We start from the raw sequence: 72,089 nt of genomic DNA, 5'->3' as shown, positions 1-72,089 counted from the left end.
TTGCCCTTCTATTTTAGAAGTTCTATTGAAATCAGGTATCGAAAATTTGTGGTTACACCCTAAGCATATGCAACCAATGTCCCATATTGCTGATTGTTGACAGTAAGCATAACCATGGACTGTCTGGCACCCAGAAAATTTACTCCTTTTGTTTTACCAACAAATGTCAGGCACCTTTATGAGCATAATCCTGTTCCCGTCAAATCCCACAAGATTTCTACAACATGTTATCATTGAGCATCCAGCAAACTGTTCAGAGTAAATATTTCAAAGTTGAGCTGATAACAGAGAAAATATGGGCAGTGATTGAAGCAAGCTGGATCTTTTGATGTGGCAGTAAATCAAAACCACTGTAAAACAGTGTTGGTAAAGGTGAAAACGTTACACAGCAAAGGACATAGTAAAGCTTTCAATGCTAAATGTGTTGGGAAAAACAGGAGGTTTGAAGAATCAGTTCACAGTGAACCCTCGGCATAGGCTTTTGTCCCTGCAGGGAATGCAGATTACCTGGCCAGGACTGTAGCATGGGAGCAGCACATGCGAAGCAGGAAATCAACTTTGAGACACCCAGCAGAGAGAATAACCCTGCACTGCTCTGCCACATACAGTGTAAACATGCCTTTTTTTGGTTTTGTTTCCTGAGCTAGGCCCTTGGGCTAAGATTTTCAGGGGAGTCTGAATAGCCCTGCCAAATCCCACAGGAATTCTGTACTTTACCACCCCTTTATGCCTTTTTGAAAATCTCAGCCACAGCTATTCAGGCAGTCTCTGTACTGGAACAAGAAAAGGGAGTCTATGAGGAGAGCACATTTAGCATGATGGAAAGGTGGATGTGTTTGGGATGGTCCAAATGCTTTTATCAGAATACTTGTTATAAGCTGAATGCAGCTTAAAAAGCAGAAAGATTCAAAGTGCCAATTCAAATAAATGTGTGAGATGTTTTATCTATCCTTCAGCTGAAATTTGAAAAACTTGTAAAAAAAGAACTGCACAGTAGTGGTTCAAAAGTCTGACCATCTTCCTGTATTTAAACAAGGAAATAACTGTGGGTGACTGTTGACTTTGCTAATGGCATTCACTCAGGGTATTCTGAGGTTTGCCTTGCAGATGAGGAATCCAGAGGGATTAAGTAAAGGGCCCAAAGCCACAGGCAAACTTCACTGCCAGGACCAAGTTTATTAAAAGTCCCCTGCAGACACCTGACTTCCAGTCATATCATGAGGCCTCTGTTGTGTGTTAGAACCACAATGATTTCGTCTGCTGCTGTATAACAAGGAGGATTAGATCTGTCAGCACATACAGCTGGGATATTCCTGAGAATTCCTGAGAAGAAATACTGATGATGTAAACCATTTTTTCAATGTATATTTTTGTTTTGAAGCATTCACACGCTTGCAGTGGGAAAGGCTACAAAACTATCACAGGGAAATGTTTTTCAGGCAGTTTAACTTAATTTCTCACTTTGAAATCAGCTTAAATTATGTGTGTGTGTCATCTTTCGGCACTCGGACCCCTGCAGAATGGGATAGAGTCAGAGTTTTGGCAGAAGAATCGTGTTTCAGCTTCCAGCTTAACAATAGCTTAGAAGTGCTGGTACCCTGCAAAGGAACTCAGAACCTAGTACAAGCATAGGATCACAGACAACAGGGTAAAGAGAGGTCACCTTATCTATCTTTTGTTTTCCCTCCAGGACCTAGGCCTGAAATGCCCGTTCTTCACCGCTCCCTCACCAAAATCCTTCTCCATGCTCCTGCCACAAGAAGCAAATTAAATACCAGCTTCTCTTCCAAAATAGCTGCAATTCAGTCCTTGAAGAACTGTACTGCAAAGAGCATGGCTCAACTGTAACAGAGAGTTTACAGAGATCGAAATGCTTTAGGCAAAATGGAGTCCAAATCCACAGTTTTCTGTTTACATCGACTCTAAAATCTATTCACTTTCTGTGGTTAGCTGAATAGTCTCCCTTTATGAAAAGAAAAGGGGATAAAACCTCTTATCAAAATACTGAAGACAAATGTATTTCAATGGTAGATTTCTGTTCTATGAAGCACGAGTCTGATTGTCTGGGTTTATAATTTGTAATTTTAGCACTTCCTGCTAATGGCATCTGATGTTCTTGAGTTCTCAGGATGCGATGAAAGCCTTCAAAATGCAATATGCCATCTTTTTCCAAATGGACAGCAAAGGTTTTAATACATCAGTCACGGAATATTAGTAATCATGGGTTTTGATGATACAATAAAACGACACAAATTCTGACAGAGGATTCCTGTTGACATCCTACGAAAAGACTGTTGAAGTTTTCAAGAGACCATGTGCCATCATCTTCATGGTGGAGACTTCCACCCAGACCTGTTCTACTGCTGCCTGTGGTCCCTCCCCAGGTCCAGTCCCTTGTACATATTACCTCTACTTGCTAGGCACCAACATTAAGGCCAGGACAGAGCTGCTTAGAAATTGGTGGCTGACCTAACAGACCTTCCCTTCCCATCAGCAAGCTTTCAGGAGTAAACACATTTGCCAGGGGGCTGCAACAAGGCACAGTAATGACCTGCAGGTTTAGAAGGAAGCTCTCTTCGGCACGTGTATTTTCTTCATAAAAGTACAGAAATGTAATGCTTAAATTAATCTGTGCTTGTATCCTGGAATAAAACATAAATACATCTAAACCATCCTTGACAGATTTTTGTCTTAGCAACTCAGGTATTTATCCAATCTAATCCAACACTGTTCCAGTAAAACCAGAGGAGTAATGCAATATGATTAAGACACATCTGTCTAAACCTCTAGAAAATATTCAAGGGAAGACTAAGTCTCTGTCAAAGACTACTTACTCTAGAACCCCAGATGGATACACAAGGGGGCCTATACTTGCTATAACTGCAAGTAATGCAGTCAAGTATCCAATTATCTTTACTGGATCATGAAAAATAACCAGTCAAATGAATGATTACCCAGATAGGCATGTTCATTTCCACCATACAGAGCACAATCCCGCACATCTCCTATTTATACAAGTGCAAGCATTGCATTTCCTCAACTCTACCATATTCGTTTTTCTAACCTAGACCAAACAGACTATGCAGCTCTTCCCCTACATTTTGTATTTTCTGTTTATGATTTTCAAACAAGGCAAAACCAATTGGACCCCTTCAAAAACCAGTTCTGGTTCCTAGTTGGATTCCTCAGAACAGCCCAAACTGATTTCATGAAAAATCTCTGCATTTATTTTCTCCATTTGCTTTTGCAGTGAGATTTGACTCAACAGAAGAGCCGCTCAGAAAAGTATCAGGTAATAGCAGTCCATGAACTCATGTGCCCATAAGAAGCCTCTGACATGTTTAAAATCCTAAAGTTGGTGCTTCCTCTTCTTTCATGCATAGTGTTGCTCCGCATTAGTGAATGTGTATACTGTGCAGACAAAGGGGTACTCATCATCTGCCTAGCGACCCAGAACAGCATGATCTCTGCAAAGCAAAGGGGAAGAGGGCTAGGGCAGGGAAAAAGTCAGAAAGCAATCTTTGTCCCTCACTGCTGCCCAGCTTACAATTATCTATACTCAAATCCAGGTAGACCCACTTAACCATAAATCCTCCTACACTTTCATAAGTCCAAAGTCTCCAACGGCTGCCTAGTTCTCCTCAGCTCCTTATTTTGTGCTCATAATGCTCATTTTTCTCACCAGAGGGGTAGTTTATTTGGTCTTTCGTTAGCACAAGAACAATCACACCAAGTCAGAGCAAATAACCACTTCCCGCCATCTCCGGTAGTGGCCAACAGAGAAAGTCTAATGAAGAATATAAAAATATGGCCAGCACATAAATATTTCCCCTACTGCATTCTCCCAGCCTCCACACAGGAGGAGACTTACAGAGGTCCCATATCTTTCCTGCTTCCCACAGTGTGCCAGAGTGGTAGTGATTAACAAAGCCAGCTGGGTAAGCTTCTCCCCTGCGTTGCAACTGAGTATGACAGATGAACCTGAGGAGACTGCCTGATGCCACAAGAGCATGGCTGACAGCAGCACAGCAACATCACTTGTGCACCATGCCCAGCTCCCTCCTAGCTCCTCTCAGCCTTACTACTGTTCAGCCACATGAAGAAATGACACTTGAATAGACTGAGACTAGGGAAACTTGCATTCAAACCCCTGTTCCATAGCTGTTTCCTGCGCAAATGTCAGCAAGGCAATTTGGGATCCTTTTTTTGACAATGTAAAGAGAGAGGCTCCTACACAGGTTGAATCAGAGCGGTTTGGCTCCAGCTTGAATCTCTCTAGAACAGCACATTTCTCTCCACTGAGTTATATCCTAAATCCCCTTTGAGTCCTCAGCCTATAAAAGGGGATAACGCACCATGCTAACTCTGCAGAGCTGCTGGGGAGGAAAGACATTAAAGACTTCTAGTGTTCAAGTACAGTGGTGAAGGGGTCTGTATATAGGTAGCATCTATTGCCCTTACAGAAGACAGCATCATGTGTAGCAGGCGAAGTGAGGTAGTAGGTGGCATCCTTGCTCTGTGAAAACAGCTGGCTCTTTGCCATGCTCCCTCTTTGCCACGTCATGAGCAAATGGGTTCTTCTCCTAGACACTTGGGACAAGAAATTTGTAATTGAACTAGCACCCGTACCTGATCACACCAGAAGTGGGCTGACTCATGCTCAGACTCTTCACGCAACACAAAGCCCCAATTTTGTCACACTTCCACCTCTTTCCTAGCTAGGTACAAAGTTGCAACAGATATGCCATTTGCCATAATGGAGCGAGAGCAGGGAGGAAGGGGGCTGAGGGAACAGGGGAGAAGGTACTTGCTTTAAAGCTCATTTCTCCTCGTCCCTAGCCCTGATGGAATTGTATTCTGCACACATGCTGAAACATTAGCATCGGCTGATTTGGAAGGAATATTGGAAATGAAGTGATAGCAGAGTAAATGTCAATGCATTCAGTGTGACACAGTGAGCACCAGATCTTAAACAGCTTCATCATTGTGGCATTTACTGTATCCTGAAATAATATTAATCCCACTGTTGTCCTTCTTGATGGAATCATCCATGAATATGGTTTATGGGACTGGCCAAAGTGCTAATAGGTTAAAAGAACAACCTATCCAGTGTTCCACTAAATTAAGGTCGCTTCATGGGATTTAATGAAACAAGTACTGTGTGGGGTTTCAAAGGACGTTCCTGTAATTCATGTCTATTTAGGGCTCCTGCTAACCAGAAACCTAATTTCTTTGAGTAAAATAGGTTTTTGTGAAGCCTGGCCATGTGAAAAAAAGCTTTAAAGGGCAATAATCAGAAGACCTCATCTGTAACACTTTGTTATTTCAGATCAGTGTTTTGAAAGTTTGGGGGATGGAGTTATTTTAAAAAAAAAAAAAAAAAAAAAAAAGCCATCCTGCAAATTAATCAGAACAAATGTGTTGCTGCTATTTCTGCTATTTGTCTCTCAAAAAAGCCTAGATGGTTAAAGTGAAACCAGAACACCATTAAGTTGCAAATGGTATAGAGGCTTAATAAGGCAGAGACCCTGCCTCTCAGACTAAATAAGTAAATTGGCTCCTGCTTGACCAATGAGGAGCTGATGCTCAAAAATTGCAGGCAAATAGCATCATCTAAGGCCACTACCTCAGACACAGAACTGTATTTCCTTCCCCAGCTGTGTATGTATCATATAAAATACTGAAATTATTAGTACAGATATCCACAATGGAACAAAACAATATTAATTTCCTACCAATTTCCTTAATTTAAGGTCCAGCTTCCACCATTTTTTTTTCTGGTGTCCTTGATTCAGAGGAGCACCTACAGCATCTTCTACAAAATACTTCTGGAAGCCACTTTAGATATGGATGGGGGCCTGTACCCAGCTGTTAACATCACAGAGCATCAAAAGACAGAATTCTATCTTAGCAATTTCTAGGCCTTTAGAGAGAAATACTATACACTGCAAATATTTCAGCTTGCATCAATGCTTGCAGCGTACCACACTGAGGCTTGTAGAAATTAAACAAGAGCAGCTGCAGCCCCTAAGGATCTTACAGTCTGAACAGTGTTGACATTTTACTCTGAAGAAAATACATCACCAGGATTAAACATATCTGATTACCTGTGCCCAAATGATAATCCATGAGAAGGCTTCACTGGGAAGGGAAATGAAGAACAACTGTGCCACTGGACACAGCAAAGGGAGTAAGAGCCTGGTGAGCTGTGTTTACCAGAACTAGAATTAGGTCCTGACACCAGAGGTGTTACCTGCTACTGTTAAAAGTGGACCTGTAATGACCACCACAGATCAGAAGTTTGATCAAAGACATAAATTCACAGTTGCCTCAGGAAAAAATTAAGCTTTTCTATACTTTGGAATACTACAGTCAGCTTAATATTCCCCAGAAGTTCAAAACAAGCTAAATATCAACACCCGCACTAAATCTATGACTCTTAGATTCAGATCTTGTATCTTTTTTCTAGATTTTGGAAATAGACTGCTGACATCTGTACTTAAGCCAAGGACTAATTCTCACAGGTACTTGATATTATGACACCATGAGGTTCAAAAAGGCCAAGTGCAAGGTCCTGTACCTGGGTCAGGGCAATCCCTGGTATCAATAGAGGTTGGTGGATGAAGGGATTGAGAGCAGCCTTGCTGAAAAGGACTTGGGGGTACTGGTGGACAAAAAGCTGGACATGAGCTGGCAACGTGTGCTCGCAGCCCAGAAGGCCAACCAATATCCTGGGCTGCACCAAAAGCAACATGGCCAGCAGGTTGAGGGAGCTGATTCTGCCTCTCTGCTCTGCTCTGGTGAGACCCCAGGAGTACTGGGCCCAGCTCTGGAGTCCTCAGCACAAGGAAGACATGAACCTGCTCAAGCGGGTCCAGAGGAGGGCCACAAAGATGCTTAGGGGGCTGGAGCACCTGCCTTGTGAGGACAGGCTGAGAGAGTTGGGGTTGTTCAGCCTGGAGAAGAGAAGACTCTGGGGAGACCTTATAGCGGCCTTCCAGTACTTAAAGGGGGCCTACAGGAAAGATGGGGACAATATTTTTGGCAGGGGCTGTTGCAATAGGACAAGGAGGAATGGTTTCAAACTAAAAGAGGGCAGATTTAAACCAGATGGAAGAAGAAATTTTTTACAATGAGGGTGGTAAAACACTAGCACAGGCTGCTCAGAGAGGTGGTAGAAGCCCCATCCCTGGAAACATTCAAGGTGAGGCTGGACAGGGTTCTGAGCAACCTGATCCAGCTAAAGATGTCCCTGCTCACTGCAGGGGGGTTGGACTAGATGAGCTTTAAAGGTCCCTTCCAGCCCAAACTATTCTATGGTTCTATGATCAATATGTGTTGTCAGAAAAAGATGAGCAGGCACGGTGCTTACACTTTCTACCTTGGTGACTCCTCTCAAAGGCTTGAAAAATCTACCGCGAGTCCAGCATCTTTGCAAAGGCAACATCAGCAACTTGGACTAAGACATCAGACTTCCGCAAGCTGCAGAATAGCCATAGCTCTGCAGCCAAGCGTGCTCATGCTGGACTCTACTGATATTATTAGAGATGCTGCGGGGATGGCAGCTATTTCTAAGAAGGAATGCTGCTCCTCTGCTTCCCAACCTCCTACCTGAAGCAGGGAGGAGGCAACTTCTCTTTGACTTTCCAAGATTTTATTCCCAGATTCATCCCTTGCCAGCACTGGTCCTTCAGTCTTGATAAAGCAAAATCTTCACACTGACAAGAAATCCTGTACTTGCCTTGCCCACAGCATGTAAGTAGAACACCTACAACAAATTCCTGAAATCTGATACACACAATAACTTCTAAATCCAGCATTTCAGTGCTTACGAAAAGCAAAAGGCACCTTTAATACCTCAGTAACAGAAATCAGTGACCATATCTGAAAAAGCCTCTAGACTAGCTACAAATACAGCATGCTCTGCCTGCCTCCCACCACCCTCTGTCCACACACCTGCCTTGGAGGCAGGCTCCGTACTGACTTGTCAGGTGTACCTAGCATGGTACATGGCGATTTGAGGCAGCTGTCTGCCTCTTGCAGGAAGGAAACTTTTCTGTGCATACCAAAGGGACAGCCTGCATGCACACGCTTTATTTGGTTTTCTCACCTTTGGAAGGAATATGGTTCCCCCCCGTCTGTCACCTTCACATGGACTCGACTGTAACAGCAGACAGACTAAAGGGGTTAAGAAAAATAAATTCAGAGACAGGACAGATTGCAATGAAGGCTGTAATTTGAAAGAAGGTTGCAAAAGAATGTAATTCCAAATTATACTTTGTCATAGGTAATCTTCTTAGTAGCTCTAGCATCCACCAGGCAGAATCCTCAAGACATGCCTTAACCTTTATAGACATGATCCAGACCTTGGAGTCATATCCTATAAGGCAGGGATTGACTGGAAATGAGACCAATATGTATCATGTCTGCATGACAGACTGAAACACACACCCAACACAAGAAGAATAAAACCCTCTCTCGAATGTGCCTGCATTGTAAGAGAGAGAGGGGGAAGATTGATTTATTTAAACAGTACTTAACTAACAATAAACACTATCAAACCAAAGCAAACTAATGCTCAGCCATTAAAGCATCCATTCAATGGTCCATCTGTCATATTGTTAAGACCTTTAGAAGTTGTTTAACAAAATGTTAAATAAGATGACATTCAGCAGCACAAAATGCTTGACTGGCTAATGCCACAAAAAGGGGCTGGCCTGCTGGTGTTTGATATACTGCTCTGTGCTACAGGCTGAAAGCTCTGGAGCACACGAGAGGGCTTCCAGGCTGTCACTTTTTATCTCAGTGAACAGTGCCAGAAAAGCCCAGAATCACCATAGGCCAGTGTCAGCAGCATCACGCAGCAGAGAGGCAGAAAGTCCCAATGCAGATAGGAAAAGATGTACTCTATAAGGAAAAATGAAGCAGAAGAAACAAACTGGCCTGCAAAAAGCAGAAAGCCCCAAATTATCATATTATTGGTGACCCATACCTGTTTCAAATCCTCTTTTTTTCTCGTCCACCTCATATCTTTTTTTTCACATTTGATGGTAATCTTCGATTAAATGTGCTACGGAACTACTTCAGATTGGGTGTGAGAGACTATTTAGTAAATATCTAACAACTTCAAAGGTAGATGCATTCAATTCAGCAAAGTAGCACATAAGTTTTTTTGCTCACTTTCTTACATGAAAACAGATTGTTCTCATTCCTTTTTGTGAATAGTGACCCTCATACAATGAGACTTTTTAGGAACTGACTGCATTAATGCCAGAGGCTTGTACGGCTGCAAATCTATAATCAGAGTTAAGGCGGTACAACTAGGCAAGGTAGGCAGTTAGTAGGCTTCCTGCACTAGCTGAAGAACAGATAAACTACTGCCCTGAAAAAAAAAAAATTCCTAAGAAAAAGTCTTGCTTTCAGATCTGCAGAAGGAATAAAAGAAAAAAGTATTTTAAGTTCAGACATCTAAGAGTTTTCACAAGACACTACTGGACAGCTCTATTGTTGTGGATGATGCTCCCCAGCTCCAAATGCCACTAACAAAAATAAGAATCTGTGAAAAGCAAATAGCAACATGCAAATGACTGTTAAAAATAAGAGTACAATTCTCTTTTACAATTTAAATCCTTCCCCTGGCATTACAAGACCTTTTTTAAGACTCAAGGCTTCACAATACTTCAAAATGTAACCCTTTGTCTACTGCGATCCTTCAGTATACAAGGTTTTGTTTCCCATGTTCCCTGCCAGCACATTTCTCTTACCAATGCTGAGAAGAGAGAGCCCAGGAAGCCCAGTTGGCAGGTTCAAGTTTCCCAGCAGCTCAGCACTGACAGTAAATACAGAGGTCCTTGGAAAATCTGGCCTAAAGTGCCACAAGCAGATGTAACTGGTACCACAAACGTCTGGGGTTTGTTTCAGCATGGTGACAGCTAAGAAAAGTGTAGTATTAGCAGTCAGTACAGAGCTTATGTGCTAGTGCTCGACTAGTGTCCACATAAAGACACCCCTGCTAGTTACATCACTAGAGCAACACTGTGTTAAACTCTAGGGCAGAAGGTTACAACCTAGAGAGCTTCCTGATGTTTTCACTGACCTTCCGTGGTAGCCAAATACATATCAGGATGAACTACAATTAAAACTAACCAGTGTTTCCAGGTAGCTTATTGATTTAGAAAGTATTCCCTCTGAAAATATTCTTTTAATCAAGTATTATTTAATACTCAGAAACTGAGACACAATAAAATCCTAGAAAACAGAAATTCAATACATGTTAGCAAGTCTGGATAAACACAGACTGACAAATGCAGAGGGTTTACCTTGGCTGCTAACAGATATTAAAATTGCAAGCTTGTTCATGCTGTGATTGATAAACAGATTTGTTATCTGCTATGAATACACAACTAAAAATAAAAACAAAACAAAACACTTTTCTCCCAGCCTGAAGTATACTGTTAGAAAGAAGAAAAAAACAAACAAACAAACAAACAAAAAACCACAAAAACCTGCTTTGCCAAGCTGACTCTAGAGCCCAAATCATCTGCCATAAAGGTTCTACTGTCACACAGCGGTAGTGGCACATTAAGTACAAACCAGATGCGGACACAGGTTCAATCTAACAGCAAGAGTAATGGGTTAACCACACAACCCCTTCTCCTCTCAAATGTCCTCCCACAGCAAGATCTACTCCAGATAAATAAGGAACCTGGGGAAAGCAAGCAAGATCACAACAGTGTTCTGTTGATGACATGAGTAAATAACCATATATACATATATATTCACTTCTTTCTCACTGAAATTATCTTGGCTGTCAGTAAAGAATAGTTACAGGAACATCCCAGAATGGTCATTTTCCAAACTAAAAGCTCTAAATGTCAGTCTTCAGTTATACCAAATTCAACACTACTGTGACTTTGTCACCTCTTGGGAAAGGGGGCAGGATTCTTCAGCAAAACGTATGGCAACAGCAGTTTATTTTATCACACTGCTGTATTGTTTTGAAGTGAAAGGATTGTAGGGAGAGACAGTATCTTTTATTAGACCATCTATTATTGTTTCTTCCCCACCTTTTTAAAAGCAGCTTGTTTTATGGGTTAAGGGCATACTAGAGCAGAGAAGAGAGCTCTGCTATAGTACTTACAGACAGGAGAAAAGAAATAAAGATAAAAATGAAAAATAAAGAAGACATGAAGTAAGACAGGCTGATGTATTCAAAAGGTGGCATATGAGGGTTTTATTAGAGACATATACTGGCAGAGTAAGAGGAAAGGAAACAGGAAAAAAAAACTCCACTCATCCTATACAATGAGTATCTGACTACAGACCGATTCAAAGAGCCAATCCAAAACTCCAACCAGGTCAGCAGAAAGATCTCCACAGATGCCAGTCTAGCCTCTCCTGTATGCAGTTCTCAGTTACATTAAACATCGCTGTGAATATTCAAGTGAGAAAGAGGAAGCTATGCCCAATTTTGGACTTTATAAACCTCCCAGTGCCAATTATGTAGAGAAATATCAGCTAGCTGCCTTCTGCGTGGCAAATACGCCAGCTTTTGACACACACACACACAAAAAAAAGAGCATTGCACTGGCCTTTTTGTTTTTTTCCTCCATTTTGGGAAATACATTTGTACTGGCCTGCCCCCCAAGATGTGTATGGCAATGAAAGCTTCCTACCTCCAAGCTCACCTGAATAATACTATGCAAGGTAACAGGAGAGCGCCAGCATGTGGAAGCTGCATTGCTACAGCACCAAGGAGATCCTGGCTCCCACTGCAGATTCTTTGCTTGCACGATCATTAGTTAACTCCAGAGAAGCGGTTGACAACCTTGTACAGCGCATGAAGAAAGCTGAAAAGATTCATTACAAAAATGATTAGTATGCAAAGTGTACCTGGGGTCTGCAGGCAGCTATTCCTCCATAAGTGTATCAGAGACCAAACAAAAGGGTAAATAAATCATCCCAGACTCTGTTTACAGCACAAACAGCAGTCAAAAAGAAACCTTTAAGGATTTTAATTCTGTTGGAAACACATTCCTCTTTTTCTATCAAATATATTACGCTGAAGCTTAAACGAAGATTTTAAAACTCAAAATTAAGAAAATTCATTATCCCATAAAAGGACAGATTTGCTTCCTTGGCAAATTAGTCATCCGGATAATCTACCTAATTCCTCCTCTTTAAAGCAATCTTGCTCTCATCAAAAGTTGTCATTAACCGTACATGTGTTTTTTGTTCCAGGGACAAGGTAACACATTGTTACCATGTATGTGCTTGCATAGCATTAATATGATGGTTTTGCAGTTGCGGAACTAGGCATATACCCAGCCCCTTTACTGTAAATACTATTTTCAGGGACCTACAAAGTGGATGTTAAAAAAAAAAAAAAAACACCAACAAAAACAACAAAAAAAAAACAACAACAACAACAACCAAAAAAAAAAACCAAAACAAAAAAAATAAACAAAACCAAAAACCCACCAACTTCTCTATAATGGCTGATTTCCTGAGCCTCCCTCAATGTACTCAGTGGTTTATTGAAAGGATTGTGCCCTTTGTAGCAGTGGGTGGTTTTTCACCTTTAGAGAGAGTTTCTCAGGCTTAGCTCTTCTCTAAGTACATCAAGAAATCTGGTTTGTAAATGCATCAGGCAACTATATTCCTTACTACTATAAACTAGCGCAGCTGCACTGACATCCATAGAGCTGCACCTGCTAATAACAGCTAAGGATCTGGGCTATAATGCCGTGCTATTAAAGGCCAGTAGGTCTCATCAGCCCTTCCCTAAGGAGAAAAAAAGAAAAAAAGAGAGACGACATATAAAAGCTGAAAACCAGCTACTGTGACTGTATCATCAGGTTCATCTTTCAGGCAAATTACATGTGATTGTTTAACCTGAAGTGGCCTTGGATTAACATGAGAGACTTATGACATTCATCCATGAGCCTATTCGATTCACACCATTTCAGGATTAGCAGAACACATGCTGACTTGGTACACTGCCTCGCCATAAAGACATTAAACCAGATGTGCAGCAACTGACCAAGAACGCCTTTTCCCAAGCATGTTCTTTCCTCCTGCTGAACTATTTGTTATACAGATAGGCCTGCTGAAAGATTACTGAATGACACAGCTAAGGAAAATGCAGAGACAGGAGCTGCATCTTTTGACTACAGCAGAATTCCTTGGATCCATGTTGAGCCACAGAGATGCTGTGTTGCTGTTAAACGGCTGATTAGTTTATTCTGCCAAACATCTGAGAGCATCATTAGTTACACAAATGGCTTGAATTATGATCAAATGAGCTGAGTAACCTGCTGCCATGAAACTCCATGTGAGTCCTGTTTTATCACATCTCAACACATGTTACTCAGTGCGAAGCCACGTCTCCTGGCTTTATCTGATGGCTCATCCAGGCCAGGGCTTAAGAGTCCCCTTCTCATCCTGAGGACCACCTTTCCTACTGAATTGTTTTACCCAAGGATTGCCTCGGTATGTATTTTCACCAGACAAGAAGGATTAACTCAACATTTTCAGGTATCTTTTGCCACTGCACTTTCACACTCTCTTTCTGACAGTAGTATACAGATGTGTTAAAAAACTACAACAAAGAAAACACATTTCCTTGTTATTTGAAAGCTCAAGAGATGATGCAAAGGAATTAATGAGATCAGTTTGTCATTTTGCTAAGACTAACCAGGCTATGTCTCTTAGACCACAGAAAGAGTACTCTTACCAGTCATAACTTTTACTGCCCTCCTTGACTTTTTGCTGCCACTCCTGCAACCCAACCATTTATAGCTAAAAGGCTCTACCATAGATCAAGATACATCAGCTCAACCTAATTCCAACAGAAAAAAAACCTAAATGCCAGTATTTCAAAGCATCAGTCCTCCAGTCTACTCTCACTTTTGAAGGTTGACACCTGCTGTGCTAAGTCCCAAGGGTGAGTAAAGCCCTTCATTCTAGCAAGTGAGAGATTCTTGTGTGAGCAAAACCATCAGATCCAAATTATATTTCTTCTACTGGGTCTCTACACTCTTTGCTCTGGAAGTAAAGTATCCAGCTAGTATCACTCACAACTGTGGGAATCTCCGATGTATTTACCTTTCTCCTGTGAGATACTTTACTAAACAGGAGATAGCCTGTACAGAATCAATATGGTGGAAAAAAAAAACCTTCTGTTCACAATCCAGAGTCACTGAAACATTTTATCCTGCAATACAGAACAGTGTTTCTGTGCACATTTTACCTCAAAACTATTGCACGGAAGGTATCAAAAGATGCACGGAGGTACTAATGAAAGATTTGTAAGGATAGCCATAAATTAGTGTGTTCTTAGTTTTACAAGTTTCAAAATTAACAGTTTTGTTCTAACCTCTGGGAATAAATGGTTTCTAAAATCTGAAGGGGAGAAATGCATCACACAAAATCCACCGCTGCCACCAAGAACAGTTGCACACATTTAGCTGTGACTGATCAACCAAGCAGCTCCGCAGACATTGCTGTGCCACCACTGTCAGACAAGAAATCAGCAGCCAGGTTAATTTCAGACATCAGCAGAGAGATAACCAGGCTTCACACAGGTGTGAAACCCTGTCCAAAGATGAGCTGTTGGGGGAGGTATAGACAAAGCAGCTTGATCTCCTGCACGTCCTGGGCCACATGCAGTGAGTGCGCTGCTTTATGACTGAGCTGCAACATGCCCATTTCCAGCATACACACAGCATACAGAGTGGCTCGGAAAAGGTCTTGGAAAGGACTTGGAAAAATGTGTTTATTTTGCTAAGGCTGAGCCATGCTCTCTCACTCAGATACACACAGAGCAGGGATGCTCTGCACGACTCCAGCTGTAAGGGTCCTGCCTCTTGTTTCACTGTCTCCTTGCATTGAAGAAGCTCTGCAGCAGTTTAGGAATGTGGGAGAAAGGAAAGCATTTCCCCTAAATGCAGCAGTACTTGGCCAATGGACACCACGTCGTATCTACCAGACAGTTTTTACACACACTCTTGTACAAATCTCTGCAAGTGCACTGACAGAATTAATGACCTGCCCCATACTTATTTTTCCCTTCCCGTTTTCAAGCACTTTGTGCAGAGAGTACCTGAACTGAGCATAGCTGAGCTAGAGCTACAGCAAGCCCCTGGTGAAGTGCTATATATGTTATTTCGGATCATCAGATAAAACAAAATCACAGCAAACACTATTAGCTTTAATAACAATGAGTCCAAGATTTAATCATAATGTACTCACATGGCTGGGAATTTTCTAACAAGAGCTTCAAGTGAAAGAAGTAGGTTCTGTAAAAATAAACTTTTCATTCAAGAAATTCCCATTTATTTCTTTTAGGATAATCAGAACAAAACCATCCGGTTTCAAGGCAGATATACTTACTTAAGTTCACCAGACCTACTGCAGTGCCTCGTGACATTTCAGTTTTCAACTACTACACCACTAACAGATCTCACATACATGGTGTGGTATGGTAACATATATTAGTCTGGAAAATACATTAATTAGTATACTACTACTAATAATAAACAGCATATGAAAATACTACTTCTCCTCTGCCAAGAGTACTTTTGTTCAAAAGTATGCTCAAAGGTCATGTTTAATTGCAATGGCCTTACATAATGTACAGGGGAAAAAACTACACCACAAATAGTATATTTTTAAACTCTTAACGATTCTTACTGTATGAAGACAAGAGAGAGAATCTCAGTGGGATTGTCATGCCTAACACCTGTAGGCTCCCAGTCTGAGGCAGCAAACTTGCACCAGGCACCAAAATCAGTTGACTCATTTTCTGCCATAATACCTTTTTCTATTGTTGATGAGGAGGTGCTTCACAAAAATAAAGCCAAGGATCTTCATATTCCAAATCACTACAGAGCCAAAAGTAATGTTTTTCCCCACTGAGAGACAGACCTAACAGGTAAAGTTAGTCAATAGCTCTCCTTTGCACAAACTCACCTTCTCGCATTTGTAAGAACACTTTCATTACCCAGCGTGTACAGTGCACTGCCATTCAGATACAAATTTTTTTCATTAATTAGAAAACATTAGCAATGCTAAAGTCCTGATCTCCTCTCCTGACATAAGAAAAAGCGTGATCAATAGAATTATGCTCACTTAAAGGTGGAGTAAAAGAGCGACTACACCTTGCAAATTTGCCACTAATATATTTCCTGCTGTTGCTGTATATTGTTATACTTGTGGATTTACTATGGCTTCTAAGGCGATAGCTGCAGCTCTTTTTGTTTTATGAAAGGACATCTGGATCAGGCATATACCCAGAATTAATATTCTTATTCCACCAGAACTCCAGCATCTGTTCCATATGCTATTGTATCTTGTACACTGACTAATTTCCAATAGCACTGGATTTTGCAGTGTTCGCTACACTGCTGTTAGAGGGCTCATCAATATGTTCCTCCACTTAGAATTCAAAACCTACTCAGCATTATGAAATAGAAGCTTACAGCTTTTTTCTCCCACGAAGCCTCTCTCAGTTCTGTATACTGTCACTCCTGTCTGTCTTTGCAGCCCTGCACTTACAGAGAGAGCAGACATCAGTTCTTTTTCTGCAACACTCTTAAAGGAGTCTTTGTTCCAAAGCTTCTTAATGGAGCCCTAAGATATGGAGGCATTTTACCATCAATAATCTGTTACCGCTTAAGGGCATATTTTTCCTGCACAGCATTCTTCCCTGTTTCCTTTTTGATGCCTCTGAATGACCTGGAGTAGACGGCCAGTTCTAAGTAGCCTCTGATAAATTATCAGTGTCTAGATAGAGAATACAATGCTGGGGAGAGGTTTGCCAACAGAATCTCAAAGCACATAATTGTTGTGATTTTCTTTAATTTTTTTTCTGACCTTATAGGAAAGTCTCATTAGATGTCCCAAACTTCAGATGTTCTTTACCAAATATCTCCTTTTAATTTGGCAAATGACCAAGCATTGCTTGCTTTTTGTCTTCCACTTTCTTCAGCCTTTTTGGTTTGCTGGCATAAGATTTTTCAAGGAGTACCCTTGAAAGTTTTATATGAAGACCACTTTTCAAGATGCAGTAGTTCTACAATAAAAGCTGCCCTGCAGACAGGTACATGTACTCATGCACTTCTTTTATCATCTCCTTCAGATATTGCCTGCCCTGTAAAGTTACTCCTTAGTTTATTTTCTGCCTTGCATGTAAAAAGATTGATTGAGGCTTTTGGAGCTTCAGAATGTTCTGTTGTTTTCCTCACAATGTTCATTATTCTACCATATATCTACACTCGTCTGACACCCACCAGTCTGTCCTACATGTGATCTGAAAGACTTTGCTCTATGAGGTGTTCGTCAACTAAACTTCTTGTCTAGATCTCACACTGTTGTAAAAAAATTACAAGCACTCATGGGCACATGAGGAATTCAAACTGATGACTATCACACTTACATCTTGTCTCTCCTGTTTGAAGGCAGTTTCGTTTACTCTCTTTTTTCTTTCTTTCTTCTTTTTTTTTTTCCCTTAGAAAGGTATGATACTGAAAGCATTTTTCAAAGGTATTTTCATCTCCACCAGGGATTTTGCTGAGCAGTGAATCATAAGTGACATTTACCTTCCCACCCACATAGTGCAACTAAAGTGCAGCATGTCGTTTTGGTCACCAGTTTCAAACATCTGCCAAAAAATTTCTGAGCCAGCTTGTCCGCTGCTGCACCACTGTGAACCCAAGATCCCCTCTGCCCCTCCAAGCATGCCATGTTGCGAACATACACAAGGAGAACACCATACTCCATTTGGGTTTTCAATCTGTTTCTCCCACATGCCACTTTTTTGTGTATTTCTTCTTAACAGATCTTAGTCAAATTTATTTCCATTTGCCTCCCCAAACTGTTTTCTGTAGCCTGCCTACTGCATGCTTTATGACCTCCTCCCCTTTTCACTGCAGACTTCTTTGCCCTCTCAATAGATAGTCTGTGTGAGTGGAGCTTGTATCAAAATATGCCCACTGTTTTTTTGCTAGTTTCTTTTGCCCTCAGTAAGAGACAAGCACTATACATCCCGTACATTGATTCCTCTCACATCAAAATCTAGTAAGTGTGGGAATACTATTACAACTTCACCTTGGGCTCTACAGATAGAGTGCCTATCCGCAGCCCAAAAAATCTGTTGAAAATGTGCATGCATGCACATGTGCTACCTTATTATCTGTGGAGACCAGTCAAAATTGCCAAACTAGCAATGAACTTCAGACGTCTCTAGTAAGACTCCCAATAACATGTTGCCCTCCAGGAGCCAAAGGAAGAATGTCACCCATCCTCAAGCTTTCACAGCCACATCACCTCCCCCAGTGAAGGGCAAGGATACGTGATAGTGGCCACCTGTGTTTCACTCTCACAATCGCCAGGGGAAGCTGAGGGTCCCCGATGTTTCCCACCAGCTTGGAGGTCCACACTCCATCATGTTCTTCCCTCCGGTTTCACTAAGATTTGCATTTGCATTTTCTTCAATGTCTTTTTCCAACACCTTGATCTTTGACTTGCTATTCCATTTCTGGGTTATTACGATTATTACTACTACAGGAAAAGTAACCTGGTTCATTGAACCCTAGAGGTCTTTCAGTTGCCCATTCCATTGCCCTCCAATGCACATTCAAAAAGCCAATGTTTTAAATTTTGCTTGTTGAGGCATGGGATGGTGTGGAGCTCACCAGCGATTTTTTTAATTATGATTATTATTATTATTGTTTTGACTTTACACCTGCTGAGGAAAAAAGAGCAGCATTGGAAGGGGCTTCACATCAATACGGTGAGTGGAAGGATTATGTAAACAACTTGTCTGCCTGGAAAGAGGGGCCTTGACAGGTCCCATGTTGTCAAATGGCAATTGTGACTTCTTGCATTTCAAAAGTCACGCTCAGATGCTTTCATCTGAAACCCTCTGGGTAATAGTAGCCTTTTGAGGTTATGATATCTCTGGATGGAATTCAATAAAAGAAATTCGCTTTCAGTTGAAGCACTGGAACACCGCCAGACAGCCCCAACAATGCGATACGTCTCCAAAGAAAATTGGACCGATCCCCCCTCCTCTTTTCTCCTCCCCTTTCTATTTCTCTCTCCATCTTTATTTGTGCTTTTAAGCTTGTTTGTGAGTTGCTTTTTTGATACATTTCCTCTCTCAATAAGCTTGGGATGCTGAAGCTTTAAAAAAAAAACCAAACAAAACAACACTTGGGACAGAAACAGAAGTGGCTAGTAATAGGGAGACACAGATGCTCACAGTAGCAACAACAAGTCGCTCTCAATAGCTGACCTTTGCCATATACGTGAAAGGAAATAGAATAGAACCTCTGCTCTAGGTGAAGGGGAGATATTATTACAACCACCAGCTTCCTAGTCCTTGTTAATAAGGCTGGTTGATGTACTTATTTAGTTAGTTAGTTTAAGGCAAACAGAAGGGAAAAAGCTCACAAAACCTGCCTGACTGCCAGAGGCAAGAGTGTTGGCTTTTTGCTTGGGTTGTCATTCATTCTGCCTTGGGATTTTTTTTTGCCTTTCACACCCGCCCCCCTGCCATCCCACCCCCCACCCCCCCATTTTTCCCTGTATTTGGCAAGAGCTGCAATTGTCTGTCTTCTCTTGTTTCTGATTCTCTAAGAAGATTAACGTGTGTGCATAGTTGGGAAACAGAAGATGGAGAAGATGCATCAATCTTTTGAAAGCATTCATTTTCTTAGTCAATGATCTACCTCTTATCTTGTTACTACTACATGTGATTTTCTTTCAATTTTCCACCAGGTCAAATGGGCATAGGAACTGCATAATAAAAAAATAAAAATCCCATGCCTTGGAAACAGACTGTAGATCTATTTGGCAGACTGCACTGAAGTTCCTTGTGATTTGCATTTGATTCACCTTGGGTTATAAATCCTTTCTTTTGTCTCTGTCCTACAATGATTTACTCTTCTTCCATTAGGTTAAGCTTTCAAAACAAGCAAAGTAACAGGAATGTTAGAGTTAAAAAAAAAATCTGACCTGGTTCCTCTCCCTACAGCGTTATTTGTCCTTTTATCCCTTCAAAGCTCACAAGCTACACAGGTTCACGTCTGGTCAAGTGTCAGCTGAGAAAATGGGGGCGGGGGGGAAGAAAAAAAGAAAAAAAAAAACACAAAGGGGGTCATTTGTTCTGTACATGGTGCTCTCTTCTGATCAGCTGCATCAAAAGAATGAATGGTAGGGGATGCACAGCCTCTGTCTTTGACAAGACATGTCAAACCAAATTCCTGCCTCACGGGGATCCTTGGGATCCAATTGCACTTTCAAGAGCTGCCCGATTGCTGGCATCAAAGCCAAATCTAAAACACAAGCTTCTGAGCTACAAGTTTAAATCCCACTCTCATTTCAGAGTACTACATTTTTAATCATCTTCCCTAAACTGTTCTGTACATACTATTAAATAGCTGTGATAGCACTCACTTACTTCATAAGAGCATTTGCAGCTGGAGTTCCTTGCAAAGATGTTGCTCACACAAATTCAGACTGTCCACAATAGTGTTAAACATACCTGATCCCAGTTACCTGGAGAAAACTATTTAGGTACTGCCGAAACAAGCAGATGGCAGCTCTGGATAAATCTGCATGCACAAATATTAAAGAGGGATTACAAGTCTCTAACACACAAGATTTTCGCCTAAAATTCTCGGAAGTGCAAGGAAATTAAACAACTGCTCCAAGCTCACCAAACAGCTCAGTGACAGAGTGAGGAACAGAAAGCCAGTCTTCTCACTTCCCCTCTCACACCCAGTCCTGAAAATACAACACCTCCTTAGAGTGCAGGCTCGGTGTAACAGACCTTCCCAGGGGCTAAGGTATTAACTAGGTACTAAAATATTTAGGTGCATTTACTACATCTCATGATGTTGAATTAAAAAAAAAAAAAAAAAAGTCCTTCTGGCTATCAGTCTGTATGCTCTCATTGTCTCAAGTTAATACATAAATAAAATACGTGCATGTGCATCTGAGTGCAGTGAAAGTTCATGGAATTATATTCTACTACTCATACGTTTACCCTGTCTTAATTCTCCTGAGTGCTAGGCTTGGATACAGAGTCTATTTGGACTGGATTTTCTTGTCATTATATTTAAGTTAAAGAAGAACGACAATTCTCTCCCTAAAAGATCTACAAAACACACTCAATTTTTGTCCTTTATGGACAAACTGTCACACTCTAGAACATTTTTCTCCTTTTTCCTCTTTGCAGGAAACACCATTTACTCACACATAAAAACATATTGTAACTACTTGAACACTCCTATGTATTATACAAAGAACAATATTATAAAATGGTAAAAAAGAAAAAGGAATAGCAAGTTTAAATCACTGCAGAGCTACTTTCCCAGCCTTTTTAGTATTTGACAGATTTTAACTTTGTTATGGAGTAGTAAGTCAAAGTTCTCCAGGCAGAGTAGTTCATGAAGAGCTCATCAACATTCTCCCTGTTATTTAGCCCCCTGCATTTGAAATTTTTTTTTAAAGAAAAAAACCCCAAACTTGTAACAGACTTAAACATATAAGGCAACAGATTTGTGCTTTTGAAGCACTTCAGATATCTGCAATCTAATAATCTGTTTTTTCTTGTAGCAATAATAGAAAAATACTCCTTGCAGAGTATAACATAAGGTTTAATCCACAAAAAAATACAGACATTCTTCACTTTATTCTTCAAAAAAACCTTTGTCAACAGAAACACAAGATTTTTCCATTGCTTCCTGCAGTGCCAAGCACAAGCACTCATCACGGTAGTAGATGGTCTCACTGACTTTAACGGGATTACCCCTGCTCATGCACTTAGTGGCCATTCTGCAGTCACAGGTGCAGTGATCGGCTACACCTGCAGTAGCACAAATTGCAGTGGTAAGATACCACTGAGGGCAAAGAACAGCAATATGTTTTTTAAACTGTCGAGAAAAAACCAGAATCCTGGCCTGGCTTACATAGACAGACAAGTTCACGGCTAGCAAAATTTAGCTAATGCTGGTGCACCTATACACTCTGGTAATTCTTGGATGTAGGCACAGGATAAATACTGAAGTTTGGCATCAAGCAATAAATATGTGCAGTCCTACTTACCAAGATGATCATATTCTCTTCTCTTGCCAACAGGGATTTTATTTGATTGGTTAATCACAGTACGTTACCAAGAGCTCTAACATGGACACTGCTATGTGAGCATTGAGGTACTTCCCTCCAGAACAATTTATTTTTTAATCCTAGTACAGCTTATTGCAGTTGTCAACCCAGCGTGCACTACAAATCAAAATGAACACACACTTATTTACATAAAATAGCGTCCACATCGCTAACAATTAAAATCACAATACCCTGTAAAGTTACAAAGACCTTGAAGTCCAGAGCAAGAATCTCATTTTCACTTTCTTCTTGCTTCCATACTTCAAGTTGTTAACAAACAAGTTATTCTCATCTCTGGGAAGAATACAAAGCCTTGCTTAGAATGTATGACCTGGACTTTACTCCCATGGAAAAAGGCAAATTCTGTAGGAAAACAGAGCTATGAATTCTAAGTTGTTCCAAAGCGAATGGCTCCAGGAAAAAAACATTTTCCTCTAGTGAAGAGAGTCCATCCTGACCCAGAATCCTGGATAGCAGTGTAACTTACAACATACAACACTAGTCCTAAAATTTAAGCATCTGGGAATTCTGCAGTGAACAGAACGTAACGAGATATTAAGCTAGGTGTTTTAGATGTGGTCATAAGTCATTTCATGAGAAGAATTCAGATCCATTCCCCAAACTTCATGATTTTCTTTTAGGCAATTTTGTTCTAGTAGATTGGATTATCACTTTGTGATCCACTAAGTTTTCTCATTCTTTTAAGACAGTCACTGCAGCATAGCACTAGAAAAGCAATTTATTATTTTAAGATAGTGCAGAAAGTGCCCCAGGTGACCAATATTGGCACCAGAATAACAGGTCTGACTCTCATCAGCCCAAGGCGTGGGCGTTCCTGGGACCATTTTCAACCCAGACCTCCTTCTCACAGTGTGAGCATCAGGGCTGACACTATTGCAGAGTCCAACCTGAAAAGGAGTTTTTAAAAGCCTATAATTATACATGTTCAGCCTTGCAAAGTCATTGTGAAAATTAACCAGAATAAGCAAAAAGTCTGCTCACACTGCATTCATGATAAAGAACAGTGATAAGAAACGGCCAGACAAGGAAAGGAAGATACCTACTCCTGAAAAAAAACACAACCCAACCCGCAAACAAAACTGCCCAGGTACCATAAGCATGTAAGACTCCTGTTCATTTTCCCTTCAGATACTGACAAGATGATATGCCTTAATTGTCACTTCTTGAGCCACGTTAAAGTCAGCTTTCCTTTGTGCAACATGAAAACACTGCTGCCCCAGGAACACTGAACTCAAATTAAGGAGCAAAGCATATTGCAGTTGTCATTCCCACACTACAAAGCTTACCATCTACTGGGACAGCAGATTCCTGCAAAGAAACATCCAAGAAGCAAAACAGAGAACAGTCAAAACCCTGTATTTTCCAAAAAACGAAAACCCAGAAAACAGGAAAATTTTGTTTTGTTCTTAAGAGACAATCTGAAAAAACTACTGCAAAATAAAATCTATCTGATTTGTTGTACTACTACTACTCTGAAGCATTTTCCTTCCTGTTCTGGTGGTTTTCCCTATTCCCTTTTAAATAAATTGGTCCTCCCCTCTCATTATATATCAGGCCTCAGTACTGTAGGGCAGAAGAGTTTGCAGCTACACCTGCCAGCATTGCCCTGCTGTGCTCTGCAGCCACAGACAAACATCTGTTTCTTACTCAGTTGTGCCAAGGAAGGAGTCTGTCTCCAGACCCTCATTTTCCCCCCTGTGCTTCCACTATCATCCCCCATTCAGCAGAGTGACTAACCACAAAACAGCAATTCTATGAGGGCATATATTATGTCCAAGGTAAAAGCCAGCCAGCTAACAGCTCGCACGAATCACTTGGAAGCTGGCGAAACACTTATCTCTTCTACCATCTTCTGCTTCTGGAGAAAGATCTCTCCACAGCCTGGAGTCCTCTGGGGCCAGAATAGGCAAACTACAAGTTAGAAATTCTCATAATAAGAAAAAAGTACAGCAACTTTCAGTGGAAATCGTGCCCCAAAATCCCTTGGCACTTTTTAATCTCTCTCCCGTACAATGATTCATCTCACCACCTATATAAAACTCCATTTTCATTTTAAAATTTATTAATCAACCCTCCCACTAAAAGCTAGAAGAAAGCTTCCCATTAAAAAAGTCTTTTTTGTAATAATATTATTCTCTGCACAACAGAGTTTTCATTTTTGTTGAAAAGGGCAAGCATGTAGGCAAAAGCAAACAAGCACAACTCACCAGGATGAAATCACAGTGAATGAGAAAAAGCTAACAGTAACATTGGCTTTAGATATTATGGCCACTCCACTGTTGACCTCTCAGCCCTAATCCTCTAGGACCCTCAGTATAAAAGTGACCTCCAAAACACCAGTCTGAAAACTAAAACTTCCCAACACAGTGGTTGCTAAAGATTTAAAAGATGTTCTTATGTCTCTAAATTTCTTGTTATGCCTCATACAGCCAACTCACCTAGCGACCTAGCTGTCTTTCCCTTTCCCCAGCAAGTCTAATGACCTCAACCATTTCTCCTACTTCACATTTCAGTCACTACATCAACCAGCTTTCTCTGATTCACTAACTGATTAAAAAATGGTAAACAGACCTTCACTCAGAACTATACAAGCAGTTACAAGGACTAGTTATTAATCCCATTCTTGGGATGGTCACCTACTCTGCTTCTCAGCATCTATCCACTAGGTAGAGAGTTCAAAACTAGGGGAGACAAGACTTGGTTTTGCTCCCACTGATAAGCATTTACCTTCAGCAGCAGCTCTTCATGCTCTCAGCTCTAGGTGTCTCTCAAACACTTCTGCCAGAAATAGGTCTGCTGGCCACCTTGCTAATAGTGCAACTTCCACATTCTCTTCCATGCACCATGATAGCTAGCTAAATGAGTCAAGCTGAATTAATTTCTGTCTCCAAGAACACTTGTTATTTTGCTATTCACCTTCAGCACTTACCATGGAGCTCCCAACGTACCTTGTACACAAAGGACAGCCTTCCCTTGCCTTGTTTATTGAAGGCATGTTGAGCAATCACAAAGGAACTAAGCAGGAAAACAGCTTTCCAACACTGCTAATTCTTGTTTTGTTTTCTTCTATCTTCCCCCACCCCTAAATCTGAACCACAGGCATGGTGCATCTGGAAGGGCAACTGTGGTCTCTAGTTCATGTGTATGACTTCAAACCAGGGCTCATGAGGGTGTATGAGTGGGAAGGAGGAGGGAAGTTAGATGAAAAAAAGAAAAAAAAAAAAAAAGAAAAAATCATATGGACTAGAAATGTAAGCTGCAGATGAAAGATTATCCTTTCCTATTTGTTATCATGTTCCTTCAAGGGACTCTGGCTTTCAGCTCCAGTTTCTGGCCGGAAAACTCCCTAAGCTTAATTTTAGTGAACTCATAAAACAGCACCCTAGGGATGATACAATACTCTGTGCAACCTCTGAACAGCATGAATGACTAACACAAAATGACAAATGAAAGGAAATTCCACCTAAACTGTCTACTTGTGACCAAATATTCCAGCTTAGAGGTTAAGTAATATCCCAAGTGGACTGAGCTCTGGGCAAACGTTGTGACACAGATATCCTTTTCTTTCTGATTTTACTTTACCTGCTTTTAATCAGATTCCTTTATAACTGAAGTTGGGTCAAGAAAGGGATCTGTGTTTAATCTCACTGAGTTAGCTCACTGGTCTCAATTCAGATACAAACTGAAAAGTATCACTTGGATCCAAACTCATTTATTGTTTGCTTTACAATCAACTCAGTTTGAAAGAGAGCCCTGAAACTGTCCAAGACACTCTTGTAATATCTCTGGTTTTAAAAAAAAAGTCCCTCAAATAACCTTTAAAGGCATAGCTCTTTTTACAAGCAAACTCTGCCAGAAATACTGTACTTGAATGAAGAACCAAAAGCATAGATCTCCTGAACTTTTGCCATGAATCATTACAGAGCAGAATGCAGGCACAGCTTGCCACACATCCCTGGGAAATGCTGGGGGAGCTCTGAGAGGAGCAAGGTACAGAGGGTCCTAGGACTAGCACCCTGTTTTTCCAATTCAAAACGCAAGCAGCCAGCAAAAGCTGGCCTTCCTATCCTTTCCTCCACACAACATTAAAATAGATTTCATCCACAGCAAATTACTCCTGCCCACAAACCTGAGATTGCCTGCACCTTGTCTGTTTTTCACCCCATCTGCAACAGGCCAATGGAAAAAGAGAAAAAATCTGAAGCAGCAGCCAACATAGTTAAGGGTTCATCAGCAGTTATGTGATGCTGGGAATGGACAACTACAGAAGTTCTCCTAAATGCTGGGGTAAGGAATGGCAAGGAGGGCTGGGTGTAATTTTGGCAATAAACATCAAAATGGCACAAAGCAACCCAGGGTGGGCCCATTGATGCAGTGATACTAACGTCCAAGAGATCTGGACAACCTGGGATGCATTTACTGTATGCACACACACACAGGTCCCTCCAAGACAACCTGATCAGTGGGACAGACACAAGCACTGATCAGCATATATTCATCCACCTGCCACTGAGCTGCACATCGCTCACTTCTACAGATCTGGGACTCAATTACTTAAACTGCTTTAATGGCCTCAAACAACTTAAACTTTGTTAAGCTGAAACCATCTCCATCAAATATACAGTTCTTCATATTTCCTACCCACAAAGGAGTCAAAAGCATAATCCTGCTTTAAAAGAAACTTTACTGGGTCTTACTGACAACTCACTGGAAACTTTTCTTTTTGAATGGATATTTATACATACATTTTTAAAAAATGTATCTCTGTAAATACACAGAAAGTATATAAATATTGAAATGGAATATGGCCAGACCTATCTATGGCTTGATCTACTAGAGTAAAGTCTGACTGAAGTCAGCCAAACAGTGATCAGGAGAAAAAAAGTTTCTGCTAGACAGATACTGGTGAGGAAGCAGTTTCACAAGCATTCAAGGTGCTTCTGATACAAACCAAGCAAGAGACAAAAGTGGCAGATCCTTGTCACAATCACTTGGCAACACTTCAAAATACTTACCATAGTCTGATGGCTGGTCTGGCAAAGGTTCTATTTGCTAAAGAACCTCGAATACATAAGCTTGTAAGTAAGCGGAAAATTACCTGAAACACTCCAGGTCTATAGTGACAATGAAGAACAGAAAATTGCTATACAAGTTATGCCAGTGCTACTATAGGCACATCATTACAGTAGGAAGAGGAGAAAAAGCACCTGTGCTGTTGAGAAAAGTGTGCTGCTGGGAACCCTCTCTGATACACTGTGTGGGGTGCAAGAAGGCAAGGTACTGGTGCTCTCCACGTGTTTTCTCACTGTGCAGTGCTCTTCCAGAAGGGCAGGAATACCACACTCCAGTCTGTAAATTATTAAGGGTGAAGGTTCAAAGGAAACAAAACACCTCACCTTCCTCTGAGAGCACAAAACAAGTCTGAATGCACTGACACTCCCCATGAGAGGGGAATATTCACTGGCGCTTCCCTGTCATCTGGGACAAATGGAAGCAGCAGCTGCGCCCTGTGGATTTGCTAAATCCACTGGCACATGATATTCTTTGGAAATTCCTGGGCCCTGCTCTCTCACTGCCAGACCTACAGGGAATGAGGGTGTACCAGGGCTCTCCACTCAAGGGCCTGCAGTGCTTGCTGCAGTTTCCTGCTTTTCCTTCTGGGTGTTTCCAGGATGACAAACAGCACAGAGACCCCTGTGCTACAGCATCATGCTGTGTCTCTGTGTCAGACATTACTACTGTGATTTTGGGGAAGCTGAAGCAGCAATAGTTGCTTTGCAATTGTTCCAAACCGTTGTGAAGGACTTTTATCTTTTTTTGACCTTCCACCTGTACAGAACAGGTATAAAGACCTAGATATACCTTCAACAGGAAAGGAATCAGGGCAATATTTTCTGGAGAATTGCTCCTTTTTAGGTACATCAGCAAAAGAGCAAAACCTCCACAACTTTCACATCCAGCAATTCTAGCCGATAATGGCTTTTTGAGCAAGGAAGTCCTTGGCCTTTACCTGCTTGAAAAATAATGCTGCGAACGGCACACAGCAAACGTACACAGCTAACAATTCCACGGGAACTCCTGCCTATTGAACATCGATGAAAATCCAGCTGCCTGTATCCTCTATGGCACCACCATCTCCTTTTTCAATCCTGACCAAACAGTCCTCATTTAGCCAGAGAATGTGAAAGGTGTGATGCCCTTCCTTCCACGCCTTGCTGCATATGCTTGGCCAAACCGTAAGCAGACTTATTTAAAAAGAGCTAATGGAAGCTATGCATCAACTGCAGCTCACACAGGCTAACAGCCAAATTACTCTGTTTACTGTAACCTCTACGCCCAGAGAAGTTTCTTTTGTTCTTAAAATAGCATCAGTCACTGCAGAGTGGAGACACAAGGAAATTGAAGACTATATACATATATACAAACACACACATTGTCACAAATCCTGAGGTTTGTACTTAATATTCATATTAATTATAGTTTTAATTGATTTGCATATTACACTACTGCAGCTTCTGTAGATCAATGAACATATCAATATTAAGTGTTAAATAAGAATATTAAAAGGCTTCTCTAATGCATAATTTACGTCGTGGCAAACAATCTCTTCCTCTCAGATCATTACTATTGCAAATTTGGAACCTTATCTGAAAGGGTTTCCCTAATGCATTTCCTAGAAATTAAATTATTCATACAAATATGATTTACATTATGATTTTTTAATTTGAGTTGAATAGCACTGTGGGAATGTGCTATTTCCTCAACTGAATGAGAATAAAAACTTGAGGGGAACATAGCAAGCTCCAAGTTAGAACGTATTTATTTTGATTTTGTTATTTGTATCCCAGTAACCGCATCAAAGTCCCAACCCAGGTCAAAATCTCCTGGGTCAAGAACACTGCAAAGCCATCACAAGGAAAAGGTCCCCACCATAAAACAGCTTGCAAAACAAACACATGATGGAAAAAGGGGAGGCAAGACCCCGAGTATCATTATCCATCCCCACCTTGAAAAGTAGGGATGGAGATGGAGACTGCTGGAAGTCACAGTAAGTTAAGCCAAGGGGTCTGAACTACGGCAAGAAAATGGAACTGAATTCTATTAAATGTATCACAAGATATGATCATTGCTTACAAACGGAATATTTCTGGCACTAAAGGTCTCATTAGGCATGACAAGATCTAATGGCTAGGAGCCAAAGCCAGGCAAATTCAGAGACATGAAGGGTGACCATTTCTAAAAAGGGAAAGTGGGTCGTTACAGTTGCGACACTGGTACATAGGGACACAGTGACTTCTCCAACTCCTGAAGGCACTGAAATAGAGCTGAATATCTGCCTAAAAAGGCAGAGATGCTGTATCCCAGAAGTCACAGGCCTCATGCAAAAATTACTACTCATCTTGCTCAGTCTGTGATCGTATTCAATGTCAAACTCTTGTGGCTTTAACTCAGTCAAGAGCAAGCTCTCAAATGCCAATATTTTATGTCAGCTACTTCTCTCAGAGAGCACGTAACCACTGAAAACACACTAGAAGCTAGACAACAGAAAGGTGCCATCAACAGCTGCTGGTGTGAAACTGCACAGCAGAAGGGGAAGCAGGAAGTGGCAAAGAATACAGGGGTCTATCTGACAAAAATATCATGCAAATAGAACTTGAAGCTTCCAATATTGACAGCAGCTGACAAAAGAAAACACATGTACCCCTTCCTATCAGCTAAGGAGGGAAGAATTCCCTACGCCATTCCCTGAATTTATACTGTGAAGGAGAGGGTCAACAACTCCATCACCTTTGAGAAGCAGCACAGCAGAGGTCTTGGGAATTCATTACTGAGGTACAAACCAGGAATTAGCTGATGCAATCCATTCATGTGGAGAATGATTTACGCCTGCCTTCTGTAGAGAATGGGAAAGTGCTCAGCAGGTCCCCAAAGCAAGCTGTCTTGCTCAGGCATTTTAATAAGCAAAACAATCTCTAGGTCTAGAGGAAAAGTCCTGGCTTCAAGAAACTCAATAGGGCAGCTACCATAGCAGCAGTCTCCCTTCCAAATTTTACTACCAGCTGAATCAGTAACCTGCTGTATGACCTTGAACACACCTTCGCTTCCCCAGGACTCTCCGTCAGTCTTTGCACGCCTTGGGGAGCACCGTGTGACTCCTGCTCTACGTATGTGCAGTGCCTAACATAGCAGGGCAAGAGGTCCTTGGCATTTCCACGGTACAAATGCTATTACTAATACCATTCACAGACCAATCCTACTGCAGCAATCACTGTGTGGCTGGCTGTCACCTCATTGGGCTACACAAGTCCTGTTTTTGGGAATAGAAGTCACAGCACTGCTGTACCAGGAAGCATCACTCACATGCTGGTGACAGGTGTTGATCTCTTCTTCATATCAAACATAGTACAGTGTTACACTCCATATACTGTTCCATAATGCCACTGAAATCACAGGCCTTGCATTCACAGAGTTTGGCCTCAAAACTGACCAGTTTCCTGTCCTATAAGTTGCCCTTTTTTGAAGTAGCTGTATGGACACTAAGGGGAGGAGGGAAAAGAAAAAAATACTATTGTAATAAGCAAAAAAACAATGGAGACTGGTGTGAGATCTAGCTGCACATGCTATTATGGGACAAGACAAAGTTTAAATACTTCCACTGCAATAATCCCACCAGCTCAAAGAAAGTTAAAAAGGACAAGCTTTGTGTTTCAGTGGGGGTTTTCTTGTTTGTTTGGGTTTTGTTTGTCAGGTTTTTTTATTTGCTTTGCATTTTTTTTGGTTGGTTTTTTTTTAAAATGTCTGTCTTATAACTGACCTTATAGGCAGAGAAAAATTACCTGCAAATGGCTTCATGATCTGCCATTCATGCAGCCAACAACAAAAAGAATAAAAGAATATGTGGTTTCTTTCAATACAAGGTTTTGGACAGAGCTAGCCTTAAAATATTGAGAGCTAACTTTCCGCTCCAGTGCCTTGCAGCTCAGTTCTAAATAATGGCCACAAAACAGGAACAGGCACAGAAGAAATAAGTTTTAATTAGCTGTACAGTGAGGGTCTTTGTCCCATAGATATATTTGATTATATCGCTGATAACCTTCAAGGGCTTGTTATCACATTACACTACGCCATTCTTCTGAGCTGAAGAAATTTTCCACACACCCCAAACAGACTCAGCAGCAGTGAAAGAATAATGTCAGAAGTCCCTTCCAGATATTTGTGGTGGGATTCTTCTGTTTGACTGAGTTCGCTCAACTGGGATGGAGCCAGGAGAGCTCATCGATGGGGCTGCAGAGTGGTGAGTGATATCAACACAGACCTCTGCCAACTCCTTGTTTACAGGGCTTGTTTGTAAACCTGTTTATGGGGTTTTTATGGGGTACATGAAGTGCCTTACGTTAGCTTCTAAGAATAGGATCTGGTAGCTACAGACCAGCGTACTCCGCATAAACTCAGACAAGAAATACCAGCACTGCTATTACCTAACGTGCTGCAACCTTCAGGCATCACCTGCTATGACTACGCACCCCAAGCTTTCATGGGCAAGTCACAGAAAAAAAGCCTCAAAAATAGAGCAAGCTGTTTTCTCCATGACTTCAGCCCCTCCACTGCATTGTTGTGCACTCGCAAGAAGTACAACTAGCACTGTGCTTCACTATCCCTTGCCTGCATATGGCACCAGGCAAGGAGCAAATCAGAAGCTCCGTTCTACAGCAATATTGGGAAAAGAAAGGTTTTGGATCCAGCAGAAGGTTTTTTGTATAAAGGTAAATGATCCCATAAATAAGCATATGCAACTTAGATCATTCATTTCCAGTTATTGCACCAGCCAAGAACAAAGCCTTCCTGCTGTGCTTAGATAAGTAGCTCTAATTTAGTAGGGCTCAGACAGCAGTGGTTTACAGCAGGATTCCTTCTCCCCTTCCAAAGCAGGGAAACCAGAAACCCCTTCACAAACTGTCTCCCTGTAGGACACAGGAGACCTGATCCTCATAGCCCACGCACAGCTTATACTGCAGGTGTAACTTCACTAAGGGATTAGCTCTAGCTCACAGCAAGACAGTTGAGAGCAGGATCAAGCATTGCCATCTCTTCCTTTCACTACTATTGGGGTAGATTGAGCCCTCAAAGTGCTTGCAAGGGGGATAGCTCCGGCAGTTGTCTTATCTGCTTCAAAACTGATAGATGGCAGACTGCAAAATTTGGTAGCTTTGGTGATGAAAAGAGAATGAGCTCATATAAAATAACTAACAAAAAATAAATCAGTAATAATATAAACATACCCTGAAGCAGATGTAAGAGTCACATTTTGGTTGTACCTGTGGCTTCATCACACCACTGGCCTTGTGACGTCCCTGGGGGAGGAAGAAACCAGCCATCAATAACACCCCTGGACAAAGCACAAATTGCCTGCACTGATACGTGCATATTCCTGAGTAAGGCTCAGGGAAAAGGTTTTCTGTTCTGTACACTATGTGTCCAGATACGGACATACAGAGCAAGGAAGAAAAACATTACACCTTTTGAGTTTTTACTTCAGAGTCTGTCGTGAGATCTGGCTGCTGTTTATCCTCATGGCAACAGATCTCTGCTATCACTGTCCTTCCTCATACACCCTTCACAAGGACGTATTATTGCCGGTTCACGTATCTTGGCAGGAAGGCTGGGCAGGAGTTTCCTCTCCTTGTCTCACCTCCCTGCTGGGCCCACCCATGTGTGCAGGTTTCCTACCCAAGACTCTCCAAATGCCTTTTTGCTGGAATTCAATGAGGCACAAGCTCTCCAAATGGAGTGCTCAGGGCTGCTGAACCAGTGGGGTTGGCACATGCCCCCCTCTTGTAAGAGGCAGCCAGGATAGTACTTCCGAGGACAAGGGCAACATCATGCTCCTCTCAGCCAGACTCACTCTCTTTCTCAGAGAATGCAACACCACAGCATCTCTAATGGATGCCTGCTAGGCACACACACACTCCTGACTGAACCCTGCTATTGTAGATAGTACAGGGTGGTCTAACCTCAACAGCTGCGGGGGGATGGATTTGGATTTACAATTCCCCCTCCCGCCTTCCTCACTATGGGTTGCATCCTGCCTCTCCCTCCACAGCAGTGGCCAGTCCTCTCCCTCCCCCACCACAGCGCTGCCAAGCACAGCCTCGAGACCATCCATGCAACGCTAGCAACAAAGCACTGTGCTGATAGAGCCTGAGATGCTGGGTAAAAACCCCTGGGCATTTGCCCCTCAGTAGCAACCGGCTTCCCGTCTGCCCCCAAAATACACACACCTCCTGTCAACAGCAGCAGCGTTTTGGCTCGTTGTGTTGGAGGACAAGCTCAGCTGCTGGAGGGTGCAGTTGTAGCTCAAAACAGCTGTTCCCTATCTCCTCCAGGGAAGAAGCCGGTGGGCCGGATGGATCAGTGCAGAAGCCTGGAGCTGGCCTGCAGGCCGCCAGTTGGACCACACGTAACACTTCCAGCAGTTGCGACAGGCTGCTAGCGTCTCCAATGGCTTCGAGGCAATGCAGTGCTACCCCTTCGACCAGGGGTGCTTGTAACAATGTACTCACATCTGTAACACACATATAACATCTAGGCATCCCTTATAAATTAAGCTTTTATTATGAGGTCCTGTTTATGAAGCCATTCTGAAGCATGATCCTTTTCTCTAGGAAGAGGTTTTAAAGACTTGTCTTTTCACACAGTGAAGAAAGGAATTATTTTCCCCTCTCCCCCTTCTTCCTGCCACTGCCTTTCCATTAACTCTTCTGCACAGCTCTGTCTGTTTGCATTAATTATTCCGTCTAACTCTCTCTCCTCCTGAAGAATTAAAAAAGTGTTTTGGAGAAAAACATGGGTTTGAGCAGAATTCAACAGAAAAGCACTAGTTTGTGATCATTCAGCACCTTAAGCACCAGTTTGAAGTTGTTTGCCTAAGACATTTTAACTCCTTAGAGCAGACCTACTGATGGCAAGCCCAAACACTCATTTTCATCCCAGTGCTGCGCATATTTATTAATTTTTTAAAAATTTTACTAGAAATTACTGTGATGAAAAAACAAAGCATAAAGCTAAGATCACAATTACAGCAAATAATTAACCACTCAGTATTTGATAAACCTCTCTGCAAATGTTTCTCTCATATTAAGGCCTTTGGCAAATTGAGAAGCATGGTAAACCATATAGCAAAATGAGCTTGGTCATTGCAAGGTGAGGGAAAGAGATTTCAGTTGAGATGTAAATTCCGACTCCAAACTGAGGAACAATTTTCCTCAGCCTTGTAACATCACATAGTATTTTTTAATCAACTGAAACACCCTAAAAGACATAATTTTGCAACATCATCTGTGGAGTGGATCTTCAGGTATGAATAAAAACATTATAAGATATCTTCAGGGAGTCTGACTTTACCAGTAAAAGTCATCGCATGCTTTACGGCATTTATTCAAATCCTGAAAAAGCTTTTCGCTCCAATACCAGAATTATTGCTATTACAATAAATGTTTGGCTGCAAAAATAGGTAGAACCACAAACTGCTATATTACACTTCAGCTCAAGGTGTGAGCCCTGACTTATGGGAAAATTATCAGGAATTTTCAGACTTTGTGCAAGCTGATACTCTGGAACTCTTTCCAGCTTTAACCCACTTCCATTCTTGCAGAAGAGTTCATCTTCTGATATATTTTCAGTCAAAGTAATAGAGAGAGCACTTTAAAATTACTACTTAACGATATAAAGACGTTTTTAAGATCTCTTCCTCTGGGTGCCCCACACCCAGTGATTTTGCCATTTCTTGAGTGGCTGATTAAGCCCTTCAAAGCAGCACTTTGACCACACATTCAGCTCTTCACCTTCTCCTTACTTCTCTCACACACATCAGAACATACTGCTTTAGCCTCCAAAAGCAGTTTGCTAGAAACTAAAACAACTTAAAAATATACATGGCTGTAAAGCATTAGATTAATACTGCCGTTCATGAAATCAGAATGTTGTATTCTAATTAGTTGGCAGGTGGTTCATGATCACGATAAATTTCATACTCTAGTTGACATATTTTCAGATGTTAATGTCCTCTAGAGGAATAAAGCATGCTGTAATGACTGGAATAATGGCTTCTAAGGTGAGCATTCGGCTTATTATGGTTTCAAGCCCTGGCACTCGATGTACATAGGTGTTAGGCTACGCACTCTACAAAAAAGAAATAATTATGATTGTATAATGAAAAAAGAAGAGGTCTACAGAAAAAGGGTTGTGAAGAGGATCTGAATCATGGAGAGAAAAGCCTTCTTCATCAGCGTGAAACAATTGTTAATCAAGCACTGTATATAACACAGCAGACAAGCACTTAGGCATCCGAAGAGCTACAATGTTCTGGACAATTGCAGCAAGTTTCTTGGTGGTTGTATGGTTTCATCAGAAGTAAAACTCCAGTATCCTGCTTCCTTCTCTCCCACCCTTTCCCTCCTGACACTCACTGTCACTTCCTCAGGGGAAGGAGCTGAGGCAGATTGCACAAAAGAAACAGCAAGCAAGAGGAAAGTTGTGCTGGAAGTTCAGTCCCGTGGCAGCAACCAGCAACCAACGAAAGAAAGGCATCCGTTGAGAGGCAACAAGAACAGTTTTACAGCCATTTTTGGACCGTAACAAAGGATCTGGATCTTTTGTCTTGTGTACCACAGGAATTTGCTCCTTATAGGCAAGTGCTGCTACTCCACACTTTCCTTCTCCCCTAATGGCCCCACATTCTCCACCCACAAACATGCACACACAGAAATACTAAAGTCTAAGCCAGCCTAAATATTTACACAACTTGAACAACACACAGTTGGTGCAGAACCAGCATCATTCCCTAGACTTCTTTGGGTATACAGTTCCCCCTCCAAGTACTTTCCCAATACCCAAAAGTTCCCAAGCACAACCATGCACTAGCATTCTCCTCTAACAATCTACTTGTCATCGCATGTGGAATTAACCCAGTTCGCAGCCACTGATGATCCCACAGTCATGGATATATCGCACTGTCCTCTGAGCAATGACTTATGTTTCAATGTCAAGGATATCGTAACGATTTATGCCTTCCCAAGACAAGCAGAGTCATCTGCTGAGCAGCAGTCACGGCCTTGTTTGCTGAGGTATTGCATAATCCTACCTTTGCCCCTAACATTGCTTTAAAAGTGTCCTCTGTCAAGAGCCACTCTGCAATCAACATTGCTGACCATGTGTTATTAATCAAGTAATTTTACAAAATTAGAAATACAAATCACATTGTTTTCAACCAAAATAACGATCTACCAATTATTCTGCCAACAGAAATGACTTGTAGCTTTTGGCAGGTCTTTTCCCTTTAGCCATTGTTTTCCTAGTCATTAACAAGGTTACAGTTGGTCCTTTTGATTAAAAAGCTTTTTGGCCAGAATCACTGCTATGGGAAAACAAAACCTGAAATTCAATATCCTTCTAGAATTCTTTTGAAATTTGATCTCAGCACCAATGAGGGAGGAAGGTGAGGGGCCACAGGGGACATATTTTGTAACTTTTTAATTTTCTTTTCAGCCTAAGATTCTTAAAGATGAGGCAAATAGGACTGGAAAGCAAAAAAAAAGAGTATTTTTGCTCACTTGTCTCCCTGTAAGGTACACAAAATATTACTTAAGAAATGATTGTAACATTAAACTTTTAAAAAACACGGATTAGGGTCATGGAATATACAAGCTAGAATAAGGCTACATAGCAAGGTGTATCTCCAGAAGTCTTTTAAAGCAGGGCATCCACATAGCCCTAAAAGATCCTTTCAGGCCCTCTAAAGGAAAATAAAATTCAGGATAACAGAATCCATAGCCTTCTAGAAAAGAATCTATAAAAGGTACATTTGTTAGTGAACGTATACAAATAAATATAATGAAAAAAGTTGTTATTTTTAAAGTGATCAAAATAACATCCAATTTGGGTGTAAGAACTAGATTTCAACACAAGGCCTGATCCTGCTAAACATACCACCAAAATCAATTCCTGTCCTTCAGCACTTAGCACCAAGGGTGATATGGAAGTAGTTTTGTCTTAGAAGGCAAAGCGTGTGCAACAGGGCACTGCTGTATTCCCACCGGGGCAAAGCTTAGTGCTTAGGTCTTCAGCAAAATTAAACTTCCGTGCATTTGCAGTCGTAGGAGAGCCTGCAGAACTACGGACTGGCTTCACCCCCTGTATAATACTGCAATGAATAATTAAAAAAAAAGGTAGGGGCGGGAGGAGGGGAAGACCTGTACTTAGCTTGTTCCTTCAAAAAAAGGTTATTAAAGTAAGATGGTGAACTGTTCCTGTCATACCTGTGAGAGTCAGCATCACACATACAGCAGTAGCAGAAACAAACAAAAGAGTAAGGAGCATTTCCAGGTTTCTCTACGAACTAGCTTGTGCCAGGTACCTCAGACTGGATGTTTGAATGAGCATGTTAAGCACTTCAAGCTTGGAAGATTTTAAGGCTTGGGTATAATTGACTAAACCATTCAGAAAATGGCACATGGGGCTGTCAACCCTGCATACTGGCAACAGCAAAGAACCAAGCCTACCCTTCTCCATTGTTTTGCTTTCTTGCTCCATCAGAGAGACCAAGTACAGTTAACAAATCCAAACAGTAGCCATGTGAAAACACAGTTTTCAAGAAATAACAGAATAGATCTTTCACAAGATGGACAAACGGAAAGGGAGTGGGTATTTTTTTTCCTTTTGCATCTCTGATATTTACTATGAGTGATTTACACCATCTGGCCCCTGAAAGGAACATACTTCTATTTGTTCTAATTAGAGCTCTGGCAAACACCACATTGCTGTATGCAAGTTACTTCAGCAGCTTTCGTATCTCAGCCTTCGCAGTATCCCAACAAAAGTCCTGGTACAGATACTGTTGGCCATCTGGAAATTTTTCCCTTCCCCAGTCATGCATCTAGAATAAATGCCACCTCCTCTGTTCTGACATGGTGATTCTCCTGGGAGCGAACCAAAATATCTCTTAAGAAACACTTTTCCAGAGCCAGTTCACTCCATTCTTTGGATGGGGGACAACTGACAGAAAAAAAATAAATCAAGCTCTTCAAAATTAACCCTTTAGAAAAGGGCACTGAAATGCGCATGTTGAATATCACCATTTTGACTGCAGAGATAGCAAGGCTAAAATTAAGTTGTGGAGTAGTCTTGCCTGACCTTAGAAGAGAAAGATCATGCATTTCAAGACTTCTGGCTATTAGCAAGATTTATGCAATGCTGCACCCGTGACACTCACAGAATGTGCATTACACTTGGCAACAGGCCTGCAATCCAGCCACTTGCTTCCATCATGTATTATAATGTAGAAAGAGTCACACCTGCAAAGCCTAAGACAAATGACATTTCATTAACTTTGAAGACTGCTGGATCGTTTTCCCAGGTTACATGTGAGCCGGGCCATAATAGTCCTTTCAACAGCCTATCATGAAAAGAAAGTCACTATAATATTCCAAATATTTCAGGGAGTAAATACTTCTCAATTTGTTAATGATAAAGTTCTATGTCAATTAGATGTAATGGGATAAAAGCCTATCATTTGCGATCCTAGGCCACACAAATTTAGAATGGTATTTCCCACTGCTCATTGTGTCACTTCCCCACCATCTTTTCTCTCTCTTTTCTTTATTTAATTTTTTACTGTTTCAAGTGACTAGCAGAGTGGTCCAGTACATTTCACACAATCTGCTTTCATGTCAAACAATCTTTCCAGGTATTTTATTTCATCCTCTTGATGATTTCATGGGATCAACAAATCAAATTGCAAGGTTTTACAAATACAAAAATGTCAACAGAAGAACATAGGATATGACACCTCAGCTGCTTTCTTTCCAGATAGAAGGGTTCTTTTCTCCCCAGTCTTTTGCTTTAGCTTAGTTACAACAACAAAACCCTGTTTAAATCATACATATTACAGATGTAGTAGGACACAGTCTGTGCTGCTGTCAGTGTTTTGCTCACTGTGACTTCTGTTGCCCTGAGTAATATCACTTCACTGCTCTCATGGAAGGAGAGGTGCGGCTTATTCACGTATATGAAGCTAAGCACATTTTTAACAGCTTTCGTACACCAGGGCTCAAGGCTTTGAACAAGCAGGTTTCCTTGTGAAACTTAATACAGCTTAGACTGAGGCCTGCAATTGGATCCCCCAGGTGGGCGAGGTTCTGCAGGCAACAGATCCACAGCAGAATTCAGCTCCTGAGGGCATTAACTGCACCCCATGGCCTCATAAAAATCCAAGGTTCAAGATAGTATTCACCCCAGGTCTATGGTTACTTCTTCAGGATGTTTTGGAGGATCTAAGGATCACAGGGTGAAAGTCCTACGGTATTACTGGAGAGAAACACCTGTAACAAACAGGCAGGTCCCACTTCTGCCTGGTCAGAGGCAGAGCCTGCCTACAGCAAGAGCCAAGAGCCTGGCTCTTAATGTGCACACGCTAGGCTATCAATCTCCACTCAAGCTTATCCTGAAAAAGTTATCAGGAAAATCACACGATCCTTCACAGTTAAACTGTCCCCTCTGAACAATATCAGGGTGCACATCACATCACAGCTTATACAGAGCACTGTCAGAAAACACCTGCAGATCCTCCCTCAGAGGCCTGGCCCTCTATGCCATCTCATTACACATTTAGATATTAGAACCTTCCTCTTGCTCTGAGCCTTGCTTAGCCATGGAGGAATTCAATCAGGATTAAGCTGCATGAACTGCAAAGTCCTAGAGCTGTCAGATCTTTGTCAGTGTTTTGTTGGCTTCTCAAGGAATCATGCTGGCAACATTTATAAGTCTACTGAACAACTATCTGCAGCTTGAAAGCAAGAAGCACAAAGCACACAAAATTTTAATATTCCCTAAATACTACCTCTCAGCCAACTGGGGACATATCTCTATTTAGGAGCACTTTAATCAAGAAGATGCAAATGAACTCAACAAAATGTAAAGCACCCGTGAAAAGAAATGAAGAAATTTAGGTGATAATGTGACAACATCATGTTGCTATTCCCTAAGGAAAGCAAACTCCATGTGTAAAAGCACAGCTTTGCTATTGTAAACACACCCACACCCAAGGCTCATACTGCCTACACTGCTCTGTGAGATGGAAGTTACATCTCGTAGCACTCAGTACAGGAAAAAGTCTCTGAAAAGAAGCCTGTCATGTACAGATGGCCCATAATAATTAGCTCTATCTATTGTGTCGAGCTACTTAAAACAGGCTACACTATTTTGGATCGACTCAGAAGGTTCTGAATCAAACACCACCACAACAATCTAAACTAGGCATTGATTGATTTATGTCAACACCCTTCTACCTTAAAACATACCATGGCAGATTTCATCCATTCATTTTTCCTGTTCAGGAGTTTAAGCTTGTGTGTGTCTGTATTACTATTGTATTTCAACTACATACCCTATAGTAAATAATCTTAATGATCAAATGACAGGCTTCATATCTCTCTGAGCAGAGTTCATCTGATTTATTAAAGTGACACCAGACATTTACTCAAGGAGTAAACAGAGCTGACATTATAGGATGAGCTCTGAGGGGAACGCTCCAGGGTAAACACCGAGAAAAAGGAGTGGTTATGCATTCCATTCCTTTGTATTTCTTGTCTAATTCATTACTTTCTTCTTTTTAATACCCTTATTAGTATCACAATATCTTTTGTGATTTTTAGGCAATAATTTCTGAAAGGGAGCCCTTGTAATATGGTCAGTCTTTAAAGAAAAAGAGCAATTGGTTGAATCCAGAGAAGCCCAGTGACTCTTTGTGTGAAATACAGTCTCAGTAAAACTGTGACTGCTTGCTCTGCAGTGAGGTCCCACCTTGACAGGGAGTCATTGAGGAACTCTGGACAAATCTCTTCATCTCATCTCTAGTGACTACTTAAGAACAGGATTGTTGCCCTTCATCCCCATCCCCAGAAAACATCAACCAGATTTACCTTTTCTTGTTCAGATCACAGGTTTGTGTTTGTTAATAAGAACAAAAGGAAAGAAAAAGAAAAAGAAGAACAATATATATTAAAAAAGATAAATCTTCCAGTCTAACCACAGGTGCAGAGTTTTCTCTTTTGACATACAGACAAAATGACATATGGATTGGAACAACTTCACCCAGCAATCCTACCCCTTCTGTGAATGACAGTAAGAAGCTGTGTGGCTCACTTTTAGTAGCCAACTAAATTAAAACTTACGCTAGCTATTCTGTTACTTGCACAGAAAATAAGTCTTACCCTCTTTCAAAACTAGGGCAACACAATATCCTGTTTCAAGACACTGCTCTGGTGACCATCTGTCCCCACCTGCATCAGTGCAGAAAGCAAACCTCCTCAAAATAAAAGGAGGAGCTATTCAGATCATCAGTTGGTCCTAAGTAGGGTACAAGGTTTCACACTCAAAAATGCGTGGAAAAAACCCTCAAGACCCTTAAAATGACACTCATGGGAGCAAAGTGTTTTCCAGGCTCACACTTGCACCAACCAAAGCCAAAAGAAAAGGAAATGCGTTATTGTAATTTTTTAAACCACAACCAAGAACCAAACACAGTAAGATGCATCTGAAGAGTGGAAACAAAATGTCAGAACCAGGAGGGCCACAAAGACTTCTTTACATCTTTCAGTTTTACAGAGAAGTACTATGATGATCTGGTGGCTGCTGGTGAGAGGATATACCCTCAGACAAGGAAACAATGTCCACAGGAGGTACAAGAGGCCGGGTTAGGCATGGAGCACAGCACAAGGAGAAGCAATAGCATCTAGAAGGAAACTCTAGGTGGTCTAGCAGCATCTAAGCATTACCTTCTCTCACCTTTTTCTGGCAGATGTTTTGACAGTCCTTGAACAAAGTTGAAGCAAAGCCAAACAGCTCTCATTCCCTCAAAAAGAAAGTGCTTCAAATTTGTACAGAGGGAAAGGGAGAAGCCTGTAACATACATTGACTACATAGACATTAACAAACACGTTGTGAATGAGACATATCACAAGCAAAAGCCTTGCCTTTGCTACACTAACAACAATGCTAAAGCTGAGATTACCTTGTTTGGCGTCTATCACTAAAACCAAAGTTTAAGAGTTCCCCTAAAATCATAGCATCAGTAAGGCTGCCACAGAAAACACATCACCTCTGACATGAACCATCCTTTCCCCTCCCCTCACATGGGGGATCTTCTAAACCCATTCCTTCTCATCCTCCCCTCAGATAACTGTGTGGGTTCCATCACACACGTAGGACAGAAACTCGTAGGGAAATGTCCTGTCCTCCAGGCCACAAGGTTCAGACTTCTTAAGGCACTGTTTTTAAGTTGAAAGTGCTTTAGCTTTTCAGTTAAATCTTGACTAAAGTCCTGCTGAAAAACACAACTTTGCCATTCGAGATTGTTCCATCTGCAATACAGCCCCACACATGAAGGTCCACATCTGTAACTGGCATAATTCAATATAATGCTCCTTCAGCCAGCAGTGATATGAGCAGAACTTATGGCTTCAAACTTAAAGGCCTTACCGCCATAAACACTGAAGACAGCTGGAAAATTATATTTAGCCACAATCAGGAAGTTAACCTGGTGCTGTCATGAAAAATGTCTGTTTCCTTGACTCATCCATCGTCAAGGCATAATAAACTTATAATCAAAATGATATCACTTCAACTATTGCTGCCAATCTTTCCGTAACGGATTTAATTTAATAAAATTTTTAAAAAGTTTCCATGTGTGTCTGTAGTAGATATCAATAGTAACAATGGCCTCATAGGGGCTGTGGAAAAAACCCCAACCTATTCCACAGTGGCACAGTGGTCTGCCTACTGGGTGTTACTGGGGCACTGCAGGGCTGGAGGGACTTATCCTCACAGGGCAGTGCTGAGCTTAATTGTCCTTTTAGGGAAGTGGAGTGAAAAGAGTTAATCTTTTCCCAATTCTATTTTCCACTGGCTGGAATCCAAGTCCATGAGGATTATTTACTGTCATTTCAGGAGGGTTTGGGGGGGTTAGGAGGGTTAAGTCTCTGCACCTGTAGATAACATTGCAAAGTCTCACTTTGTAACATTCATGAGATGGCAAACTGCTATTCCTCTTTGGCTATTTGCCTCATTCAAAAGTTTTGCACTTTAATTTCCCCTTTCTTCACTCATGATGATGAGCCCAATCCAGTGCTTACTGAAGCTTTGGACCTTTCTTGTTTGAAAAGTCCGATGACTTCTTTCAGTAGATGAAGATAGCACCCACTACAAAGTAGAAAGGTAAATTAAGCTCTGCATTCAAGGCAGAGACTCACCTCCAGATCCAGGAGATCGAGGGATCTTCAAATTTAGGATGGCAAAACCTAAACCAAAGTCACTGGGAATTTTACTTGGATCTTGAGATCAAAGTAGTGTTAGTATGGTATTTTCAGCAACTACAGATCATTTTCTACCACTTTTAGCCCTGGTCCTTCCACCACAAAGCAAGCCCAAAATCAACAGAGATTGTAATCAATCAAAACGAGCAAATTCACTTCAGTTGGAGCAAAAGTGGGTTTTCTATTTAAACTAAAGCAGAATTTGACAGACGAACAAATGACTTAAGTTGCTCACAGGCACATTTTGACTTGAAATAAGAAAGATATTATTTAACCAACAGCTTAAATACAGGAAAACGATTCTGGATCAACTTTCTCAGGACCAACAAACCTAACTAGTGGAGGATGTTGAGAGGATTTTTAACAGGACTAGGCAACATCGTTGCCATTGCCTAGTGATGTCCCTGTCCTATAATCCATCTTCATTGTTACACTGATGCCCTCCCTGTGTTACTCAGGAGTGTTACAGGAGGCAGCACAGGTATAGATACATTGTTCATGAAGAAAAGCAAAGGGGAGAAAGAGTAAAAAGCCCTTTTTTGCAACGGATATGCATAATAATCCGGGGTTTTCCCCTCTTAAAAAAAAAAAAAAAAAAGAAAGAAAGGCTTTGACAGCTAATATTCATTCTCTACTAGGTTTCTTCTAGGAGCTGAGTATTTTGCATTCACACTCTGAGATACAAACAGGAAATTCATCTTGGGACTCAGCCAGCGTGACGTTATACCAACAGGTTGATTCAGGAGCAAAAACTTCAAAAAGAGACTCATACTGCTGAAATGTTGGAGAGAAAAAAGGCATGACCAATATGCAAGTAACTACACGTGTCAATGGGCTATGACTGAAGCTAAAGAACTTGACTTCTCATTCCTCTGAAATTCAGCGGGGAAACTGGGGCAGGAGGGGTGAATCACCAGAATTTTTGCTCTATGAATGTAAAACAGAACACAAGGTCTATTGCCCCCATCGGGATTTCACAACTACATAATTCTGGTGATTTCATTAGAGTCAGCCCTGATTTATTTCAAAGCAGAATCAAACTTCACGTCTAAGGAAGCCCTTAAAATAAGTCTTTACTAATGCCTTATTATTTTAATGGTGTAAATCCATGAACCAGTCAGGCTATCCAAGATTTACAGTGCTGTAAGTGAAAACAAGATTCAAGACTCAAAATACAAGTTTCTTGGGCCTGTGATGTGCTCATTTGCTAGTTTAAGCACAAGCATGAAAATCATCAGTGATCAGATGCTAAGCAGAGAACAAATACTGTGTGAATATTAGACCTCACCTCAAAAAACTTCCCAGATAAGGTTATGAAAAGAGAAGTAGGTATCTGGGGCTACCATCCTGCACTGGAGAAAACCAGCATCGTTCCATTAACATAAGAACATCCACTCTTGCTGGTCAAGGCTGCAACTCTTGACCATCTTTTCCCTCCACTGGGAAGGACATAACTCTAATCTGAACAGGGCACTGCACAGATGTCCTCACCTCAAACAACATGCCTAGCATGACACATCATGCCAGCTAGGACTGATAGGCAGCAAGCAGGGAAGACAAGTCAATACCTACTTATCCCTTCTGGTAAATCTATATCAATTCATTCCCAGAGACGCGCAAAGCCTCTAGAGTCCACGGAGCATGGCTCATTTCACCAGCTTGGGTCCTGTCCTCCAGTCTGCACTTCAGAAATGCTGCCCTTCTCCACTCAAAATTTGCTATCTATCAGGATCCTGAGCGGAAAAATAAAGGACCTAATCTGCTTCTTGCTTACACCATTGTGAATTAGAAACAAACCCATCAGCATTAGCAGCCTTCCATGAGTACAAAACAGGTGTAAGTGAGAGTAGAAACAGCTCTACAAACTCAGCTGAATTTAGAAGTCAATGTACTACTTTCCGATTGTGCAGAGATTGCATTACATTATGTATATACATACACACACATAGACACACACTATTTTTAAAACCTCTTCAAGAAATCAGACAGAAACTAAGCAAAGCACATATGGAAATTTAACTGATTGCTCATAAAAAGCTGCTAAAATCCGTCAAAGTCAAAAGACACAGTGCAGTCTACTACACAGGCTTGTTAAAAAGAAAAACAGTAAGAAAAGCAGCATTTTTAACTATGACTACCTGATGGGGGTGACAGCAGTTTCACTTGTCTTAGAAATGCAGTATTCCTGTCTTTTCAAATATTTTTGAAAGCTTGGGTTCTTTTTCCTTTCGGTTTGTTTTTTTTATCCCTGAACCTTAGGAGCAGATTTCTAAGGCTTCAAAAAAGTATTGCTCGCCGCGGCCTACAGCCTCTTTGATGCTCCTTTGCTGCCACCAAGTGGAAAAGAAACAGCAAGGCTAAGAAAGAGCCTGCAGCTGACGCCATGTGTCAAAGGCCTCGTCTAAATTTGCTTTCCCGCTTTTCCTGCCGCAGTTTTTCCCCTCAGCCCCTACCTCCCCCAGGGCTGCCTGCAGGAAGAGGGTGGTTACATCTGCCGCCATGTTAACCACAGGTTCTTCCAGCAAAGCCACCCTGAGCAGCCTGCCACAGCACTCCCAACCATGGCATACACTGGGGAAACATTAAAAGAGAAGTGGGGAAATAACAAATACACAGTATCACCGCACAGCACCTCTAACAGACGTTGTAAGGAAGGGGCTCCTCGAGCATTAAATGTATTTCCTCAATAACATACCCCCGCTTTCCCTCCTTGCAGAGCTGCTGCTCCTCCAGTAAGTGACATAGGTGTTCTTTATAGATGTAAGAATTGCAAGGAAGAGTAAATCCTACTTTTTCCCTGTAGAGGGACCAAAGGACAGGTCAAAACACGCTGGTAAGCAAACACAGCACCCCCTAGCCCTGCTTAGGGGAAGGGAGGCCCACTAGGCGGCACCGCCATTTTAGCCCCGGGGCTTGGCAGTGACTGGTCACAAAATGGCGTACAGAGACTGCAGCTGCCTTGGGCAGGGCAGAGCAGAGGGGTGGGCTATGGCTTTTGATCACTGGGTGAGGATGGGGCGGGGGGGGAAACCACCCCACCACCACCACCACCACCACCACCACCACCCACACACATACACAAAAAATCCACCAAGTTCAGGATGTGCCTTTAGGTTATGCAGGGGACGTGTGCCTCTCTGAAGATCTCTGTTGGGGGAGGAAGGAGAAGAGGTTAGCTGGTGGCCATGGCCTCTGGAGGAGTTTTTGTGAGGTACAGGAAAATGGCCTCCCTTAACTTCCTGAGCCTGGAAGTGTGGTGGTGATCAAAGCAAGTAACAGCCCCATTAGGGGATGAGTTTTATTACATTCAAATTTTAAAACAAAAAAGAAAGGAAAGGAGGGGGAGGCAAATAAGTCTTCTGGTGAACTATTTAACCTGGCTGCTGTGTTTCTTTAAACCATGCAAGATGCACCTATGTATTTAAACAAGGTAACCCATGACAAAGCAGACACCATCCGTGATTATATTCCATGAAGGATAAAATCTAGCTATAGTATTACAGCTTGGATGATTCAACCATTTATTGCCGAGATGTATCAACTTATTGTGTTACGTATGGTTTGGGGGCAGGAGTGCTGCCCACTCTGGAGGGGTGCAGAGGACTCTGGGGAGAGTGCTGAGGCACTTCTGTGCAGATGCTGCAAAGGAATCCAACAGGGCATACTGGTTTCAAGGGATATATATGCTGTTCACCTTCCCTTTTAATTTAAACTAATTTAACCTACTATAAGATGTTCTCCCTATTTTAATACATCTTGGTTTTGTAGCAATTACTGTCTTTTAGGTAATATCACACAGATGTGCCCAAGGAGCACAAACTTGTGAGAAGCCCTGAAGAATTTCTGGCAGTATTTCTTTCTTTCAATCTCATTTCAGAGGCAGAAGGAGAACCACCCAGTTGAATTATGTTGAAGGCAGACGTAGAAAAAGCAGATGAAAGACTGAAAAAGAGATGAAATGGCCTTTAAGTACAAACATAATTATACATGAGAATTTACATGCCTTCTCTATTGTGCTGTAATCAAACGGAAAAATGCTCACCTCTCAAACTTCCACAAGTAAGCTAACCTACTACAATAAAGAAGTATCAGATACACTAAATAGGGAAAAATGGCAACCTTCTAAACTCATGGTTGGCTATTTCATTTTCCAGATGCTTTTCAAAACCTAAGCTTTAAGATGTGTTCTTCAGTTACATCAAAGAAATATTCAGATATCTTAACAACATGGGGACCACAGATGTGTTCACACACTCCCAGCAAAGTCACTTCAGTTAACACCAGCTGAGAATCAGCTTTTGGTTTGTTTGGGTTCTTTTTTTCCCCTGTTTTTGGTGGGACTTTGGCTCAGATGTTTGACTAAATTGTCACTAATCTTTGCCAGCTGACGTAATGGCCACTGAGGTTCCTGAGGCCAGCAGGCTTTGTCTTAAATGCCTTAGAACCTCGAATTCTTTTTGGACCCAGATGAGCTTACCACTATGCATTAACTGAAGGCTTGTCTCATTTACATCTTGGCTTTTTACTATGGGAATGGAAGTGCCATGGGGTCAGGAAACTCTGCAAATCAGAAGTCACTGTAGCTAACATCAGAATCTAGCCTCTTTGCCTTCTGAAAACCTGTGCAAGCAAATTCAAGGGCAAAATCTGGCCCTTAATATTTTTGCTAGTACAACCACACCTAGGTAGCAGAAGACCAAAAAAAAAAAAAAAAAAAAAAAGTTTTTCCAACCTTCTTTTCTTCTTGTTAAGTTTTTTTAGTGGGTAGAGTCTCAATCTGGGCAGTTTGCCCTGATTTCAGGAAGGGAAAAAAAAAAGGCACTATAAGGTACAGGTACATCTAGAAATATTAACCTTTGCCCAGAAATGACTCATTTACCTACCAAAATTCTTCTGTGTTTCTGTATATAAAGGGATGAGGTTTAATGATCTGAAGGAATACACTAAATGGACCAGTCTTCGTTTTACCAGCTCAAACCTGGAGCAGCTCCACAGCTTAAAAAATAAACACGCGCTCTTCCAAAAAAGACCCCAACCAACCAAAAAAAAACCAGTCTAACAACTGTAACCCTTCTTTTCATTATGGTTTGAGTTGAGATAAACATTTAAGTTTCAGATTTCTAATACACTCAGTATACTTAAACAGTGAAAAGAGGTACACTCACACTGGAGTTAGCTCTTAGGAAGGCGACATGTGAATTAATTCCATTTTAGTTAAACTGGTATGAAGTTGAATTCCAGTGTGATCATAATGTAAATTAATCAGATACATATGAGAGAATCCTTTGTCTATATTAACTTTTTTAAAATCTGAAATCCATAAAGCTACATTAAAGCAACGTTGTTAAAAGTTGCAAAGTTGTACCAGATCTGCAATTCTGCAAATACAGTACGTTACAGAGCCCTGTCATCATCTGAGATAAATTGTACTTTAATTGCAGAGCCCGTATTCCTCCCTAAGCTGTTTGTGGCTTCAAAACTGTGCTGGGAGCTCAGTAATGCTGATGACCATGCATGGGAAAACTGGAAAACAAGCAAAATAAGGGCCAGTATCTACCATGCGGTTCTCTGAGGTTTCTCTAGAGCCCTAATCTGGATAGATTTTCACTGGGATAGCTTTTCTTTTTAATCTCCTGACAATGCATTTCAAATTTTTACCTCAATGAAGGAGAGTTACAGCCTTTAGTAAAACATGGTCAGAAGTTTTAGCTAACATTGCCAATGTGGCCTATACTTCCCAAATCACGTTCTTGAACAACTGTAAGAATACCTGCTCAACCTTTCGGGGGCGGGGGGGAATTTTTAAAAAATTCAGCCATGGCAGAGACCAAAAAAATCCAATACAGTAGTTAAAAGCTGGCAAAATTATAAACCTCTGGGAAGAGAACATTACCATTAGCAGCTGAGGCACTATGTGGAAGTATCAGTGGCAAACCCTGTATATAATAAAAGGTAAACAAAGCTTAACAAACACTGTCAAAGCATGGAGGAAGTAACAGACAAGTAAATTTCACTGGCAGTCAGTGACTTAGAATCAACTAGATTTTTTGTGTTGTTTTTGTCACATAAAGGCATACCTACATAAAGCCAAATTCTTGGTTCTTTTGTGCCGGACTTTTGCTACTGTGTCCCTAAAGAAATCAAGAGTTAAACTGACTTAAAGCAATACAGAATTAAGCTTGTGATTTCATACACAGTCTCCAACAATAGCATTTCACTAATACGCACTTTGTATTCTGTTACACAATAAGAAGAACTTACTGCCATTCAGGAGACACATAACATGCAGGTGGATGTGTAATGTGTACATACACGGGTAGCACTTCATGAGATTAACTGCCTTGAGGAAATGCTCTCTCCATGGAAACTTTGCAGGAGAAAACATGTTTTGTCTTGTGTGTAAGCTGGGGAGTAAGTTTGTCAGCCCAGGGCAACAAATTAAAAAGATTGTTTATGCTATCTAACTTGACAGTGTTTGTTACTAGACATTTCTCCTTCTCACCTTTTAATAATGCGGACAGTAACTTTGTGCCTGTAAACAATGACTAATTTGGTCCTGTGAGGCCAAAAAACATTCAAGTGACAAAAAATAAACATTCTAGGAAACAAAGAGTACAACATATTCATGAAAGTGAACATTCATATTAAAGGAGAGAATATCAGACTACTGCTTTTTCAGACAACTTTTTCACTTGCATAACTCTGCAGCTGCTCGTTTACTTTGACAGACCCTGCTGATAAACAACAGCTAAGAATTTGCCCCTAGAATTACTACTTTAAAAGAGATTATTTGCAAGCACAGCTGAGTTGTTTCCTTTCTGCCTATTCTGGTTCATTGCTATGCAAGATATATCACCATGAATTTGATCCTTAGCTTGAAAATTTTGTCATTCATGTACTCTTTGGATACACCATCTAGGTACCTTTAGTATCAAGATTGTCTTGATGTAAAGCTGGAACAACACAGTACTGAATTAGATCCATTTTCTATCACTTAATACAGGCTTTAAATTTGTCCATGGAACCTTTCCACACTAGATTGAGAAGAAGCCTCTTGGCAATCCTGAATTATCATACCGAATTGCTTCCATCCATTTGCTGGGGCTGCCAAATTGAAATGATGCATGTCAAGGCAACCTTACACTGAAAAGTAAAAGATAGCTTCTTAAATGTTCCATTTATAAAGCTTTTTATTCACAGTCAAATTTAGTATCCCTTCTGAAATATATCACTTTACAAAATTGATACCTTGCCATTACAAGATTTCCATGCCATATTCACTCAGCTTAGTAGTAAAAACAAGCTTTTGCTCTTTTCCCTTTGGTACAGCTGATGAAAACTGAGCAGTTCAAGGTCTGCTTCTTAGATCAGCAGCACTAAGTATTCCATAGATCTGTAACCTTCTCCTACAGGGAAGGTTAAAAGTCAGCAAAAAGGCAAACTGTTAGTCCTCTCAGTAAAATATTACCAGTGTATCATATTAAAAAGCAGAAATTGAAGGGGAAAAAAAAAAAAAACAACCACTGAACTACCACTAACACTAAGGATACCAAGAGTGATCTGCAAAACAAAAGCATTCATATAGACTTTCTGGAACTCTGCAAGGAATATCACTCAAAGCAAATTAGCAAAAAGAAAAATTACACTGTCACACTGCAGAACTTTAATGCAGTTTTTCCTAATATGTGTCACATATAATTCTAAAATGATAAATTGCATTATTTACTTTCTGTATTATTTCCACTAAATTGCTGTAGCCTAACACTTTTTATTAATCATTGGCAAGTAAACTTCTAAGAAACATATATAGTCTTTTTAATTAACGCCCCATTTTGGCATCTTTACGTCTCAGTTTAGGGCAAAGGAATAACCTAACCAGATATGGGATGCAACCAGTTTCAATTATTTTGGCCCTCTAAGCTGGAAAGTTTCTTTACCTTGAAGTTTGTCAGACTTACTCTTTTGGAGAAGCCGAACATTTCCGCAAAGCCTCATGATCATTTCTCCAATTATATTCTTATTTGCATGTCACTGTTTAGCTGAAGTTCATGGGTTTTTTTCAACTTCTGATTTGCATCAAAAATAGTTTGCTATTGTTTCCTTACACTTTAACTCTCTAAAGCAGCTATACATTACTAGTTAACTATGTCTGATGGAAGAAAGAAATGACATTCTGATCAAGTTGTTTCATTTTTTTTATGGATAACTTGGCACATATCCCAGCCTTGTAGTGATGTTAAACAGAGGAAAGTTTTTTCCTAGGTATAAGGGGGTTTTGCAGTTGCTTGCAGTAGAGGAGAATCTGCATGAGTTGAGTCAAAAGTTCAGTGAGACGTCGCCAGAAGGAACCCTATGCCATGGAATGCCACTTACACCAGTATACCTCCACCTGCGTTTCCAGTTACCAGTTGGAGTTTGCTGTTCATGACTTGTGAAATACTTTCTGTGGCCAACAGCTGATAGAAGCCTTAATCCAGGTAACCAAGGTCTCCTATTCTGGGGCCGCAGAACCAAGTCTTCATCAATCCCTGGGCAAAGTTCATCATTTACTACAGAACCAGGATTTCCCTTTACATTTGCAATGGTCCCAGCCCCACAGTTAAAAAGTGAATTTTGGTCTACCCTCTTAAGTCTTAAAAGACACTCCAAGAACACCACAGTGATATAAAAACCACTTAGCATTCATGATCTTCTATTTCAAGCCTCTTTCTAATAGGGCTGTTAGTGAGTAAACAAGCACATGCTTCTTAGTTTGTGGGGCATTTGTATGGGTTGTTTTCCTTGTGTTAGAAAAGCCACAAATCCTGGCTGTGCCCAGCCACGCTGAATGTACAAGCCTTAAAAAAGTTTACGAAGTTGCACTTGTTACCTCTATTTAAACTGCCGTATGACAAATGGCAAATGCCTGTATATAATTAATTATACCAGCTGGACTTCTACCTCAGTAACTCTTAGCTAAAAGCCTTGCATTATTCTTGTTTAAACATTTACCAGTGAAACCTGTGTACTTTACTGGACACTGAATTATGATCCTTTTCAGAAATTATCCTTTTAAAACAAAAGCTATAATTGAAGCTTAAGAGGAAAATCATGTAATGGGAATGTCCTTCAATCCTCTTAATTAACAGTACTGTGCGTAAATACAAGCTGAGCTACTCATTTCCTCAAGACAATGCCTCTCAAAGTAGTATCTCCTAGAAAATCTTTATATTAAAGTGCTCTGGCTTGTGCCACCTCAGACCACTTCTATCCTGCTGTCTTCCCAATTAGTGCATAGGACACCTGACTTTTTTTATAATTTAATTTTTTTTTTTTTAGATTAACATTTTGAACCTCATGCTTTGCACATGCAGATCTCTACCTCCACACAAAGTCCAGAAGTCTGTTTATAAGAGTCTACAGCTGTCTTTTGCAGTAACAGGTTGAAAGGGGTACAAGACAGGACACACAGACTTCCAAATACACTCTGTCTGAACCTACTGGGCACACCAAGAGAAGAACTAACTGCTTTTCATGAGTATTGCTATCTTTGGTCAAGAACACACTCGGAGTCTTTTGCATTTTTAACCTTAATTGCACAAAACCCACACTCCTGAGTCCAACAGCTCTTGCATTTGGCATAACCATGACATTAACCTGTAGAAATAAAGCATTCTCATTTGAGCTTGGAACTGGCAAATGTTTATGGGCCTTTGACATGCATACTCACATGAGCAGTCCTGTAGATGTGAGGCAGCAAAGTTAGGTACCCACATGAACATATATACAAGCAAGTTCTCTTGTTAGCTGGATTGACGGAATTGCTATTTATTCAGAGTTTATCATAAACAAAAATGTGTAAACTCATACCAGTCACTGAAAAAGTTTCTAGAGACATGCAACATTACTTAAACCTGCCAATATGTTGAACTTTTACTTTCAAATATGTCTTTTTAGATAGTCAAGGCCAAGAGAACCTTCATTTTAGCATCTAATTCAATTTAGTCCATGTTCTGAACTGCATGACGCAGTACAACCCCGTAAGGGCAGTAACCATCCACTGCACGTCGTTCAGCTTGCAGTACTATAGATATACTAGATTAATTTATTCTTACCACTTAGTCTTTCAAACTAACAATATTTCACAACCAGTTTTGTAAAGTGCTACCCAAACTGCATTTTGGTCAACTAAATTGTTTATTTTCCCTTCATAAATAGTTAGGTTACTGCTAACTGTTAAATAGCTTTTGGGCAGATAATTGAGTTTTGCTTTGCAGTGTCTTGAAAAATGAGCTAGTGAGGTTCTTCTGAAGAAACCAAGACACCTCCTCTCCTAAATGACTAAGCAGCACATTTTGAGAAAAAACAATAGAATATATGCAAGAGAGAGCAGTAGATTTTACGGCACCAGAGTGCTTTCCCTGATGAAGATCTGAGAAACGGCAATGGATGACCACACTCTGACCACCTCAAAGCGCCTTTCTCCCCCTCACAGTGTCAGCAGTAAGGGATGAGCACTACAGCCAGAATTCCAACAGAGTTCCTGCATGTGCTGTTTCCCAGTAGCTGTGCCCAGCCTGCTCCTTTTCTCTGATGCTACAAATTGCCCTTTGGGGATATCTGTTTTTTCCATTGACTAGACACAGTGGCTTAAAGTGGAATCCAGGCTGTTTGCTTGTGGCCCTTGAAGCCCAGTCTTCTGAGAGGCCACAGAAGTAAGGGAATATGGCATACGTTCAAGTTCAGAAGCTGAAAGGGAAAGAGTTTAAAACACGGTGAATAAACTTTACAAAACTCTACAAATACAGCATTTCACACAATGATGTAATGAGAAATTAAACATGGCTCTTTCATAAACATCACAGACTCGGTAGCTTTGTTTGAGACTTTTTAATATGCAGGAGATTAATGACATATAAAAAAGTGTCAATCATCCAGCAGTAAAAAACAAACAAACAAACAAAAAAAACACAACAACAACAACAACAAAATTCTTAGGCATTACAAGCAAAACACTAGCATCTATTACCAGCAACTGTATGTCAGGTCACTATCACTTGAATAACAAAATATTACTTCTCTTGCATCAAACGGCACTTTCAGATATACATACAATGCAACCACCTCAGTGACACGTGGCCAAAACACAATCATGTGAAAATTCTTAAGTATAACTTAAGATGTTGCTATAGAGCACCTCTGCAAGATGCACGCAGTACGCAAAACACATTTCAAAATAAGTTCTAGATGTCTCTAATTTATATCGGGGAAAACAAAGATTCAGTCCATCTTTCTTTTTTTTCCTTTAGCAGGAGTTTTGGAGGTAAGTTCATTTTCAGGTTTTGGTTCCCAGAGTGCACTTCTTACAAATCTAGAAGCAGCTCCTTTATCAAGTTTGGATGCCTTTTTCTTGTCTGCTATTTCTTTGACCTTGTTCATGTATGTTCTTATCCTCTCCTAGGGGGGTGGGAAAAAAAAGAAAAAAGAAAAAAGGAAAATTGTATTTCACACCATTCTCCTAAGATTGCTGCTAAAATAAAATCAACGCTTAGAAGCTCTCCAACACTGTACATTTCTATAACTGTAATACCTAGAAAAACACATCATGATTTTATACAGCATCATTTACACATATATACCAGGCTCTTTGAAAACTTGAGGCTTCCTCCTTAGCAGATTGTCCATCACAGATATCTACCATTTTCCATCACAGGTACCACCACCCTGATATCTGCATGACATCCACTGTCATAGGAACATAAAGTCCTACAGAGGTGGAAGACTCTGCATCTAATTTACAGTTAGATGAGAATTGTTCTTGCAAGCAAAGTTAGAAAACAAAATACTGAATTTAACTTGGAGTTTGGCCTATATGAAGATGGTAAAATAATATTTAGATATTTAACATATTTATAGATGAGTTATACTGCCTGACTATTGCCTACAAAAAAAAAAAAAAAAAAAGGAATTCATCATGTCTAAGCAAAGCCAAAAAGGCATCTTACACAAAATCAAAGATGTTACAAGATTACACATGCAACTACACAGAAGTCTTGCAGTTAAGATCCTGAAATGGTGAAGGGGGCTTATCAATGAACCTATTGAAGGCAACCTGATGAATTTCCAGCTGTACCAGAAGTTCCTTTTATGACCATTAATACCAAAAAAAACCTGTTTCCACTGCCGTTCCATAAAGCAAGGGGATACTTTCTTGCCATCTTGGTCTATCATAGCCATCTGGTGTCTTAAGGTTTTTTTTGAACAAAGCATGGCTTGGGTTCAGCCCCACCTACGTATACCCTCCCAGCTTAACAATCTCATTTATGTGCCTACTCATCCTCTTCTACTTCTGCAATCAATAAAGAAAAATACTTTGAGAGGGTAACTAAACCCCTCTAAGATGAGAATCACCCTCTGTTAAGTGCCTGCTTCTCTTCACTGACTAGGGAAGACACAGTAATTCTGTAAAATACATAGAAGTTTGTTTGATAGATTTCATGTCTACATATTTAGCTTAACATGGCTTTCAACCCCAGGGCCTTTAGATGTTACCGTAATACAAACAACGGTAGCATGTATATACACGTACATATAGCACTATACCTGATACCCGAATTATAAATGTGGATTAACAGAACATTTATGGATACTGCTAACCAAATAAGTGTTGATATTATGTAACCCACACATTTCTCACGCAGCCATTGACAGCTCTTTGAATCAAGAACAAAAGTTAACAAGACTTACACTACAGAACTGATCTTCAATTCTTCAGTGACCATTATAAGCAACTGATTTGTCAAAAAGTTGTCCACTCTTTCTGTACCAAAACCATAGCTTTAATGAGGAGAGCTTTACAGGGTCTGAAATCATGATAGAATGTGATACTTCTTTGGCAACTGAGATGGCTAATGAGAACAGATGGTGAACCTACATCTATCAACATGGGAAAAGGGAGCTGACAAATATCAACGTGACAAAAGAAATGAACTCTGATAGCTTGAATGTGAGTTTTATTAATATAGTTTGAATCCCCGTGTATTCCCTGTATGTACACAAGAAGAGCAATTCGAAAAACAAGACAATCATGACAGAACAGTCTTCTTTTATTCTACTTCCACATGAGTAAGAACATTACAATGCTCTTGAAAGGAACAAATATGCATTCATTCACATTGATACTTGTAAAAGGAGAAGAGAACTGGATAAGAATCTAGGCTATGATAATTCACTCATTCTTCAGAGTTAAAATGACTGGCAATTGTAAAGTAAAATACCAGCATAAAATATCCACAGCAGAAGAAATAAAATTTATTTTTTTTAGTATTGCTAAATTAACACAATATTCAGACACTATGTAATATAGGAGGAACAAGAAACTGACTGAACGTTCATGAAATATTAACCAATCAATTTTTTAATATGATAGAGTCTAGACTATTGAAAACCTCATAAAATTAAAAATAGCCATATTCTTGTTATTCAGGCTAGCTTTCCACATTTTTCAGTCCTATCTTCCGTTCCACTGGTTATGTAAGGATTACATTTAAGCTAAGTATTTTACGATTGCCCAGATTTAGTATTTTCATTTATAGAGGAATTAAAATGGGTAGCTGTAAGTTTCGATTGCTATTTTTTCTTCAGGCTAAAAGATTTGATTTTTAAGTCAGCAGAATTTTCAAGATAGCTGGCCTTCTATACTGTAGTCATGCATCTAAATGGAATATAAAGACAAACCTAAAAGATTTATTATAGGTTGTAAATATGTCACTAATGCAGAATTACTGGACAATACACATACAACTGGTGCCAAAAAAGCTTTTAGCTTTGTTGCTGAACTGGATTCTTTACTGCTGAGAAAATGAATTAATGGAGAACTTGGAAGGGGGAGGGGGGCTCTTTCCCGTCTTTGCTAGTAAATCAACCACGCAATACTTTGAGAGTCATACAAAAGTAAGAAAAGGCAGCTTCAGAGATTATCATTATTCCAAGTATTTATAAGAAAAAAATGCCATACTGGAAGTTATAAATTATTATCAGACATGTAACATTTTTCCATTTAATAGATACAAGTGAAAAGCTACTCTGTTCAGAATCCAATTCTCAAAGGTGGAGAAAAGATAAGATGACACCATTCATCATCTTGTTCTTTTCTAATTTCAGCAGACACTACAGCTTTGCTTTAAACAGTACTGTTTGGAACTAAAAATATGACTTTCTTAATTTAGAGAGCCCAGTAAGGCATACGAACATTATATAACACCACGAAGCATATGTGTGCTATTATGGCAACATATCAATTTTAAACGTAGATACAAACATTTTTTTGCTTCTATATGAGTTAACTGTCCTGTGCAAGTAAGATATTGCAGTGCATGCAGTGTAAGAATCTTACCAGTTCTTGTTTCACTGGATGTTTCTTTGGATTGATCCCCTGAGTAGCCAAGTATACTATAAGAAAAACACATGATTTTTTTGAAACTGAAGGCCATCATTACTGAGGATCCAATCAATCACACAGGAAAACCGTAGTTTCCACATAAAATCATTAATAACAATTGGAGTCAACTGTGCTGTTAAGTATCTGACAAACTAATATAATCAAATATTGTAAGCTAAAATAAAAAAACTCTAACATGGTTAAACTTTCTTTAAAAGGAGATAAAAGGTTGCCATGAAAGAACAGAACGAAACATCCTCACATGCAAAGTCAGCTTTTGCAAATATCAATTTTTGTTTTGGTGTTTCAATTTACCCTATGGATAGCAATAATTCGGGTCCTCAGAGTAATTATGAGTCTAATTATTTGGCTATGAAATATTATTATTTAATGCTTGCAGCTGTCTAGAAGGTGTTCAAGTGGCAATCATAAATACTACTTTTTCCTTCTACCACATACTTACCCCAGAACATTGAATTTAACGTGTACACCGAAACCAAATCCAGCTTTGCTTGCTCAAGAGGGTCTAACTAGAATGAAAAGAAAAACCCACCACATTTGCATTTTTAATCAAGATGTGCACATATTTTAGTAATATACACATTTTATAATTGTGACTGTATGCATAAAAAAATACACATTGAGCAAGCATGATTTTGCACCACAAGTTCACTGAGACCATGTCTATGCCTATTTCCATGCCAACACAGAACCATTCTCTCCTCTACAAGTCATTTTCCCAATCTGATCTTAAATGCCACAGTCTCATATGGCCAAAAGCACAAAAATCTTGTGGCATGTAGCTCTTAGGCTACTGTTCCCATAGTCAGAAATAAGTCCCTATTTTTCCACAGAAACTTAATTCAAAATAGTTGTTCCTATCAATGGAAGAAAAAAAGTCTTAAGATTGCTTAAGCTCAAATGCGAATATAGTAAGCTACAGACAATCAATGAACATTAACACTACACATGGTAGATGGTTCAACGTATGCTGGAATACTTAGGGCTGTAAAGCAAAGGAAGAATAAAGGTAATGAGGGTTTTTTTGCCTTGACTGTCAAAGTCAATTTATTATTTTAGTCTATAGGATTTCCAGAAACTCTGATAACATCATTGTACAGCTCACTAGTTCTAACATGGATACTGTCAAAAGATCGGTGTTGTCAAGACTGTTTTCCTCATAATTTATTTGTGTTAGAAATCCTTAGAGGATAAAGAAGTTCCCCCATGTGCTGACTTTTTCTTGCCCTACAGAAAGAAATTACATTGTAGGCTTTAAATCTTAAAAGATACAGAGGCTTATCTGAAGTCTTTGGGCAGTACCTTGCTCTGTCTTTACACTCTGAAAAAAAAAAACCCACACTTTGCAGACTTACACTTACAACATAGCTAGAGGAGACAGCTCAGTTTTTCAAGCACCAGGTTCTTCAAGTCCAGACTTCTAGAATTGGATCAATTCTCACTGCTATCAATTCACCTTTACACCCTTCTGGGTATACCAAATTCCATTAAGTTCGTTGTGAAAAGGTCTCAGACAAAAACGTGAATAACCTCTCCGTTATGAAAGAGCACTCCATATGCACTTCAAAGGAAGGTCAGGAATAAGCTAGAATGTCCGCTACCTAAATCACTCACTAGTAAGATCACCACTTTTCAGCTTGGAAAGGCATATATTTCATTATTTAATATGTAAGATGGTCTGGATATCTTAGAAATGTAAGAATTTCAAATATTAGTTATCAAGGGTAGGAAGTGTCGCATTTGTTATTTCTCTGTGCGGTGGCTGGCCTAACAGACCCTCTTATTTCAGTTCGGGTTCCTAGGTATTCTTGTATTAATAACAAAAAGGTTATCAAATCGAAGATTCTTTACCTTTTGGAGAAGCTCACTCCTGGACACTGACATCATTGTCTTCAGCATCTCATCTACAGAATCAAGAGATTTTTCAAATGCTGCAAGATAATCATGAATTTCAGTGGGGTAGTCTTCCATATTAATATCTTCTGACATTTCCATCTGGAATACAAAGCATTAGCATTCATTCGTTAAACATTGTAAGAAAGGCCTACTTCTGAAGAGTTCTAGCAGGTAATGTCAATAGTGACACGGTTAAAGATCCTGTGGATATCTCCTAACTGCCGTGCAAAATGGCATAAAGGAGTGTTACAAATTACAAGACTGTAGCACCTATTCTCATAAGAGTCCCAGACCGGCATTTAGCTTTTATGGTCTATGATAGAAAGAAATTATTTGCTTGTTTAAAAGAAGTGCTCTATAAATCACAGTATGTAAAGATCTACACCAAGCAACAGGCAGGATACAAAAAAAGAAAAAAAACAAAACACAGGGATATGGCTTCAGCCTGCCTGAGGAACAGACATTACTTCAGCTTTAAAGCGGCTATGCAGCACCAGTTATGTCAGGGTCAGCTGCATCTTCCAGTGCTAAATTTAGGAGTTGGTCCAAGAAATTCTTCTCGTGAACCCTGTATCCAGCTTTCTGAACTCTCTATGGGGATCTGCGATAGAACTCTATCAGTAACAAAGCTGGGTTGATTTTTGGATTTCAGAATACTCTGGAAATCTTGTAGACACATCTATGCACAGCAACTGTGAGATAAGCAAAGATGTGAAAAAATCCCAAAGCACCCCTTTTTTGATCCCAGCATTCACGGTAACACGGCATGGCTACTGCCAAGCCATCTGGCTGCTGGCTTAAAATTGCTATCTTTAATTCCTGGCAAATCATAAATCAAGTTTTACCTTGGAAAGTTAATGTTACTTAAAGCTATGTTATTTTCTACTACTTCTACTGGTTGAGCAACAACTTTTGGGACATTATACAGAAAGAAGAAATATATCATTTTCCTGCCCGCTTGGTGAGCTGCATCAAGAACAGCGGGAGCACCTGGATCACATAGTCCTTCCTACTTAGGATCAGCGTGATAATCCCACTGCCCAGCCACTGAGTACAGAGGGCAGGAACATAAGCTGGAGAAACTGCACTTCATCTATGAACACCAAGCCACATAGACTGTGCAAACATCAAGAAACAGTAAACAGCTGTCACATCGCTGGAGTTTGTTTTAGATAACAATTTGATCTTTCACTTTTCCTGGCAAGAGCGTGGTACATGTGAGAGGTTTCTTTTTATTTATATTGTCTTCTGGAGGTCAAACGGGGAAGACTGGGAGGAAAAACAGTGTAGAGCTACTCAGGCTTGTCTGGAACTCCAGTTTTAACCGCAGCAGTGTGATTCCAGAAATACGATCAGCCAGTTAATAAGCCCAGTTTCACTGCTGTTGTTTGCATAGTTTAGAATTATAATCCTACTCAGCTGCATGACTTTTCATCCTGGTCAGAGCTGTTTCTCAGCTTGAGTACAGAAGCACAATACTAACCAAGACATGTGGAAGGTCCTCTCCCTACCCTACCACGTAACTCACACTTGTAAACACTGTTTCGGTCAGCTGCAACAGAGCTAAGCAAGCAAGCTGAACTGGACCTACAAGATGCTGCCCACAGAAAGGCAAACTACCAATACAATTATTTGTGCCATTTACAGTAGTATTGTTTGTGTTTCATTCTGTCCTGGCCACCTGCATTATAATCACCCTTCTTAGATTGATTAAAAAGAGTCTAGAAGCAATGTTTGTCTTTAACTTTTAGTCATACAATACAGCATAAAAAAAGTACTCAAAGGCTACAGAAGAAACTAGATTTTCCCAGCTGTTAATACAGTTAAGCTTGGTTAGAAAGCGTCTGTCAATACAAATTTACTATACTTACACACACAGGGAGAGGGGTGTAATCCAATCCAACAATCATCTACAGAGCTTACCATCACTACAGTACTTAATCTACTATGGTCTTAATTTGACGGACAGGCATGAACACAGTGATAAATTCCAACTTTTCTCTCTCCCTTTATCAGGGCATCCAGCACCAGCAACTACAGGAATAAAAAACACCACCACCAAAAACCTGTAGCAGGAATGTGCATCAAAAGTAACTCAAGCTATTTTACAGCAGTTGCAAGGATAAATAGTCACTACAGCATATGTGATATTCTTCCCAATATCCCAAGCTAGACCTAAAGAATGAGATAAAAAAGGATATAATATAAAAGGATAATAAAGGAAGAGATAAGGAAAGATAACTGATACAGTCCAAAATATATTTTTCTATGATTGCTGTCTGATGAAGCAGAATTAAGTTTGCCCTCGTACCACAAAGTATTTACTTAACACTGCCAATTAGCAAGGAAAGGGGGGAAAAAAAAAAAGCATCAGCCTTCAATGGAACAAGGCTGCACACTAGCCCCTGTACAGTACCCTCCATTGAGAAGTCCACTCCTTCCGTCCAGGGAGGGGGAAGAACGTGTTGAATGTGTGTTTTCTGTTCATTTCAACAGGAACTAGCAAGTTCCTACTCCTGCTGCGTAGGGACCTCTCTCTTTTCATTAGACTGTTGTTTCAACATCGCTAATCTCTAAGCAGGATATGTTACAGTGTTGGCACATGCCAACAGTAAGGCAGCCGTCAACAGCCTAAAAGAGTTTTGATAACATTAAATCAACAAGAGCAAACTTACACTACATTAGAAAATGTGTACACCGGAAACTCCACAAAATTGTTTCTGCCAAAATCAACACACAGACTGCACAGTCGCACCTGCAGAATGACAAAGCCAAGGATGGAAGGAACTAAGACCACATCAGTGATTCTCTAAACTCTATAGTGCCCTCAATAGTTATATTTCAGTTACTAAGCCACAAACAAAATTTCCCTCAAAGTTTTACAAGTGTTTCTCTATATTTTGAACAAGCAGAAATTAAATTCAATTCCTGAAGTCAATGTTTATACATAGGTTTTCTCTGTTGAATTCGGTGACTTGCAACCAAATTTTATTTGGCACAGAAATCCTGCTTAAAAAATTAAGGACAGTACAAATATTCAGATAAGAGAAGTTACGAAAAAACTTGCTGGGTGAGCATGTGAATAATGGGGAATTCTAAGGGAAATAAGGATAAGACAGCATTTGCATTGTCAAGTATGATGTCACTTATGATGCAGAGCACAATCTGTGGTTGTGTGCATGATGACAATACTTTGTAAGATCTTTAATTTTGATATGGCAAAAGAAAGTTCACAACCCTAAACATAAAACAGAAGAGAAAAGGCCTACTTTGATTAAGGACATGGAGGCAAACAAATAACGATGAAAAACACGGTATGACTTCATAACATCAATCTACTAGAAACAACTTTCCCTTTTAACCCCAAGCTCAAAAACTGCCATGTAGTTTTCAGGAAAACAGCATAAAAGAGAAATATATTCAAGGAAGAAAAGGACTTTAAATCACAAAAGTAAACCATTTTCATGAGAAAACTTATTCATTGAGTTTAAGTCTGACCAAAAAATGTCTTTTAAAATGAGTTTCCACAGGTGGAAAATTTCTGAACATTCTGAAGTTTCTGAAAAATTCTGAATAAATTCTCATTTATTCAGAAACATGACTACATTTAAGTAAACTTCTGCTTAGAAAACAAGGAACACCTTGTTTTGTCTCCAGTCGACATAGTATAAAACATAGCAAGTAATATACTCAACGTGCAAAAAGGAAAGGGAGGGAAATACCAGACATCATGAACCACAGAAAAGACACAAATATGAAAAGGAGAAGGCAAGAGAAAATATATCATCTTCTGCAGACTGTATAACAAAGACTAAACAGGTGACAATCAGAAGTTTGCCATAGTGCTAATGTGGCTATTGATCTAAGATCCCACTGAGTTAAATGCTGTATTAAGGAAGTTTAAATAAAAACAAAAACAACAACAACAACAAAGATGATTGTGCACAATACAACTGACAAAATCATCCATCTTCACATTTATCTTTCAGGAGAATGAACAGAACTCTGCAGGCTCCTTTCAAGAAAAGCACACCCACGACTGGCATGCAAAGGTAAGAAAAGGAAAAAGGGAAACTGCAGACAATTCACAGGTGGCTTTTATGAATAATCTTTTACTATATCTGGTGCTTTAACACAAGCCTTAGAAAGTAATTGCCAGCTGGCTTAAAAAGCAAAAACAAACCCCCCTTCCTGCCCACTCCCCCAGCAAAACTGTATGTGTCATACTGAAAGCTCCAGACTAATTAGGCCCTGGGTACCTCTGTGAGAGATTTTGCGGAAGATGCGTGGTGAAAGTGATGGAAGCTACATGCATCTATCAACATGGCAATGGGAAACCCCAAAAGACAGAATTAAAAAATGCTCAGTGTCAGCGTCACACACACGGTTTTAAAACTGCAAGTTCAGAACTAAAACTGCAAGTTCAGGATGAAAACGGTGTATTTGAAACATTTTGTAGCATGCAAACAGAACACAAAAGTAATTTAGCATCCTTCATTCTGCTTAAAATTGCAACTCACTTCACACTTCATGTTAATTCTTAAATATTTCTTAAGCACTCAAAGGCCTTGTCTTCATACTGAGCTCAGATCTTTTATTTTTTCAGATTATTCCTCTAACAAAACTAGACCTCCCTTTTCTCATAGATATTTAACAGATTATGCAGAGAAAAAACTAAAATAAGCCCAACACCTTTAGGTCAGGGCATATAAAAATGCTCTCATATTCAAAACAAACACATTAGCAACATCAATATTGACAAGCCATCTCTGTTAACTCCTAAAAACTGACACTGTCCTCCCTCTTGTGAGTTCTGACTCACAACCTGCAGTGAATGTAGCTGATGTGCAAGAGCAGCAGAGATGTCCCTTCTGCTCTAACACTGCAGTTCACTGCTGTGGCTATAGGAGAACAGAGTAACAAGCATCTTAAATTTAAAGTTACCAGAGATCATCACTAATTTCTTTGATCACAAACGTCTTTTGGGCAGAGAAATCCACTTTATTCCATGTTTGCAGAGCTCTAAGTATGATAGGCTCTAATCGGACAGACACTCCTCAGCATTATTGCTGTATAATGAATAGTTAGTTGCGGGCTAGTCATCACTGTGTCCACAGATCTGGTTTGCTACTAAAGCCAGCTTGGGGCAGCTGGAGAGCACATCTAGTACAATCAGTCATAGCGCTCTTGCAACGCCAACGCACCATCTTGTTTGCAAGAAAGATTTTCATTGCAAAACTAATTAAGCCTACCATGAAATACCAAATATGCACCAACAGGCTTATCTTGATCCCCTTAAAAATATCCCAACTCAAGCCACGGTAGTTACCCAATGCATAATTTACACTATATTACAAATGGGCAACAGCCGAGCAATCCTTTTTAACCCTGCCTTCAAAGCTAGGCTCAGTCAGCACCTCAATGTGCACAGAACCCCCCCTACAAAACAGCCCACAGCCATGAGGCTCTTGCTGATGCCACTGAGATAAAGCCTCTTGAACCTCAAAGGATTAGCAAAGTTTATCCTAACCAAGACTAAATTTTTAAGGGAGGGAATAATATCTGAGGCTCACTTCAGCCCATGGTGGGTATCACATAAGAAAACAGGTATCTCAGCTTGACTTAACCCATGTTCACTACAGCCCCATCTATATCCACACAAACCAACTTTGACGTAAGGCTTCAACTCAATCTGCATGAATTGTAAAACAGTTTTATTCTCTCTAATCAGAGATTATAGCATCTCTGATGACATAGTCATTTCCTCTTCTGAACAAATCCAATATATCCTGGCACTTGTTCAGCTCCAACCTGTCAGTACACCCATCAGTAAGTACAATAATGAAACCAGCTTTCTTTAGGTATGTCTGGAACACTTCTTACTGAGAGGTTTTCATAAAAGCTCTCACACTCAGGCTATGCTACCACAACTCAGTTCAAGACTGGGGCTTTAAAGGGATGTTAAATTTGTATGTCTAAACTGGTCCTTAAAACATATACTTCTAGTTGCACTGAACCCAGCAAAAACTTCTTGTGCTGCAAAATCGTATCTCCTTGCACAAAACAGTTGACACACAGTGGGTTTTTGTTCGTGACAGCAATCACTGCTTAATACTTCTGTCCAACCAAATTTGCAGCACATGAGAAGTAACCTGCTTCCAGTCTATAGCTCCTGTGTGCTCTAAACGATGGCGCTTACTACCTCTTCTAAAATTTGCTGCCACTTTCCACTGGTATCAGCACCATGAATATCCAGAATTAAAGCCAAGGAGTTTTTTAATCCTTTTAAACTGTTGACCTCCTTTGTTTCCTTTAGCCACTAGTTCCACAATGTGTGAAAAAGTACTTCCTTTTATCAGAATTCAGGCTCCTGTATTTGTACTTCATGCAGTACCTTTCTCTACTTTTTAGAGCAGCAACGCAAATCTATTTTGGCTGTTCATTATCTGACAGTGCTAAGACTCTGTTCAAGTATTAGAAGCATATTTACACACTTTTTGTTTGAAAATAATACAATAGCTGCAGGATGTTGCATTCTAAGCATCAATCTTATTGATGCAGGAGAAAAACACAGGAAATCTTTTCTACCTATCCCCTAAATAGAATTTAAGAGCTAATAACCTGACAAAAAGATCAACTACTATCAGCAAAGAAAATGAATCTGCAAAATTACAGAAGTGAGGGAGTAACAGGGAAAACTCAATTGTGGACACAGAGTTTTCACAGGGATTGAAACAGATGTGATAAAACAGAGATGCACTCTGGCCTGGCACAGGAAGAGAGGACATGGCAGTAACCACAGCCTGACATGGGAAGGAAGAACAAAGAACCAGCAGAACAGAGGAAGATGGGGAAAAAAGAACTCAAGCAATTTCCCAGCACAGAAAAATGGAACTTATACAGAACAGCATGCATGGGGCACACTGTCCGTGTGAAGAGGTAATTAAACACGGCGTGTCCCCGAGGCTCAGCAGAATGCCTCACCGCAAGCCTGCGTGAAGAATGGAGAAGAGCAAATAGTTTCAGTGAACAAAAAGAGCTCATACAAAGATGATACAAGTCTGCAACCTCAAAGCTTTCATAGTTTGTTACCACATCCCCTTGGCAACACCCCTAACGTTAACAATATGAAGCTTAACCCTCATTGTTTCCCCTCGATCAGTCACCTTTGCTTCTCCTTTCTGTGCTGTCTTTTCCAGCTCTGGTTCTGCAACAGCCACCTGGAGATTTAGTGACCAGTACCATGCCAGTGCACTGTTTATTTATTTAAAGGTATTGATATTTTTTCCTCAGTTCACCACTCCATTCTATATATGTCCTACAATATTCCACTGCTGCCATTAAAAACAATCTTCACTAAATACATGTAGTTCATATGAAAAACAGAGCAACTATGCACAGCTGAAGAATTTATTCTAAAAATCTTAAACCACTTCAAAGACAAATGTGCTTATCAGAAAAGTTTGTGTGATTTCTGCACCGTGTTTCTGATAGGAAGCCTAAGAATTCTAATAATCACTTTCAAGTTTCTCAAGTTCTCGGGTATAGCCTTGCATTAAGCGCCTTCTTTAGCAAGGGTCATACTGCCACAAGATTAGCAATATCCAAGTGGTTTAGCTTGGAAGTGTTCTTTTATATTTTTAAAACCAAGAAGTGTGCCAGACACTTTTCAGGTTTTATTTATTTTACAATCAAGTCCTTCCATTTTTTGTCTCAAAAATGAGGCCTTTTAATTAGCACAATCTAAAGGTTAACTTGCAAGTCAAAATCCCCTCTAAGTTGCTAGCAGCAACTGAGCTTGCAGTCAGAAAGCTGTGACAAAGCCTAAGGAAGGGGATATCACCACCTTTGCAGGAACGTGACAGAACCATAACAAGATCTACTTTATTACAAAGTACTTGAGCTCAGTAATTTTCAGTGTCTCACCTGCGTTTCTGTTAAGGGAAAAGAGTGCTGCTGAACTATTTTAACCATGGCCTGTGTGTGCAAACTGCATCTTCTCTTTGAAAAACACCCTCTTCTTACAATAAATACCAAGTTCTCAAGGTTCCTTGAGTTGCAACAGTATTGTACTGACTTTTAATAGGAACCTAACCATTTACTGCCTACAGTACAGACCTCCTAGAGACAGCCACCCTCAAGGCAAGACTCCAGCTGGAAAGCTTATAGTCCATATTCTCTCTTTCATGGGTAACTAGACAAGTCACGCACTAAACTGTGTTTATACTCACTAGCAAAACCTGTACCACACACGACTTGACCTTCAGTTCTGGGAAGTTACGGAGGAGTGTTCACGCCTTTGGGACAGCGACAACATAAAAATTTGGACTGTTTAACACTGACTTACAGATCCCCTGCAGCCTAGCTCAGGTCTCGGGCCACACAGGGGTTCCTCGATCACATGCAGGCCAAGTGAAGTAGACGCACATGCAAACCGAGGCCTTCCCAACAGTTTATAACCAAAATCCCCTGTTCTAATACTTCTTTGTGAAAGGCGAAACACCTTACCGGTCCTCCAGAGACGCGGTAAAATGGCATTTTAGCATCTGACCCGACTTCCCGAATGCGTTAGGTCTCCAGATTTCCTAAAGGAGCTGGACGTATCCTCGAAGGGCCCCTACAAGGCTGCTGCCTACAGCACACCGCCGTGCTCGGACACGACCCCTTGCTGCCAACCTCACCTCCGCGTCTCTTCTCCACAGCCCGCAAACCGACGCGGCCGAGATAACCCCCGGGCGAGCAGCCACCAGAGGCCCTGACTCGCCGCAACGCACCCAAAAAAACCCTCAAATCCACCCCCAAGCCACACAATGCGTTTCTAACCCCTCCCCCAACGGCAGGCTTAGGCTTAGGCCTTGGCCTCTGCCTTCATCTTCATCTCCATTCCCCTCCCTGCCTCGCCCCGGCCGTACCACCCAGCGGCGGGGAAGGGGGGAAAGCGGGCAGGCCCATCTCGGGCCGGAGCGGGGGGGGGGAGGAGGGGGGGGGGGGGGCAATGCCTCCGCAGCCCCACGCGCGGGGCGAGGGCAGCGGGAGGCGCCGCTCTTACCTGCGGGCAGGCGGCCTGGCGCCACGCGCCCCGCGTGGGAGAGCGACGAGAGGGGGCGTGGCCTTCTCGGGCGCGCCGCGGTGACGTCAGCAGCAGGGCCGGGGGGGCGCGGCCGTTGCCACACGCGTGCCCGCCGTGGGGTGGCTCCGGGTGGCGGGGCGGCAGATGACCGCCTCGGGTGCGCCCACCCGGCCCTCCCCGCAGTGCGGGTGTTCACCGCGTGTGGCCGGAGTGCTGGTGACGTGCCGGGTACGGTGACGACAGCGTCTTCCGTCCGTAACGCACAGCACCGGGCCCGCTCTTTCAGGGCAGAAAACGTGCTTTTCGGCAGCCAGCTTGTTCGGGTGGGGGAGGTAAACAGCCGACTGTTCCCAAACACTTCCAGTCGCTTCCTGGGAAAGGGGGGGCACAAACTGCGTTTCGAGGTGGGCCCTTCACGCCAGAGATCCCTTGTTGACACGGAGGCGGCCCAGGGGGACGGCATCAGTTCCCGACTGCGGCTGCACGACTTCACCCCGTCCTCGAATGAGGGTTGGATTCTAATAGCATCGTTGGTTGTCATTGCCACTGTGTTTCTCCTCAAGATTTCAGCAAATCTGGGTTCAAAGTGCAGTGGGATAGTATTTCCGCACCGCAAGAGCTTGCTGACTGGAGACTGTACAAACACATCCGTGGCTCCCGAAGAGAAGATCCACATTTTGCAGATTTACATGCTGATTTAATAGTAAAACAGAAGTCAGTATCCGCACCAAAGGTGTTGGCATTACCACCCGGAGACCCCTTTCCCCTCCTTTCTATTCACAATCTCCTCTGAAGCTTGTTGTGACTAAAGCCTCCAGCCTATCCCCTCCAAGGCAGATTGAGAGAGGATCGCTGGAGATCCATGTGGTTGAAGAGGCCCTGCTCTCAACTAAAGGTCACGCAGGAGTGAATGTGCTGAGCCGGTTTACTCAGCGTCAAGGTTTCTAGAGGATGAAAAAAACAGGTCCAGTTTGAAGAAGAGCAAGGTCGAGGCTGAGGAAAGTGGAAGAGTATATTCATAGGGAGGACAGGACTAGAAGTTTGGGGTCTTACCTAGCTTCAGTGCACTTCTCTGTGACTTCAAGGCAATTTAAAATACTTCAAAACAGAGCTTCCTTTGAATAAGTTTATTTACATCCAAGTGCAATGCTATGTCTGTTCTAATTAGATCAGTATGAGCTGCACATGAGAGTCTTTCTCCCTACTCCCAGTTGGAAGCATATCTAAAGATGTTCAGATGGAGTAGTTACTTGTTTACGTCTTGTCATCTCCTTTTCTTCCAGGAGATTGAAAGGTTTAGGTTTTTAGTTTCAACCAAAAATGGCTGCAAAAGCAATATAATTTTTTTATATAATAGAGTATTTATGAAAGCAGCAAACACAGGGATTCTTTAAGAGCCTTTCAGCTGTATGTGGGATGCACGTAAGGATAGTAGAACCACTGGGACAGGGAATGGTGTCCTTACTGTCTGCTAATATTTTAGTGTAATAATATAATGTTTCACTGAATTTTCATAACAAATTCTTACTCTCAAAAACCATAGTCTTAATTATTTTATCTGTTCATTTTTACTAGTATGACTACAGAATTATGCACTATAAGTAAAAGGCAATTTAGGAGAGCTTTTTTTTTTTTTTTTCAAAAAATTCAGAAATGCACTTGTCGGAAGGGTAGCAGAGAAATAGCAAGACCTACACTCCTAAATAAAATAATACTTTGCATTTCCAGTGCACCAAGTGTCTACAAGGACCTCAGAACACTTGTCTTATGTTTAGTTCACTCTTACCTCAGTATTCACATGTCACAGGTTGGGAAATACAGAGAGGGAAGTTGACTGATAGACTAATTGATTTACTACATGTTAGGTAGAAGTTTCTGCCAGAGTCTTATTTCCTAAACCAAATATTTTGTTTCAGTGGCAAGATCAAAGGAAAATGCAACGCATGCCGATCAATGTTCAGAATCAGCCGACTCTAGGAAATCGTAACCACGTACAGCATTAATGCAGTTCAGGTTGTACGCAGAGCATTTCATGATCGTGCAGTGTGGCTCTCTGTCTCCTTCTAGTGGTTTACATTTGTTACAGATTTGCCAATGGCTCCAGACTACTACAAATCTGTATTTTTGTTCGGTTCACTGGAGTTCCTATACTGAGTGCCATAAGTCTTCAAACTTCTTGAGGCAGTTCAATCAGAGGATTACTAGGTCTATAAGCATTTGTTTTGTGCTTAAAATGGCTGTGTTGCTTGTTCGGTTTTCAAGAGCAGAGAGTGAGGACTTAAGGATTTACATTTATCCCAGCCAAAATCTGATTGAGCTACAGCCCATATAATTCAATTTTTTTATGCTGGTGCCACTCTGAAAATATATTATGATTTTAGATACGGATGTCTATACAAAAAATCTATCCAAGAAAAGCTATTTTGCTGTCTGGTACTTAATGGAAGCCATTTCATTTGAAAAGCCTATGAATGATTATTGATTTTTCTCTATCGTTTCCAAAACAACGGGAAACAACCCTGAATATTTTCTCCAAAGTAGTCAAAGTGACAGGCATCTTTAACATAATTACTCCTTTGTTATGATGTATGTCGCTCATTGTACATACTACATACTGACTCCTGCAGAGTTGATATTCCTTGCGGAGCAGATGTGGAGGCCAAATCGTGTTGTCTTGACCTCACTGGAAACATTATGCTTACAGCCTGGGTTACTCCAGCTGGGTTACTGGGTTACTCCAACTCCCAGAAACAATACCACTGAAGAAGGTTTTGGAGATGCTCATATAGAAGATAAGTTTAAAAATAGCCTAGACTCTTCTGCTGTGAATGTGGTGTGAATACAAAGAAGGATGCTAGAATCTGCTTTAACAAAAGGGTTAATAAATCAGTGGCAGGATGAAAATACAGATGCTAAAATCAGACCAAAAGCAAAAGGTGGTTCTAATAGGTATCTGTAGTCATCCTAAGGGAGAAAATAAAGCAACAGAATTGCTTTGTCTGCAAGTCCAGCTTCTTCTGATACTAGTCGCTCTTTTTGGCCTTTTAATGTGAGTCTTAATGAGAGCAGCAGAGATACTTCATTAAATAATTCAACCTTTCTAAGTAGACACTTTTATCAGGTG

The 72,089-nt window shown here is 40.7% G+C and overlaps 1 protein-coding gene across 1 annotated transcript; it reads right to left on the bottom strand.

The window, feature by feature from the left end:
- Positions 1 to 54,477: 54,477 nt before the first annotated feature.
- Positions 54,478 to 68,983, bottom strand: C1D (C1D nuclear receptor corepressor). Its single transcript, XM_086460858.1, has 5 exons — positions 68,945 to 68,983; positions 59,851 to 59,994; positions 58,442 to 58,508; positions 57,934 to 57,989; positions 54,478 to 54,995 (listed from the first exon to the last, which is right to left on the bottom strand). Exons 2-5 carry the CDS (start codon positions 59,992 to 59,994, stop codon positions 54,819 to 54,821), a joined length of 444 nt encoding a protein of 147 aa, XP_086316984.1. The 5' UTR covers positions 68,945 to 68,983; the 3' UTR covers positions 54,478 to 54,818.
- Positions 68,984 to 72,089: the final 3,106 nt, after the last annotated feature.

Source organism: Leptosomus discolor, chromosome 2 (genome assembly GCF_034619465.1).
Source record: "Leptosomus discolor isolate bLepDis1 chromosome 2, bLepDis1.hap2, whole genome shotgun sequence".
Classification (NCBI taxonomy): Eukaryota; Metazoa; Chordata; class Aves; order Leptosomiformes; family Leptosomidae; genus Leptosomus; species Leptosomus discolor.
This window is presented reverse-complemented; position numbering and strand designations above follow the sequence as displayed.

Coding starts and splice junctions, on each gene's coding strand:
- C1D (XM_086460858.1), bottom strand. CDS start 59,994: ATGGAAATGTCAGAAGATATTAATATGGAAGACTACCCCACTGAAATT. Junction 58,509..59,850: donor GGAGTGAGCTTCTCCAAAAG/GTAAAGAATCTT, acceptor TTTTCATTCTAG/TTAGACCCTCTTGAGCAAGC. Junction 54,996..57,933: donor ATCCAGTGAAACAAGAACTG/GTAAGATTCTTA, acceptor CCACCCCCCTAG/GAGAGGATAAGAACATACAT.